Below are 72089 nucleotides of genomic sequence, written 5' to 3' on the forward strand. Positions count from 1 at the left end.
ATGGTTAGCATCAAGCGGATACAAGTGTGACTTGTAATAAAATTTTACCAAGTTCTTACCTCGCAGAGGATCCCCAAGATGCCATCCAAGTTGAGGGTGCCGACTCCTCGGACAAACGCCCTGTCCTCAAGGTCAAGCGCCCGTAGCATCTTCTTAGCAATTTGAACAACAGTCTGCCTCTGAGCAGGAGCTGCGAAGATAAAGACAATATAGGTTAATAGCAGGCCGAAAGGTCTACATCTATAGGAAAACATTAAGGGGAAGTAGCCTTACCCTCCGGCTGCTCCTCATCCTCTATGACGGGCTTCATCCCGTCTCATGATGAACCGGCAGCAGAGTCGAGTGGCTTGCCACTCTTTGATACCCTTAGGGCATCCGGCTTGCTGATCCCCCTATCAGCTTCGAGACGGGAGTCGTCATCTCCCTTCTTTGGCTTGTGGGTGACGTGCTTCCTCTTCTTTCCAAAGACGCCCACATCTCCAACCCTAAGTTTCTGCACCTTAGGGTCGGATGGTTCGGAGGGAGAAGGCTTGGTGGAACCACCCTGAACTAGTAAGGAATAGTCAAAAATCTTGCAGACTGAGATAAAATCTTGTTAAAGACAAGTGTGATAAGCTTTACCTTGGGAGTTCCACCTGTTTTTTGTTCTTCGTTTGTTCGTTTGAGAACGTTCGAAGGGTACATAGATGCAGAGGCTGCAGCCGGCTTCTTGGAGGTCGATATATTCTCCATAGCTTTGTTTGCACAAAGAAACAAGAGTTAGAAATCTGCAAGCAAATATTGAAAAAAGCTAAAGCACTAAAAATTTCAAACGACCGACTACCTCTCGGCATCTCTGTACTTAGCCCGCAGGCGGCCAAGTACACCTCGTCCGAGAGCCACTCGTAACGAGGAATGTAACTCTAGGGGATGACTTCTTTCTCCCCCGTCTGCTCGTTTGTCCCGACGGACAACTAGAACAGACACTTATCAAAGATCTCCTCCTGGGCTCGCCTAGAGAGAGGCGACAGGGCTTTCCTCCTAGTAAGGAGGGGTGGATCCTTATTCCACCTGTTATATTTTTGGCTCAATAGGCGGTCGGGGGAGTGAAAAATATAAAACTTAGTCCTCCAGTCCTTCCACTTGGACTCCTTCCTGATTGCCATCATGTACCCCTTGTAGGTGGTCAAGGTGTACCGTCCTTCGCCGCCTACTTTTGGCGTTCGGCTTAGATAGTGCATGTTGGCGAACGCCTCAAATATGGGATCCACTTCCAGCATTTCACATGCGGCAATGTACCTGATTATGTTAATCCAGGAGTTCGGTGTAGTTGCTAGATACCCAGTTGGTATCCATCAAGAATTCTCTCCACTACCGGATGGAGAAGGAAGCGTAGACCCGCTTGAATGGTTTCCTCATAGAAACCAAAGCTCTTATCATGGTAGCTAGCCATTTTGGGCCAGGTGACCGTATCTACAGCATCTGAAAGAAGGAAGCCATGTCCCATGACATGCTTAGATATAAACTTGGGCAGGTCAGATTTCATTGTATCCCGCCTGCTCTAGAGAATATGTTGATAATAGGTAGCACACTCCCGGCAGTGAGTAGCATGCGGCTCGGACCATCCCTCGCCTCTTTTACGGACAAGGACTCCCTTGTCATGCTTATTTTAGCTCCTGCCTCATCCGAGTCATCGGAGGCACTGACAGAAGATGACAAGGCCGAGTCGTCATCAGAGCTCTCGCTAGAGCTGAGGGACAGCCGGTTGGTGCCAGCAGGGTCCTCCCTTAGTCTCTCCTCCGGCGCCTGTCAAGAAGGCCCGGGTGCCCACTAATTCTTAGCCTTCCCCAATATTGAGTCACTTGGAGTACCGCTGGAGGTTTGGGAATGGTAATAATTAGGAGTTGGATGGAAGTCATAAGAAGGGCTTGGAGGATTATCTAGAAGATGACTAACAGGCGCCCTAATGGAGTCGTCTGAATATATAGTTGACCCATCCAAATGGTAGAAAGAACCATCCCAATTATATTTTCTAGTCGTTCTCTTGGTTCTGGCCATGGTGTCCTGCACAGATACAGAAACGATCGGATTTGGGGAAGTTAGCAAAGAAGGGTCCATGAACAAGCATTCGGAACCGCTAGTTCTAGACTCTGCCGTCCCCTGTGACTGGCTGATCACTACCCTAGGTCGTTCCGTGTTCGTTTGGGAAACCATTTTCAAAAACAAAGCAAGAAAAAAAAAACTAAAAAAGAAAGAGAAGGAAGCAGGCGGTTACCTTTAAAAAGTAATAAGAGACGGCTGAAAAAGCTTGGACGTCTGTTTACAGACGGACTGGTGGACGACTGTCGGATGCTTGCAAGGAACTAGTTAAAGTCTTCGAAAGTCAGAAATTCAAAGATTCTCCTAAAGATTCACGCTAAATCCAAAGGAGGTCAACCCCTCTATTTATAGTGGGGGTATATGATCTAGGGTAAAAACCCTAGATTCAGGTGAACAGTTAAAATAGCCTCTTGACCAATCAGAGGTCGACACATGTCACAGGCGGCACGTGGCATGCCATATGACACCTGTGAGGGGAAAATATTTTGGGTATTTTATACCCGCCCAAGTGGCCCAATCAGAGCATGACATGTGTCACTGGAAGGGGCGCCAACTTGGACCTTCCAGATGGTGATACGTGTCAAGCTGATATTGCTCCCTGGAAATGGCGAGTTTCAAGGCCCAAATCCCAAGGTCCCCTAAAAAACGGCGTGCCCTAATCCCTAGGTCTTCAAACCCTAGGGAGGGCACATTTTCCAAGGTCCCTATAAATAAGGACATTCCCCTCAATTATGGGGACACGTTACTTTTTGCAATCATTACTGAGTTGTCGTTCTTAATCTAATGCCTAAGCTATGCCGAAGTCGATTTACGGATAAAGGACACTACAACTACACTAAAACACATATAAAGAACAAGGTATGATAAAGTCTACTAGGGGAAAAGATCCACTTAGAACAATTAATAAGCTAATGAGAATCCATTTGATAATCAATCATGCAAAGAAAGAATTATAATGAGAATTAACTACACTCAAAAGTAATCTCTCAAATTCCTAGCCTAGATCCCTCATTGACTAGGTGCATAGAAGAAAATTACCCAAAATGCAATCAAATATATCAATTCTAATTCACAATCCCTTGTCAAACTAAAACCAATATGCAATTAAGTGTGCTATCATGGGAGATCAATCCAATCTAAAACAAACAACATGCCAACATCAATTCAATCAATTTAATCACACAATTATCATCAAATTTATCTCAAATAACTCAAATAATCATTACAAAGCCTCACTCAACACCTAGTAGAAGGGAAACTACTCAAGCATAATGAAAGCAACTAAATAAAGCAATAAGAGAAGAGAAAGTAAGAAATGCTCATTGATATAAGATGGAGATCTTCAAATTCCTCATTTGATTATCCAAAATCCATGAAAACCATTGTGCTCCTCACTTTCTCTCTCTAAAATTTTGAGAGTTTCTCTCTCTAAAACCTAAAACTAACCTAAAATCTATTCTAAACTGAAAAAATCTTTTTCTTTAATGAGCAAAAAAATCTATTTATACCCCTTACAAAATTGCTTAGGAAGCTCCGCAAAAAGTCAGCTGAAACGGGAAAAGGTCCGACCGAACTCTGGGTAGGTTCGGTCGGACTCAGGGTAGGTTCGGCCGAACTCAGGGTAGGTTCGGTCGAACCTCTCTGATCCTTGTTTGGTCGAACTTTCCTGGTTCGACCCCTCCTGTAAACATGCTGAAAACTTGGTTGAAACTGCCTTGGAGGTTCGGTCGAACTTTTCAAAAGTTTGACCACACCTTGGTTCGACCGAACCTCTTAGAGGTTCGGCCACACCTCCTCTTGAACTTCCTCTTCTTTCTTCCTCTCCTTCCCTTTTGCTCCTCTTGTCTTTTTCCATGCCTCCATACTTGGCCAAGGGGCCTCCTACCTTGCTTAGGACCGCCATGGAACCTGCAAAAGATAGCAAAGATCACGAGAGCATGGGGATGATAAAATTATGCATAAATATTATCAAAACAAGCGCAAATAAGCATACTTTTCATCCATAAAAAAAAGGAAGTCATAAGAGGAGAAAAGAGGTAGAAAAACCTAAGAAAAACAGGAGAAAAGAGACCAATACACTACCCCTAAGGGTAACATAAATGTCACTCATCAATTATCTTCATAAAATCATATAAATATTTTTGTGTAATAGAATATTTCGGAAAAATCCATAGTTAATAATAATTAAGTAGCTTTAAAAATACGGGGTATTACAGTAAGGTTGCTGCCGTTGAGGTATTTCAGGTTTTCACAGGTGTCTCTTTAGTTCTTTCACCAGTTTGTTTGCTTGGTTCTTTTAGTTGTTGTTAGCCTTGTGTTAGTTTAATTATGATGTTTTTGTTTAACATGTATATTTTGTTGCTTGGGTTGTTGTTGCTTAATAATTCTCTTTCTTTGTTTAGCTGATATGTCTATTTTACATAGTATTTTACCCTCGTCCCTTGGTCATAATTAGTAGTGTTTTTGGCTTTTTAGAGCCACTTTTATTACTAATTGGTGTTTTCTAGTGTTTTCGTAGATTTGGTTAACTTTTGTAGGGATTTTCACTTTTGGAGCATTTTCCCGGGATATTATTGAGAAACTACGAGCATTGGAGAAGCACGACCAGTTTTTATAGCCCAGGGCCGGTTAAAGTCATCGAACTGGTGATTAAGGGCTCGGTATATGTGATACTGGGGCATTTGGACCGAGTATTCAAGACCCAAAGAGGAAACCCAGATTGGCCCGAAGAATTGGAGCCCAATCGTAGTCCAAATAGTGGCCCAAGAGTGTCGCCCGGCCAAAGAGGCTGGCGCCCGAAGGCGCACCCGGCCGGGAGAGGGAAGTAACTCGGCGCTCAAACTCGCGCCCGGCCGGGCGCGAGAAATGTCAGATGGAGAAAAGGCGCGCCCGATAGGGCGGTGCCTCGCCCGATCGGGCGCGTGTTATTATTAGGAGACGATTAGCGTCGTTTAAGTTTGTTTTAGTTTAGGATTCTTGCTTAGTATAAATACCTTTTTGTTAAGCGAGTTTAGTCTCTTCTGGACTCTTTCTAACTTCTTTCTTAGATTAGTTTCTCTCTACTTAGCTTTTAGATTAGTTTCTCTCTCTTATACTTTGTTCTTAACTCTATTCTTAATTCCAGATTTCTTTGGTAACGATTTCTCTTCTCTTAATCTTAGTTAGTTATTTTATTCCTTTGATCATGTCTTGTTTATTTATTTTGATTAGTTTAGTTTTAATTATGTGTAAGTAGTTCTATTTCTAGGGTTTGTGGGGATCCATAAATAATATGAAGGGGTAATTTATTGTTGTTAATTGTCAATGCTAGATTAATTTCCTATTGATTGATTTAATGCTTTGTGACTAGATTTGCATAGATCTTTTATGCATGAGTTTGACAATATTGATTCTAGATTCGAGAGATGAGAATTAATGTTTAGGTCTAGTTTCAATAGGCAGGTTAATTTATAAATGGTTAAGTCGAGATTCGAGAGATGAGATTTAATACCGGTAGATTAATCGTGCGATTGTAATACGTAGCGAAAGCCCTTTATGATCTAATTAATGTATGCATTGATGATTGATTATTATGTTTTACCCTGGAATATTATTTATTGGTGAACCTATGCCCTAGGCCTTTTATTCATTGTTTTCTCCTTATTCTTAATCTTCATAGTTTAGTTTCCTTCGATTATAATTTTTTGGTTATTTTATAATCTAGATTATATTAATTAATTAGGAATAGAAAGACTCGTTTCTCTGTGGATTCGACCCTACTTCCCTATCTACATTAGTTAGAGGATTTAGGAATTATTTTTTATTAGGTGATACGACTTTAGCCTGTCATTAGCCATGAGTTAGAGTATCATAAGGAAGTTCTAGTATTGGAAGTTATCGAAGTGTTGTCGTGGTCTTTGGAGCCTTGTTGGTGGGTTTTATAGGGTTGTAAGTTTAAGCAAACCCTTTTACGCTAGGTGGATGGTCCTAGTAGTAGTCTTGTCGAGGTGTGAATGTGTTCCCCTGGTAGTTGAAATAGTTCTCTAGGGGGGAAGTTATTTGCGCGGTTGGATAGATTTTCCTGCATATGGAGTTTGCAGGAGGAGGGTGGTTTTGAGGGAGGAGTTTGGTTTGCAGGTCTTGTTGCTCGTTTGTGGGATGATATGGGCATTCAGTCAATTGCTATCATCCCTTTGTTAATTTGGGTGATGACAAAGTCAGTCATTGTTGTTAATCAATATCTTGACGGAGGCTACCCATCTTTTAATGTTTGGGTTAAGCAAAGTCCTCCATTTACTTGCATTCTCTGTTGGTAGAATTGCAAGAGGAGAATCTGCATTTGGATGCACGGGTTCTCATACAGTCATTGAGGTATATGACTCTATAGGTGTTGTTCCCAGACTCCTAGGATGCGGTTATTTTTTTTGTTCCCTAGGAGTGGAATGGTGTCTCAGGTCCGGTCCTTAGCAACGGGGTGCATTCTTCGGGTTCGTTCATCTCCCAACAATTTCCATCATGAGTTCCCTTTGCTTTCAGTGCTAGCTCGGGTTCTCTTCAATGTTAGTGTTCTGCGCGCTTGGTCCATCTCGACTGCTTCAGTTCATTTGGCTTCTCTTGGTCCACATTTTGGATGTGGTTCGGTTTTTATGGTTGTTTGGGCTCCGCAGTTATTGGTTTGTTGCAAGACCCTATCAGTGTTTGGTTCTCTTCGATCTTCCTATAATAGTACCTAGTGCGTGTAGGTTGTTGAGTGTTCTTTTTTTAGTTAGTATTAGGTTGTAATTCTGTTTTTCTTTAATAGTATCTTTTGTCAAAAAAAGAAGAAGAAAAAAAAAAAAAAAAACCTTAAGTTACGATGGTATCAACTAGTATTTATTCTTTACAAGATAACATTTAGTATTTAGAAAATGTTGTATAGTATTTGTAGGATATCATTCAATATAAGAGGTTAACATCTACACGTTGGAGGATATCATCTTATTTAGAAGTATATCAACTAATATTCGTGTTCATAGAATAAAGTCTAGTCATTTGTGATATTTCATTAAGAGAATATTAGCTAGTATTCGCTTTAGAGGATATCATCCAGGCATCGTAGGATATTGTCTAGTGCTTCGATTTATATTATTAATAGTTGAATAATAAATAGTAGCATTTAGTTTTTAGAGGATATCATGCAGTTATTGAAGGATATCTTCCAGTGTTTGAATTTATGTTATTAATAGTTGGAAGATATAAATTTTAGTATTTAGGGCATGTTCTCATTGACTGAACTCAGCTGAACTGAACTGAACTGGACTGAACTAAACTGAACTGAACTGAATTGAGCTGAGCTAAACTGAACTAACTGAAATAAACTGAGCTGAACTGAACTGAATTGAATTGAAATGAATATTTTATAAGAGAAGGAAATTAGGAGCTGAACTGAACTGAACTAAACTGAGCTGAATTGGACTAAACTGAACTAAACTAAACTGAACTAAATTTCAACGTAAGAGAATAGGCCCTTAGTCTTTATAGGATATGATCCAGTCGTTGTAGGATATCCTCCACTTTAGCTGATATCATCAAATATTTTGAGGATATCAGCCTGTACACAGGGGTTTAAATCTGCGCCTTTTTAAATCGGGAAGACGAAGCCCGATTGTACCGGGCTTTAAACCCGCGCCTTTTTTTATTGTTCGTCTTTGTGCTTTGACGTATGAGTTGTTTCGTCCGTCAAGCCGCACATAATACGCTCTCATACATGAATTATGTGATCGGCATGCCTCATAATGATCTAGATATAAAGAGGTGTTCCTAACGGAGGGTTGTGAGACAATGAAATAATGTCTCGCAAGGGCAATATAGGCATTTTAGACGTCATTTTAGAGATGTCTCATTGAGCTGTTAAATCATACCACTAGAACTTCAGTGGTACAAAATACACTCTCATTGGTATAAAATGTAGTCTCTGTGGTACTCAAAAAGATTCAACTAGAGTTTCAGTTTGAACAAAATATAGACTCAGTGGTAGTGGTCCCGTTAAATTTTTATCCGTTTTTCATGTGAACTGGGGCCCACATTTCTCTCTCTTCATTGTACCTTTTTATTTTTTTAATAGTTGTGAGACACTTTACTTTGTCTCACAACACTCCCTTTTTACTTCCTCAGATATATAAAAAGGCACAAACCTTATTCATATATATATTATATTACGTAGTTTTTTATTTTTTTTAAATTTTTTTTTTTTTTTTTTTTTGTTTTTGGTTCAACAACAAATTGAATACATGATATGGTGGACTACTATGAACAGTTCATACACTTTATTGTGATAAATATCATCATAAATTAATGTATAGTTGATGTAAGGGATTTCACTCTCAAAATAATGTAAATTGTTCAATTGCACGAATACTACACTTGTATATAGTTCAATCTTTTTTACTCCCTGAAAAAACTTTTTTTTTGTAGAGAAATTCTACAATACAACCCTTTGGTTGTACGTTTTCTACGGTGTACCCCTTCTTTTGAAAGTTACACATTGTAACCCTTGGGTATAATTAGTAATCATAGAGTGATCTTGTTGTTATCCCGCCGTTAACGAATTCCGTTATATTGTTTTGATCATCATTAACAGAACCCACATTTCACTCATTAGCAGAACCCATATTCCACTAATTAATGTTTTTTTAATCGATTTACGTGATAGTAAATATTTTGTTAAAGGTTTTGGGGTTCGTTTTGCAAAAAGTTAACGTAAATTCATTATTTTTGCTAATTAAGAAATGTCTTGATTTACATGTTATTTCATTTTAGCCGCGAAAATTATTCAAGTAAGGTTTAAGGTCATTTTAGTTCTTTAGGAATCAAATTGAGCTCAAATACAACACAAAAATAATGTAATTGTCTTGTTTTAATTGCGTTATTTCTTAACACGTCAAATAAGACATTAAACATTACATTTTTTTTTCTAATTTCAAACTTAATTTGGGACTAGGTGTAAAAGTATGGTTTTCAGTTTTGTTTATTGTCCAAACCGAAATCCAACCACCTTGTTTTGATTTTTGGAATTTACAAACTACACCGCACCACTTTAGCTTTGAAACTGTACCAAACCAAACTACAAAAATTTCAGTTTTCTTAAAAAAAAAACCAACCTGCACATTTCCTATCAAGCATAATAGACATCAAATTTAGCGCAAAAAAAAAAAAAAAAAAAAAAAAAAAAAAAAAAAAAAACACCAAACCAAAACACACCAATCAAACCGAACCGAACCAAACAAAACCAAACCAATCCATACAAACATAATTAAACAAGTTTTAACCTTATTTCAGCACCCTCTAACCCAGATCCGCACCCACCACAACCCACAACTCACCTTATTTCAACACCCTTCATCCATTTCACCCAAACCCTAACCCTAGATCGACCCAAAACTACCTGCCACCACCGTAATTCAATCACACACCACCATAAAAATAAAGTAGGAAAAAAAAACTCAAACCCAAAATTCGACCCTGAAAACTCTAGATCTAGTATTTTCAGGGTCGAATTAGACATTTAAAACCTTTAGAATGTGAACACTAGTGGTCATCCTTGGTCGTTTGCCTTAGTACTACTGGCCGAACAGGGAGGAGAGTGAAAGTGGAGAAGAGATAAGGTTTTTTTTTTTTTTTTTTTTTTTTTGCTTTATATACATGGCTACAACTAGAGTTGGGTTTAGGGTTTATTTGAGGTTTGGGCCAGCAATTCGGTTCGATTTTTCGAATTTTCAATTTCTGAAACCAAAACCGAACTATATTTCGGTTTCTTGATTTTACAAACCGCACCGAACCACTTAAGGAAAAAAACTGAACCATATTTCTAATGCCGTTCAATTTTCAGTTCGGTTTGGTTCTAAACTAAATTAGTTTCACCCCTATATGGAGCTAATAAACCTTGATACCTTACCTAACCAATGTCCATTACTAAAATATAATTACACACAAATCGAGATATCTCTTAATATGCAAAACAAGGCATTTATGTTTTTTTTTTTTTTTTTTGTCAAATCCAAGCTCAATTCGGATTCTTAATCAACAAAAAAAAAAATTAATTAGTGGTGAATGGGGCCAACTAACGGTGATGAAAACGACATAACGAAATTTGTTAGGAGCAGGATAATGACAAGGTCACTCGTATGGTTACCAATTATACCTGAGAGCTACAATGTGTAACCATCAAAGACATGGGGCACAACGGGAAAAAAATAAAACAATGTAAAACCTAAGGGTTATAATGTAGAATTTTTCTTTTTCTTAATTATTTTTCCTACAAACAAACAAAAAAAGTATATCATATGTATTTTCCTTATAATATGTTTTCCTTAAATAGTCATTTTCTATTAAAATTGATATCCATATTAACAAACAGAATTTGTATAACACCTTTTGGGAGGTTTTCGATACATTTTGACCTTCAAAAATTTAGTAGTCCAGATTTGGTAGAATGGGTTATGAAACTAATGTTTATCCATTTATTATTACAAAATAGATAAGATGCATTTGTACCGTGACTTAAATTCACTACCTCTATTTAACCCTTAATGAATGAGAATCTGGTGGAACGCATACAACAGGAAATCAAAGCTACATATCTACTTCAATCTACTCCCAACAGACACCCAAAGGAATGTAGCTGTACATACAAACAAATTATTTACACCAAGAATAGGGTGAACCGTTGGCCACCATGTTAGAAGCAACCCCTTGTTTAAGGTGGACATTCAGGTTTAAGAAGGGCCATCCTTTGAGACCTAGAAATGCCTTGCCTATCATTCAAGATGTTAATGTAATTGCGAAGCCTAAACCGGTCTGAATTAGTGAGAGAGAACGGAGGATTCAATATTAAAGATGGTGCTTCCACAAGAAGAAAGATCAACAAGCGCACAGCTTTGTTATACGATGACACTGCACTTTCCACGTCTCCCATTAGCTCATCGACCTGCCAACCATTAATCACCTAGTTACAAAAAAGGCTATGGGACTCCCTTGAGATTGAGAAAAATATTTACGATAAGTGAGTTGGTCTTTACTAAGAAAGAGAGACTATTTTTATCTGTAATAAAGGCGACAAAATTAGCACAAGCTCCCTAGCATGCAGATTCCTATATACATTGACGGAAGCAAATAAAAACACAAATAGCTAAGGTACATCAAATAACCATTACTTCTTCAACACAGGACCTTGCAATTTTTCACGGTCAATCAAATAACCATTTACAAGATGACAATACATATTTACGTTTTAATGGTCGGTACTAGATTCTTATTAAATATAGGCTCTACGGTGAACTGCCCAAGTCGCATTTTTAAAGTTTCCCAAACATGTTAATTGACATTTACTCTTCATGTTCAGTACCTGAACGAAAGAGCAGCCCCGAGGATTTATATTTATTACTTAGTCTAAACCTAATGTTTAAAGCTTGTATTACATCGGGAAGTTGTGTAAAAAAACATAATACTTCCTCTATCACAAATATTACACCATGAAAGTTTTACGCTTCCCAACGTAAAACTTTAATTTACTATTAATATCATCACGTAAAAATTATAAAAAGTTAAAATATAAAAATTATAAATCGAGACGAGTCTAGGAAGATCTTATATAACTATATTTTCTATGCGTATAAATCACAATGCATGCTGTTTTGGGTGTTTTTAGTCCCTCGGGAGAGTTACAAAGACTGGTCCGACGCAGTTTGTACCTGCAAAACAATGGAGACTCTGAATGGTGGGAGCTTCGCGTCCGACAATCAAGTTAGAACGTGTAGGAGTGAGTAAAAAGTGCAGAAAAAGATAATAGTGTGATCTTCTCGGATTCCGAGATCAGGTGATTTCTCTAATGTAAGAGAAAGTAGGTGTGAGATAATAAGTGAACTTTTTTCCAAATTGGGGAAAATCTCCCTATTTATAGGGTCATTAGAGATTGTGCCCTTACGTAGGTCATATGACCTAGATTTGGTGGGCTGCCCCCGTTTTTGCGGCTTCTTAGGGAATTGGGCCTCTAAAAGATGTCATTCCTTCTCTTGAAGGTGGATTCCACGTGTCATCTTGCTAGTGGCCCGATTTGGACCAATACTGGGTGGACACGTGTCCTGATATAAATGGGCCACGTGGCGAGTTAATTTTACCCAGCGTCTAACGGCTTTTTAACTTCGGCAGCTGCCGCCTGACTTCTTTCCTCGTCGTGACTTCTCTTCTTTTGCCGGATGATCTTTTTCGGATCCACGGCGAGTTTGTGGACATCGAGATCCGGCATCTCTTCCACTTCAAAGGCAAAAATGTCTTTGAATTTTTTAGTCTGCACCCAACTTAGCAAAGGTAGTCGTCCCCACCTTAACAGTACGCTATGAACGGCTGTCATTCAGAGCGAGGTCCATGCGCTCACTAGCCGGCTAAGGACAGAGCTCTGGTTAGTGATTGCTATTTCGACGGTTGAGAGATAACATTCTCGAGCCGTCTTCTAATCCCCATTCAAGGAGCCAACAGAATTATCATCCCTTTCATACTTCAGCAGCATGAGGGAAGGGATAATGACAACCTTGGATTCGTTCAGAATTGGACGACCCAAAATGATGTTATAGGCAGTCAACTCCTCAACTACCAAGAACTTGACGACTAGGTGCCGCCCTTCTCCTTTGTCTCCCAGCAGGATAGGTAAGTCTATCCTACTGATTGGGTACACCATTTCACCCCCAAAACCAACTAGGGGATGGGACATCGGGTGCATGTTGCTAGCCTTGTACTTGAGCTTTTGCAAGCACTTGTTGCTAATGAAGTCCGAGGAGCTACCGGTGTCTATAAGGATCCGTCAAACTAGTTGGTTGGCGACCTTACATTCAATGACAACCGAGTGGTCATGCGGACGGCGAACGCTGCCCTGATCTTTCTCAGTAATAAGGACGTGTGGGAAGGTTTCGCTAGCAGACGTCTGCTCTTCATCAGCAGCCTTGGCCATCTTCTTGAGATGGTCGTAGGTGCCCCGGATGGTCTGCTATGGTGTAAACCGACTCTTTTTCAGTGTCCGAACTATTATTAGGCTGGGTAGTCTTGGTCGACTGTCCTAGGTTCTTATTAGTCCCTTTGGACTTGGAGATGTAGGACTTCAACATTCCCTTATCGGCCAAACGGTCCAACACTCGCTGAAAGTCATTGGTGTCATGGCTAACCTCCTCATGGTACTCGTAGAATTTATTTTTGTTCCTTTACTGAAAGGAAATCTTCATAAGATTCGGCTTCTCAAGAGACAGCCGATCCTTAATGTCCATGAGGATGGAGTTGCAGTCCTTGTTAAACTCGTACCTTGGGGAGTACGATTTGAATATCTTCTTTTTAGTTTAGGACACCTAGTCAGAATCATTGATCGCCTAGACTTCTTTTCACTTTTTGCTCTCTTCTTGTTTCTTAGCCGGCTTAGGAGACCGACTATCTTTTTGTTTGTCAGAATTTTTAGAGTCTGACTGGTTGCTGGGCGAACAGAGTTCGGTTGCTTGTATAAAGCTATCTGCCTCCTCCATTAGCGCCTGCGAAAGGGTGAAGACCCTCTTTTTGACGAGACCAAAAAGTTAGACCCGTCCTTCAGACCCTTAAAGAAGTCTGTAAAGGCTACTTCGTTAGAGAGCCCCTTAATTTGGATTCTGTAAGAGCGGAGTCCTTCCTTCTCCCCCTACTTAAAGGTGCTCTAGTCTAAACTTTCTTTCTTCGCAAGGATGTTCATGGAGAAATTAGACGCAAACAAGTAGGCAATCTTCTTTAAGCTGTCTATACACCCGGCCGGCAAGTTGCCAAACCATTGTTGGGATATGCCCTTCAATGTGACCGGGAAGCAGCGGCACCACGAAGCATCATACAACCCCTGTAAATACATGAGCTTGGTGTATGCCATGAGGTGGGAGGTGCCATCAAAGGTACCAACCAACACATTTATTACCTTGGTCGGCTGTACCACCGCAGAAGGTTGTTCACCAAGTCTGAGCAGACGGGCTCCGTCTGCTAGTTCTAGTTCAAGGGTTGAACATGGTTGTATGCCGCCTGACCTTTATAGAGGGCGGTCGCATATATTGCAGGCCGTATTGCCTGTATGGCATCTGAAGCACATACGGGACTGACCCGATCATTTGAGGGCTAGTATGGACAGACTGGCCGCCTATATGACTTTCGTGCAAGGATTGAGTATTCCTTGTTGATGTTGCTTTGAAGTTGTGTGGGAAGCTCGAAGTAGAGACCGACTCAGACATCTGTTGATTTCTCCTGCGCTCGATGATTTCCCGAGCGTCAGGGGTTGATTTTTTGCCACCACCCGGCTGATCCTGTCGGGGGTGTCTCCTAGGACCCTTCTGGGGCAAAAGGATTTTAGATCAGTAAGTATGGGGCTGCCTTCTCCTTTGAATGTGGAGTTGGTTCCTCTCTCAGCCAAGGAGTCTTCTTTGCCAACTGACTAGAACCAGCGTTGTTTTTTTTACTAATAAGATCCTTGATTTCACCCTTTTCGTTCCGGATGATTGGGGCTGATCCTCTTGCCATCTAGGTTTCCCCTTCCGGCTGCCTAGGGAGCCTGCTTATACCCGCTTGGTGTCACCTCGTTCCTAGTTATCCCTTGAACGGATGCGCCTAGAGATGAGTGACCCATCTTTAGTCACATATGTTTCCACCTGGGGATCATACTCCTCATGGTATGTAAAGACCTCGATCCTTAGGGTCAGGAGGTCGTACAAAGTCTTGAACCATCTTTGAGGTACTCCCCACAAATGGCGTCAAATGTTTTGGGTGTTTTTAGTCCCTCGGGAGAATTACAGTTCAAAGACTGGTCCGGCGCGGTCTTTACTTGCAAAATAACGGAGACTCCCGTTGGTGGGAGCTCTGCCCCCCTGACGATCAAGCTAGAACGTGTGAGAGTGAGTAAAAAGTGCGGAAAAAGGTAAAAGTGTGATCTCGGATTCCGAGATCAGGTGATTATCTGATATAAGAGAAAAGTAGGCATAAGGTAATAAGTGAACTTTTTTCCAAAATAGGGAAAATCTCCCTATTTATAAGGTCATTGGAGATTGTGCCCTTACGTAGGTCATATGACCTAGATTTGGTGGGCTGCCCCAGGTTTGGTGGTGGCTTTTTGAGGAATTGGGCCTCGTCATACCTTCTCTTTTTACAGTGGATTCCACGTGTCATCTTGCTAGTAACCCGATTTGGACCAATAATGGGTGGACACGTGTCCTGATTTAAATGGGCCACGTGGCGAGGTAATTTTACCCAAAATACATGCCTATATGGGCAAAAAGAGTCTTGTCATTAGTGTGCAAGTCAACATGGGGTAATATTTGTGGAATGGATGAAGTATTTCAAATTTCCTATAACTTGCAATGATTTCAACTACCCCAAAAATTTATACATAATAAGAATTTTGCACCTTTTAAACCTTTTTTTTGGCGAAAAAACCACCTTCCAAAAAGATGTTGTTAAATACCACCAATTTTAGAAATTTTGTTGCAACTTGCCACCAATTATCGGAAACAGGATGTTGACTACCTTCTTCGCGTTCTAGTCATGTGCGTAGCACGTGACATTTTCTCTCTTTTGATTTCCCTTAATGACATTTTATCTTTCGATTTCCCCCCTAATGCACCCTAATCTCCCCCAAATGACAATTTATCTTTTGATTTCCCTCTTCTCCTCCTCTGTTTCCCTTCCCTTTCTTGTAAAGTTATCGCCCCTTCTCACTTGTCAAGTCGGCGCCACGCCTTTTATCCCTCATCAAATCACCACTTAGATTAGGGGTTTTTCAAGGAAAGTGGATTGTCTTTATGATGGGTTTTTGAGGTGATTATGGTGGTGGATGGGTGTAGGCCGCGCCTTTTCTCCCTCATCAAATCACCACTTAGATCAAGGGTTTTCAAGGGAAGTGGATTGTCTTTATGATGGGTAGGTTGTTATTGGATGGTTTTTCGAGGTGGTGGTGGTGGTGGTGGTGGTGGTGAATGGGAGTAGGTAGCTACTTTGCGATTGGTTGGGGTGGCTTTTAGGGTTGGTTACTGGGTGGGTGGATTTTGCTACTGAGGCAGGAAAGTGGGTAGGTGGGTGGGTAGGGTGGTTAAAGGGTGATTTTTGGGGATTCGTGTATAGTTATTAGTTTGTGGTGGTGAATTGTGGGTGGTGGGTGACCTGTAAGAGGGGATTGTGGGTGGTGGGCGACTCGTGGTTGGTGGAAAAGGAGCAGCAATAAAAAATAATTAGGATTCCTAACAATAATTCCTAACAAAACTTACCACTTGGAAGAAGTGGCAGCAATCAACGATGGAGGATGGAACAAAAGAAGAAGAAGAAAAAGAAGAAAGAGAAACAGAGGATATGAAGAAGGAAATCGAAAGAAAGAGAAGGAAAAAGAAGGGGGATTAGGGTTCATTAAACGTCACGTGCCACGCCCCATGCACCTGATAGGGTCAACGTCCGAAACATGATCAAATATCCACTTTCCAGCACTAGGAAGTTGTAAGTAGGCAAGTTGCAAAAAAAATTTAAAAATTGGTGATCTTTCACAACCTTTTTCTTAAAAGGTGATTTTTTGCAAGAGAACAAGATTTAAAAGGTGGTTATATACAAAATTTCCTAAACAAATGTAATTAAAATTCAATAGATATTCTAATACATAGTTATTCTTGTTTTGGGTGTTTTTGTCCATCGGGAGAGTTACGACTCGACTACACCTGCAAAACAACGGAGACTCCGCGTGGTAGGAGCTCCACCTCCGACGATCGAGGTAAAACGCGTAGGAGAATGAAAAAGGTGCGAAAAGTAAAGAGGATCTTCTCGGATTCCAAGATCAGGTGTTTTCTCTTATATAAGAAAATGGGGGATATCTCCCTTTTTATAGGGTCGTTGGGAAAAGTGCCCTCTCTTAGGTCACTTGACCTAGATTTGGCTGCGCCGTTTTGCGGCGTTCTTGGGAGCAAGGCCGCAATTCTAGAAGGTATCTTGGCTGGCTGGCAATTGGCCCAAATGGACCTGCCTAGGCTAAACACATGGCCCTCTCTGATTGGTCCACATGGACAGGGTATTTCTACCCAAAACATTTGCCCCTCACAGGTAGCACGTGGCGGGTCACGTGGTACCTGTGACATGCGGCATTCCGGGAGTGGTGAACAATAAAAAGATTGTTCACCTTCTGGGGTGTGACGGGGATGCCCCCGTTTTACCCCTCTATAAATAGGGTTTTACCCCCCCCCCCCCCTCTCACTTTCACAAAGCATTTTTACTTCTTAGAGAGAGAAAGAGAGAATTCTAGAGAGACTCTACCCCCACTCCAGTCACCGTTTGTAGCAGTTTTCAGATTTTCAGAATCAAGTTAAAGGTAACCACCTCTACTCTCTTCAGGCTTTTTGTACTTTTCCGTTTATATATTTAGAATTCCAATATAAAAATGGACTCTCCCATCAACACACACGGTACCGCTTAGGTCTTTCAGCCGGTCTCCTAGTACGGCAGAATCTAGAACCGAGGGTGCCTTTTCTGGACATTCGGACCTGCTTTGCTCATCACCAAACCCCTCCGTCTCTGTGTCTATGCAGGACGGTCTAGGAAGCGGCACGCTCGAGAAGTTCCTGCTGATAAAAATTATTCCTGATGAGGAATATGAGGCAAGCGGGATCTTCTCCGGATGGCACCCTTTCAACCCGGCGAGGATGATGCCTCTTCCGTGGCCTCAGATGAAGAGGAGTTAGGCGGTGAGGAAGCCGCCGAAAGATCTAGATCAGAAGCAACGGGCGGTCATGCCAAATCCCTTGCAAACAAGGATGCTTTCTAGAGACCTGGCGGTCATGAGGAGTAGCTTCCGAGCTTTCACGGAGACTCGTCCGAGGAAGGCTGGAGGATAAAAATCTTCGCTTGTTGAAGCAACAATTGTTTGGGAGGACACCACTGAAAATGCCGACAACTGTTTCGGCTACTATGAAGCCGTGATTAGAGCCGGCCTCCGCTTTCCCCTTCACGCAGGTATTAAAAGAATTTTGAATGGGGTATGACTTAGGAGTCTAGCAACTAACCCCCAACTCATGGATAACATAATGAGCTACATCGCCACCTGCAAAATTGAAAATATAGAATCAAGCTTTGCAGTGTTTGCTCATATGCACTACATGAGCCGGGCTCCGGGGAGGTATGGGGCGTGGTACACACTAACCACCCACCCGCAGATGTCTTATATTTGATCTCTTCTCCAAGTTGGGACTCAACCGGTTCTTGCGCCGGTACAATTAGGACCCGGCATTACTTGGGAAGAAATGCGCCCTACCCCGAACTTCGTGTAGGGCCAACGATAAAAAAAAAAATGGGGCCTGGAATCTTTGAAACTAAGACCGAGCCCTTGGAGAATGGGAGCCAAATAATTGTCCCTAAGAAATGGATACCCCATCCGGACTTTTTGAAGGATGAGGCCTTCCTTTCCGCCTGTGGGCTTAGCTCCATGTTATACATACGGCAATTTGTCGTCTATATTAATGCCTTAACTGTTTTATTGGTCTTTTTAATCAATTTTTTCCTTTATTTTTTGCAAAAGACGCAAAGAACATAGTTGCTCCACACAAAACGCCTGCGAAGTGGGCTGCTGAGAGAAAGGAGCAACTACTTGAGAGGAGAGCCGCCTTGGAGGCCAAGGAGGCTAAAAAAGGAGCAGTAAGTCCGCCTGCCATGCTTTCTAGCTTTTGCATCAACTTAGTTATTTAGCGGTCGTACCCCTTCCCTTGATCTAGAAATTTGCCGACTGTAACTTGCTTCTCATTTGCGAGATGGAAGCAAATTAATTCCCCGCTCTATTACAAAGCTGTTCAAGAGGTCGGGGGATGAGCTGAACAAAACCCCGACTATGACGGGAAGGAAAGACCCTCCTCGCTGTACCTCTTCAACCAACCCAGATCGACCCACAACCGGGGGCAAAAGCCCGACTGTGATGAAAGCTCTGAGCAAACAGGGAAACAGCCAGATGCTTCTACATCTTCAAAGAGTGGCGAGCCAATCATTGCTACAGTCGGGTCTGCAACGACCGAAGGAGTTGAGTCTTCTCAGCTTCGCAACCAAGGTAAGACACAAATCGAACTCCTCTAGCTGCTTGACTATATACGAGTCAGGACTCGGGTTAGCCCGTCTGGAGGTTCGATGAGCAACCGACATGAGTCGGGTGCCGCCCGTGCTGCTTTCTCACCAAGTACTTTTGGTGCAGATACCCCGTCATAAGAGGATGGTGAGTGCAAGCGATGGATTTCAACGTAAATGATGCTAAACACACTTGGCACTTCATGCTGTAAATGATGCTAAACAGAGGGCCACCCAAGCTCTCAACTCTGCTGGATACAGTAAAATAATGTGTGATGTTGAAATTAAAGCTGTGCAACAGGAGGAACTGATTAAAATTTTGACGGCGGGCCACCCTTGAAACTTGTCATGAATTTCATGTGCTCGTCTGTGGTGACTGAAGCCTGACCTCTTACCGACTAGGTTTCCCTTTCCGCTAGTACCCATGCGCCAAGAAATGAATGACCCATCTGTGGCCATATGACTTGAGGATCATCATCCTCCTAGTCCTTAAAGACCTCCAACTGATGACCTTTGGGGTCAACCATCTTTAAGGTACTCTCCCCCCAAACGACGCCAAATGTTTTGGGTGTTTTTGTCCCTCGGGAGAGTTATAACTCAAAGACTGATCCGACTGCGCCTATACCGGCAAAACAACGGAGACTCCGGGTGGTAGGAGCTCCGCCTCCGACGATCAAGTTAGAACGCGCAGGAGAACGAAAAAGGTGCGAAAAGTAAAGAGGATCTTATCGAATTCTGAGATCAGGTGTTTTCTCTTATATAAGAGAATGTAGGGTAGGTGTAATAAATGATTAAATGCCCCAAAAATGGGAGATATCTCCTTATTTATAGGGTCGTTGGGAAAAGTGCCCCCTCTTAGGTCACTTGACCAAGATTCGGTAGACTGCACCGTTTTGCGGCGTTCTTGGGAATTGCGGCCTTGAAAGCCGCAATTCTAGAAGGTATTTGAGGCTGACACGTGTCAAGCAATTGGCCTAAATGGACCTGCCTAGGCTAGTCACGTGGCCCTCTCTGTCGGTCCAGGGTATTTTTTTTAAAAAACAATTCCGATCCCTTTTAACCACAATGTTGGACTTTTTCAACCATTCACACTCCTTAGGCCATCTTTTGTGATATATGTATGAAGAAAAATAGTCATTTGGGATCTTGTTATATTTTCATGATATATATTTTTAAAATATTAGTTTTTTGTTTCATAAAAAAAATAATTAGTATTTTAAAATATAAACTAAAATATAATTAACGATAACAATGGGGTAGGACATGCATTGGCAAGTGCGAATTGTCTAACGTTGCAATTTGAAGAGAATGGAGGAAGTATTCATTATATGACATCATCTCGATGTGTAATAAATACCTCATTTCCCGATTCTATAAAGAAACTTGGGTCATGATACATGCCACAATTGGAAATGCATGTGTATAGAACAAAACACTGACGTACATATCAAGTACTATGATATATTAGGGTGGCTCGTTTCTATGGTATACCTAGGAATTTTTGAGCTGTTACCTATACTATATGAAAAGGCCATAATGTGAAGTAATATGACATAGGGTGGCTCCTTTCTATATACCTAGGAATTTTTGAGCTATTATCAGGTACTATTTGAAAAGCCCATAATGTAGTCTGTAACTCTGTATTGTAAAATTATTCAAAGGGGAAATTAGTAGGAGAAACAGAAGGCAAAAAGCTACTTCACAATTTAGAAAATAAGTAACGAGGAATATTTTAACACGTGAAAAATTACAGCTCTTTGATGCCTACTAATCTTGTGGAGCTCAGTCTCCCAACCAGCTTTTCATTTTGTCAGCCATAAAAGATTTTTATTGAACTAAGCGGGTACATGCCTCCAAACTGTTTCAAGAGGATCACAGATTTTTTTTTTTTTTAATTTTTTTTTTTTTTTTAGAATTTACATAATTTATACATTTAATCAAGGGTTACGGTAGTTGCTTAAAACAAGGCAAGGAAACTTACTGCACCATGTCTTCCAAATGCAAGAGCAGATTGATAAATTGTTTCCATGGCATCAGGCAATTCTACAGGCAATTCTACACTTCCTGTAAGCACATGTGCCCAATCCAGTGAATAGTACGAACCAGAATTGTCAAAGTTAAAAACTCAATTAATGGAACAGTATGATTCTAATTGCACGTAAATGATCCTTGTTGAGCAATAACAGAGGTGGGCGCTTTTGCAGGACTTTTTTTTTCCTTTTTAGTCAATAAATCTCATTCATGCTTGTTTGCTATCAATATTATTAAGTTTCAAAATCAAATAGTCTTTATTGACTTAATTCACCATTTAACTTCTAGTATTTCCTTAGTGTCTTTTGCTAGACTGCTACATGTAAGTGTGTAGCATTATTGGCTAGAGGCAGCAGCCTGTATTTGGGATGATAAAATTATTTCATCAGCCTGCAGTAGAATTATAAATCCCCGTTTCTCCTATGTGTATTGGAAAGAAAATAGATACTAATTTACTTAATTGATGATGGTGCCAATGACAAAAAAGACAGCAGGTTGATTACACGGTCTTTATAGCCTTTCATTTATCAATTGTCAGATTAATTAATAGCAGCAGTATGAATGACCAAATTGGTAATTACCTGGCTCTACAAACTTTGACAATTCTTCAGCATGCTCTACTTCACTAAAGAACTCCCTCTTGATTACATCAGAGGCATCTTCAAGCACTTGAGAACAGATAACATCAAGAGAGTCTTGAAAATCTGGACTGTAGATCTTTTTAATGCTACCTCTGGATTTTGCAATGTCAGGAGAACTGTCTTCAGTGGACGAGACAGCCTGCGTATGGCAAATATGCAATGCTTGCTTCCAAACTGCTAAAATGACAAGCTGAATAGAAAATGCTTCAAGAACTCTACCAGCCTCAATCTGAAAAAATACACAGAACAAACACAGCATTATAACATTAAAGTGCCCTAAGAAAATTATAATTTGGGTGAAGACTTGAAAAATTACCATCTCAGTAACCAGTTCCTTGACACTAGCTGCACACTCCTGCAGGGACTTAAGCCTTGTGACGGAATCACCAGATGGCTGCTCCAAACCATCTTCTCCATCCATGGATCCCTGTGAGGACACTGGAGGGACTGAAGACTGGTTATCAATGGCGTCAATGAAGGACGGGTACCTGACTGATGGACCAACAATTGGCACTGGGGCACTAAGTCTTGAGCTAATACCTAAAGATGTGGTATTGGGGAGTTCAGATTTGATTGGAGCCAGACTTGGTTTTGACATACTAGCAGATGAGGTTGAAACATCTGAAGGGGATCCAGACACCAGGACATAATCTTGATCAGTAAACTCCAAAGATTCCAAAGCTGCCAAATTAATAAAAAATTCAGATAATGATTTAATAAGAGAGTTTTTATTTAATCCATAGTTGTATCATTTGATAATATCTTAGTACCTCTTGAATGAGAGTTCACCCGTTTTTTCTCCATGAAAAAAGGAGGATGTTCAATCTGTATATTCTCTTGTTTACTGCTATCTATCCTAAAACCATTGATTTGCAACTTATGTTGGGTATTGCTTTGTCTAGAAGAATGATCAACATGCCTGATACTGCTAGACACTGCTTCTTTTCTAGAATCAACGGAAAACCCACAAGTAGACTTAATTGATGATCTTCTCCCAGGAAAAGATGGGCTTCCATCAGGGCCACTACAGTCATCATCCAAAAGAAATGGCAAACAATCATCTGGTGAACTTTCCACACTATTTTTCAAGTGATCTACTCTTCTCATTGATATCTCACTCCTACAGATAACAGATAAACATTTAAATGACAAGCGTAACAAATCCATCACAGAATTAAAGGAAGAATATTAAATTCTTTTCTAAAATTTTCGATTTTACCCAGATATTTCATTCTTTTGCTTCTGATAAAGAAAAGGGTGGTTGAAAAATTCATCAAACGTTAGTCGTTCAACTGCAGATACAACGACAAAGATCAGATGAAGCCTATTAGATAGTTCTGCTTCAACAACAGACTAATTTTGACTTTCATAAATACACATCTTGCAGTGCTTTCAATAATCAATAGTTCTACACAAGAGAGTAACATATTAATTTTGACCATGTTTAAATACTACTCTGTAATATACTAATATACAACAATAACTATCATTATTTTCATTATTGTTGGGTCTACTTCCTTCAATTTTTTTTAGATGACACGTTTTGATATTTGACACTATTCACAAACTCAACTTTACCTAGCCTTTTTTTTTTGGTGTTTATTAGAAAACCACAAAGAAAGGTGATGAGAATCGATCCCAAGATCTACTGGAACCAGGAGGGGAACTCTAACCACTTGAGCTATCCCTCACTCTCACTTTGACTAGCTTTTTTGTGATGAAATTTAAATAAAGATTTTTAATAGTGCAACGAAAATGTGCATGGTCAATATGATGCAATTATATTAAGAAACAAAACAAGTATATTTGTATCTCATACTATATGTGATCATGGATATAGGAAAATTCGTATACAAGTAAGAGAAGAGGATAGTCAAATCAGCACAACTTTAGGGCAAAAATTATTCTACGGCAGGCTTGCATATAGGGCGGTTTATTAGGATTCATAGAACAATTCCCAGGAAAAAAATATAAATAATAAAATAAATAAATAAAACCCTCATCTCCTCTCTTCACTGTTGATGAAAGCAGATAGATTTTAATTTGAAGGACTTTAACACCTCTAATTTGCTGAGATTTAAAACTTCACACATTCTACTCCAAAAACTTCTTTATTATTAAATTTTAAAAAAAATATATATATATCATTTAAATTTCCTGAAAACCTTAGACTCCCTTGATTATCTCACCTACAAATCTCTAGTAAATCATATCCTAAATTGACTGAATTAAACGTCTTACTTTTAGCAAAAACAACGCATTTGCCAAATTTCATGTCAATTTCAACAGTCAAGAAGTTATGTAAATTAAATAGTCTTAAAAATTGTCCTTTAGAAGTTTTATAGGGGCCTAATTTTGGAACCTAACACAGGGGCATTACTGAAGACAGCCTAGGATTCTATGCAGAAGCAGTGTAATAATTATTTCATGCAAGTAAAGGAGTATTTAATAGCAAGACAAAAAACTACCAGTCTGAGTTACGGCACAACGTAAACACAGTAATATAAACATTCTTTATTCAACAATATTTATGAGCAATAACAACCATTTCTTCTAAAATCATCAGGCTGAGTACTTCTCACCTCCTCCCTCTCTTTCACTAACTACAAACAAGCAATAAATTTTGAAGATAAAAACAATGATTTAAGATCCATTTGAAAGGTATTTTTCCACCCACTTTGTTTAAGAATAGACAACCCCTCCCCCACTTTTGCATTTCCATGTATCTTAGTTGTGTTTCTAATTCCCTTGTTAACTTCTTTCAACGGCCTCCCTCTAGGAATCAAAAGCCCTAAATTTTCTCTATTTTTGCCTTCTGATGGTCAATTTTTGAATTCAGGGCTTTAATATAAAAAACCAACGTCTAAAACACATGGTTGCTTAATGCTTTTATTATACTGAGAAAGAGGTTTCACCAGTTGAACAGCTGTGTCCGTTCCCTTCCCTGAGGCTATAAAGAAAGTCCGAGACTCCGAGCACTAAATGTTTCTGCTAATGTAAACAAATTATTGAACACCTGCCTTCTCCATTTTGCAGTATCTATATCATATATTCATATTTGTTTAAAATTTTAGGGATGTTTTAACATTTGAGACACGATACTTTTTTTTGTTATGATAAAATTTTACCAGGATTACGTCGTAGCAATTTCTGACACAAATCTACAAATTCTGAACTTAGATTTTCCATATCTGAAGGAAAACACAGTTCCGTGGCTCTGATAATGTTTTGGAGCAGCTGTAAAAAGGAAAGATGGAAGGTCACCATCAGCTCTTGAGATAAGGGCCAAAAATATTACAAATTCAATGAAATCATCAAATGTGTAACCACTGTAGGTAACCAAAAATACCATTCCCACCTGCATTTGATTGCTTCCATTGAAAGGAGTTTTTCCAGTCACAAGTTGATACACGATTGTACCCACACTCCAGAGATCTGCCTGTGCATACAACTCAGGATTAACAAGTGTTGGATGTAGCGTGTATAATTTGCTAAATAAAAGCTACAAATAAAATCAAAAAACACACAATTACCTTCGCATCATACTTCTGAAGTTGCATTATTTCAGGAGCCATGTAAAGAGGAGAGCCACACAATGTTTCTGCAAGCCCTCTAGGTTGAAGAGATCTGACAAAAATGGAGAGTCATCCTCATACCAGAATAAGAGGATAAAATGTGTTTGACATAGCCTGAGCACAGGTGTAACTTGGTTCTCAATAGCTAAAATAACAACAAAGCATATTGATGAGCCAACCACCTAGAAGACACCATAAACATTCTTGCAAGTATGAGACTCTATTACCCAAACAAGATATCCATCCCCTCTCTCCTCAAAAACTGTAAAGTTGGCATTTGGCACTAGCAACTTTCACCTTATGACACCAACCAAATACCCAGCACCCCTTTTTAATTGAGAGAGAGAGAGAGAAGGGTTTCCTGACTTTCCTCATCCTTTTTTGTAGCAACGGACAAAAACATAGTTTAGGATGCTAGATAGCTAATGACATCTAATCAAACGGTGGTTAACAAACAATTGCATGTAAGAATTGGTAAAATGAAATAAGCTATAAATATTACAGCATAGGCAAAAACCCCTTTTTAGATGACATATCTCATTTTATCAAGTGAATATATATATTCCCTCTGTGTTTTTTTAAGATTTACACTTTGACCGCTAGACATTTTTAGGCAATTTATTTAATTGACTTTAATGAAATAAGATGCAAGTGGGATAGTTGCAGTATTAAAAACTTTTAAAAGAAAGATATTAGGGTTATAATAGTTTATTGAAAATTAATGATGTGAGAGGAAAGAAATAAAAAAAAAAAAAAGCAGTAATGGGTTTGGGTGGGGAGCACGATAGGAGAGATATCTAAAATTAATATGTAGCTTATTACCAAAAAGGAAGTGTAATACTTTAAAAAACACGGTCGCATTTAGTAAGTGTAACACTTAAAAAAACACTTCTTCTAAAGAAAACCTCTACACATGGACACTAGTCATTTCACATTATAAGCCTTATTATATACTTTGTTCATTTTTTTAAGCTTATTTTAATCAAGTATAAATATACCGGTACCTATAGGCATGTCATTTTGACTTAATGTTTGAAACTCAATGAGAATTATGCTAAAAAGTGTGCCTTAAGACCTCTAAGCTTCAACGAGAGGCTAGGTAAGGTGCACACCTATTGCACCTATTAGCCTCACTTGTAGAGTTATGGGCCGTGAATGAAATTGGGGTTTATTCAATAGGTTAGTAATTAAGTACTTAAGAACGAACTAGCACTTCACTTTTATTACTTAATAATATCATTTTATTTCATAACATTACGTAAACTTTAATTTTACTTTTTTACAACTTTAAGTCTAAGAAGAGGAACCAATTGGCACAAATCAGATTAAATGACATGATTTATGGCAAGTATAATCGAGCTTTGCAACAATGACACAAGAGGAAAAACACTATTGATCCCATACTTAAATGAAAGATGAAAATGAAGATGATTATGTATTTGATGGCAAGGACTTGACTTACAGAGGAGTATGTAGGGCCACCAAAGTTATGAACCTTCCTATGCCACCTACATGAGCATCAAGAGTTGATAAAAAAAAGAAGGGGGAGGGGGTTTAGTAGCTCTGCTCCTAAACCACGTGCAATTTTAATGTTTGATCGTAGTGAGGATTATTGATGATGAGATGCAATTTTCTCACTTTCTTTATTCCCTTTTCTTGTAGTTTTGGGCTATTTTCTTGATCTCCTTCCTCTTCTTGGTTTTTGGTTATAATTACATGATTTTGGACATTTAAATGCTAGATTTAGCTCTAATCTTGCTCCCCTCCCATCTTTGCTTACAAATGTGTATAAATTCTTATCCTAGGATCCTCAAGGATGTCACTTCATGGCCCTGAGGCATTGTTTAAAGTCCAAAATGCGTTAGAGAGGAGGGAGAATTCATGGTAACGCAAAGCAGTGGAGGAGCAGCCGCTCCATCCATTTAATCAATTTTAGCATTTTGGACCATAGAGGAGTGGCCACTCCTCACCTGATGCGGAGCCGTTGAACAGGACCATTCGCTCCACCCCAATGAGCGACCGCCACCTACGGGATAATTACCCTTGATGAATGAAACTCCAAAATCCTTCACATTTTCAGAGCCATAATAGCCTTAATTTGGGAGATTATAGAGGAGGCATATATACCCATTATTAATGTAATTAGCCAAATTATCTGATTTTAGAGAAAAAAAAGTGCAGAAAGATCAAAAACATCATTTTAGCTCCTTCAATTCCTCTAGTAATTTAATTTAAGCACTTTGTTTTAGTAATCTCTTCTTCCTATTCTATTTTATTGTTTTGGTCATCTTATTTCCTTATGTTTTGCTAGTTTTGCTTATTTTGATTCCTTGTTAACACTTGTTTTGTGCTCAATCATTGTTAATCATGTTTAGCTATGTTGTGTTTGTAATAAGCTTATACATGTCTTTCATGTCTTTCTTCTCTTTCCTATTCTAGGTTTTTAGCTAGGGGGGGTGTGGGCAGAAGAGCATAGTAATGATTAATTTCAAATTGTGATGATTGAATATTGATTTTTTATACCGTGTGATGTTGGATAATGAGTTTTATGTCTTCGACGTTAATTTAACACGTTTAATCCGATGAATTTATCAGAATTAGCTCCACATAAGTGAAATACGTAATAATATAATTTGCCCAACATACTTAATCACGGATGTGAGCTAGTTTAGCTAGGAATTGCATGTTATCATGTTTTCCTTTGTGTGATGATCATAATAATCACTAGGGGTGTTAACGAGCCAAGCCGAGACCGAACCTCTCTAGGCTCGGCTCGTTAACACCCCTAATAATCACTGTCGTTTGAATGATTGATTACCATGCTTGGATCTCGTTTCCCCTAGCGCTTTTATTTGTCTTACTCATCCTTAATTTTTTCAAGTTAGTTTGTATTATTTTTTCTAGTTTTTAATCTCAATTCAAAATTAACAAAAAATTACACTATTGTGAATCTCGTAACTTGCGATTTTACTTGCCATTTTACTCATATAATTGGTATTAGATGATTTGATTTGGTGAATTATCAACGATGTATCCTACGCTAAACAAGGATGCATATGAGAATAATGAGACAAATTACTAATGTCTTATTATGCCAAATAATAAAAGTTAGAGGCACTACTATGTTAGTTTTTCTCTTAGTTCCAAGACTTTTATGCCCCTTTGCACTGTCTTGGGGTTCCTTTTTTCGCATTATAACATGTTATTTTACGGTATATAAGGCTTATATCTTGCCCTAGAAGTAATTTTTAAGGGTTATGGCATGTAAGGTTACCTTGTATCCAAAAGGCATGTGCCTTCGTCGTGCACCTTGCGTTTTTTTACAACTAAGGTGCTACTGGAAGTACAAATTAAAAAAAAAATGTAGAATTTGTTGTATTGTGTTAATTGGATATTAGAAACTCTAACATTGTACGTGTCAAAAATTTGCGTTATTTTAATTAAGTTGCCAACAACTTTAAGCCTTTGAAGTTGTGTCTTTATCATGGTATCTTGTAATGGCAATATTACATCCTATTGCATAACTATAAGTCCATACGTACATTACATATATTAACGGAGTACTTATTTGTTTAGGGATAGCATATTGACATTGGGTCTTAAAGTTGACCCTTTACCCACATCAACCTAATTAATATTAGGGATTTTTGGGACTTTTGATGTACGAAACTAATTGGAGCTCAACTGAATTGTTTATGAGAGAAGGAAATTAAGAACTGAACTGATTGAAGCTGAAATTAAGCGGAAGAGAACAAACCCTTAGGCTAAAAGTGAAACTTGATGATTCCTGCACAAGTTACCATCCATGTCCAATCTCTTAAGATTTTGACCTGGAAACCAAGTAAGAGATTTATAAAACATAATCCTAGTACCTCAATCAACCCTCTCAAATCTCTAAATCATAGCTCTGAGTGGTGACAGACATTCATTGATACAAAACTTGAAATTTCATAGATTGATAAGGGTACGGGTCTTAATTTTCAAGGTCACTGCAATCCCCTCACTTTTATATTGATTCACATTTCATCTTTATTTCTAATACAATCTACAAAAACACCACCAAAGATAATCAACAATCCAACATGTAGTGTAATGGTTTGACCAATATACTCTTGAATTTTTGTCATGTAGCAACTTTACTTGGGAATGAGGCTAAAGAAGTCATCAGGATCATGACCTCCTGCCATAAAGTTTGACTCATGTACTGGTTAATTAAAAAATTTCCTCTAGTTGAGAATTAATCTACACAAACCCGTCTTCCAGAACTTGAAAGAAATCTTTTTTTTTTTAACTAAAAATGTCTTCCAGAACTTGAAAGAAATTTTTTTTTAACTAAAAGTAGGAAGTCAAATCACAGTACTATGTTTAGTCATGATGAAGAGCAAATAATAGCCAACTCAATCATTGAAAACAAGAATTGGCACCAAAATATTATTGGGCCATTAACACTTTATTGTAAATCATATATACGCAGGATAACATAACAGGTAACCTTTCTTGCGTTAAATTGTCCTACCCGCACCATGCATGATTGAACACCCACATAACAGAGAGGTAAAACCATAGAATAATTCCAGGTTATTCAAAATTTCAATGAGCCCAATTCACAGATAGACATGTGAAAAGAAAAAAAAAAGGTCTATATGGGGGGACATGTGGGGGAAAAAAAAAAGAAAAGAAAAGAAAGAAATTTGCAATGCTGAAGTACGTAAGCAAGGAAGAATTTTAAATAACACCATAGATTTTTTTAAAAAAAAATATCCTCATAGAAAACAAAAATAGGATCGGAAACTTGTGACTTCAAAACTTACTAATTTTACCTAGCAAATCCAAAATCTGCAATCTTCAAAATTGGGCTATTGTCATTGGTGGAGAGAAGCAGATTCTGTGAACAAATAGTAGATATAGAAATGTCAAAAACTCAGAATATTATCTATTTAAAAGGAAAAGCCTCACATGGTATTAAATACTGACAAAATTACACAAGAAAATCAGAAATGGCACAAGACGTCACTGGCTTGCAAGTCAAATGACATACAGTAATAGCACTATGAGCATGATTTTGCCTTTTTGCCAACAAAACTTCAAATTTTCATATGAACCTAATAGTTACAACAATTTATGGTATGCTACTGTAAACCTTACAATACATTTTAAAATAGAACCAAAATTTTATATTATAGTATTAAAATGACTAAAAAAACCTCCAAGAAACCAAATCATGATGAAGGAAACTATGCTGAAAGAGAAAATGATTTAAACTAATTGATTTCATATTACCACCTCCAGTAATTGAGCGAGAGCCTCAAAAATCAAGGTAAGCTCATCTATTTGCCTATCATAATTATACCACCATAACTGAAAAAACCAACATTGTCAACATGGAAAGCAAAACATCACCACCATACAGCAAGGACAAATCATAAGAACAATTTTTATCAGTTTGTATAAATCTTCTTGGAATTTAACGCGGAGAATTTCCCATCCATAACACCAACAACACCAGAAGAGAAAAGATAGAATACACCAAAGAAAACTAACTTCATGGCCAACCATATGCTACTCTTGCAGCATACAAATTTCTATACTTCCTCCGTTCCTTAAACATTGACCTTTACATTTTAAGGAAGTTTCACATAAATTGCACCATATACCAATTTTAGAAAACAAATAACGCCTTTCACACTGCAAAACCTAATATACCCTTACTAGTTGATACTCAGGCAGGTTTGTTTTATTTCCATTTCTCTCTCTTCAGTTTTTCTCACTATTAAAAACATTGCACAGTCCCTCCATGGTGTAATATCTTAGGAACGGAGGACATGTACGATAAAGAGGTGTAGTGATAAATTTTATGCCCCATCCTAACGTAGAAGTCCAAGTCGTCTTTTGAGAACGAATTGTCGGCCGACTCCCGGACGACGTAATTTGGCATTTTATTCTTCCTATAACAACAGTGGACAGTAATATTTTTCTTGAGATTCAATTACATAAAAAAAGTCTAAGATTGTGTTTTATGAAGTTTCATATTTTCCATGATAGTTTTTAGCTTATTAAAAGGAACTATTTGATCAGTTGTATTCTATGAAAGTAGAACTTTGTGAGAGCCGGAAAATCTCTAACATGTAGCTCACATGATATGATGATATGGAAAATCTCATCCGATCCCGACCAGGCTAGAAAATATCGAAAACCGGAACCTGATAATAGAGTTAATTGGCATTGTAGTTTTGTGCTAAAGTTACAAAGGGTGGGGCACATCGTTTAAAACAACACTTAGTTGGTGGCTTTAGAAATGTCCTTAAATATCCTAAATGTCCCAAACATGTGAGGGAGGAAGTTAAGACTTTTATGCTAAACAAAGCACAAGAAAAAGTGGAAAGTCAAATGATGCCAAGCATGTCCCAACTTGAAACGGATGATGTTGATGAAGAAGATGAAGATGTTGTCACAAAACGTGAAAAAGTTGTTAAAAAAACCTAGGCACAAAGGTCCTTTGGATATGTTTATCACTTCAACTCCTACAGAAGTAATGCAAGCTAGGAAGGAAAGGAAACGAATTTTTGGTGCTTGTGATAAGGAGTTAAGGCAGAAAACTTGTAGGACAATTGGTAAGTGGTTTTATGATGCGGGAATTCCATTCAATGCGGCTACCTATGATAGCTTTGGAGCAATGATTGAAGCTATTGGTAACCACCAAGTATGTATGAGCTTAGAGTTCCTATCTTGAACAAAGAAGTGAAAGATGTTGAGATGCAAATAGAGGAGAACAAGAAAGAGTGGGAAAGTAAAGGTTGTTCAATTTTATCCGATGGATGGCGTGATTCGGTTATCCAAAAGGATATTATAAACTTTCTTGTCAATTCTCCTAAGGGTTTCGTGGTCATAAAGATCCTTAGATGTTTCGGATGTTGCGAAAGATACGGACGTATTATATAAACTTCTAGATAAGATGGTGGATGAAATTGGAGAGGAAAATGTTGTTCAAGTGGTGACGAACAATGCATCCAATTATGTCAAAACTGGTATGAATTAATAAATAGTCTTGTCACTCTTGTGATATGTTCAATTAAATTTTACTAATTGTTTTGCTTTGTGAGTTTTTATTTAATACTTTTTTTTTCCTTTTTGTGAATTGTAGGAAAAAAAACTTGAAGCTAAGAGACTTCATCTTTATTAGACTCCTTGTGCTGCACATTGTATTGGTTTAATGTTAGAAGACATTGGAAAACTACAAAGAGTTTTGAATGCACTAAAGAAGTGCATGTTCATTACACTTGTGAACTTGATGAGGAAGTTCACACAACAAAGAAATTTGCATAAGCCATCAATTACTAGGTTTGCAACATCTTTCATTACACTAGCTCAATTGCATAAGCAAAAAGGCAACTTGAAAAAGATGATAACCTCTCAAGAATGGAGTGCTTCCAAGTGGCAAAAGGAAGCGGGAGGAAAGAGAATTGCAACCTATATTTTGCAAGTAAGCTTTTGGAAGAATGTGGTGTATACTCTCTTAAGCTAACAAGTCCCCTTGTTAAGGTGCTTAGACTTGTTGATGGGGGAGAAAAAGCCTCCAATGGGATACATTTATGAAGCCATGGATAGAGCTAGAGAGGCTATAGCGAAGACTTTTGAATTAAGAGAAGAGAACTACATTAAGGTATTTGAGATTATTGATAAAAGGTGGGATAGTTAACTTCATCATCCTTTACATGCGGCGGGTTTTTATCTAAATCCGAAACTTCATTATGATCATTCCGCTAATGTAAATTGTGAGGAAGTTTTGAAAGGTTTGTATGATTGTGTTGAAAGGCTAGTTCCGGGTGTGGAAACTTGCTATTGGTCTCTTTGGTCGTACAATGGCAATTAGGCAAAGGAAGACCAATGGTCGGCTTATGGTGCAACACCTCCTAATCTCCAAAAGTTTGCCATCAAAATCCTTAGCCTCACTTGTAGTATTATAGGTTGTGAAAGAAATTGGGGTGTTTTTTAAGAGGTTTTTACCTTCACTTTTATTAATTTACCTAATATGTTTTTATTTTATTACATTACATAGCTTATATTATTCTATTTTTACAGCTTCATTCTAAAAAGAGGAATCGATTGGCTCAAAGTCAATTAAATGACATGGTTTATGTCAAGTATAATCGAGCATTGCAACGGCGTTACAAGAGGAAAGATATTATTGATCCCATTGTCTTAATTGAAATTGATGAAAGCAATGAGTGGCTACTTGGAAGAATGGAAGAAGAGGAGGAGGAGGAGGAGAAGGAGGAGAATGATTTTGTATTTGAGGGGGAGGACTTGACTAGGAGTACGGTTAGTAAAGCCTTAAGAGCTAATGAAACTTTTGAGGAGCATCAAAAGTTGACAAAGGAAAGGGAATTGCCAATGGCTCCATTTCTAAACCACATCGGACAATTGTGATAGATGATGATGATGATGATAATGAGAATTATGATGATAAGATTGAAGAGGATGTTAGTGGAGATGAGGCTTATCAAGAAGAGGAGATGGATTACTAATGTCTTAATATGCCATATAACAAGCTTAAAGACCTACTATGTTTGCTTTTCTTTCTACTTGATTTACTTTTTATGTTAAATTTGTGATTTGCTTTTTAGTTAAAGAGTTTCATGCCATTAGCGCCTTTTAAGGGTATCTTGTAGTTCCTTTGTTAATTTATGCATTTATAATATGTTATTTTGATTATTTAAGGCTTATATCTTGCTATAGAAGTGATTTATAAGATTTTGGGCACTGAAGGTGTGCCTCGTATCCAAGAGAGACCCTTTGCGTATCAGTGCGCGTCGCGTTTTTAAAACCAAGAGACAAAGAAATTAAAATGACTACTGAACTATTAAATTACTAACTAATCAATTATTAGCATAAATGATAAAAAAAAGTTGAAAATAGAATAAAGGGAACGATGAATCAGCAAAAAGAAGGGAGGTGATCTACTGCTAACACCTGTAAGGCCTTCCCACCTTTCTTTAACTCCTAAAATACCTTACCACAAATAATCAAAATGAGCTGGTTTGCTATAGTACGAAATAGAAGAACAGTGGTACACCATGACAACAACTGGTAGCAAGAAGTTAAGGTAATGTCGATCAGCAATGAGCTACGTCAACGAGTGACGTTGCAGCAACGAGAAGCAAAAAGCATTAGTACCCAAGTGTAGTGATGAGCAATAACAACTACCAATGAGAAGGGATTATGCACGAACAAGCATCACCAAGTAGCATTAGCACATGCCTAGGATGTGTGTCATGTAGCTTGGCTTGAATTTGCTGCATCGTCTTTTCTTCCGATTTGCTGATAAATAACATGATATTTTTAGAGCTCAGGAACGTTTTTAGGATCCACATCACCTACATATCTTGATTCATGCAGTGCATATGCATGTGTATGATATGAGAATGAGAGCATTTGCATTGCAAATTTTTAGCAAGTTCTTCATTTGAATCTCATTAGCCTAGAATGGTAAGTGAGAGGTAGGTTTTATGAATCTATTGCATAGCCTAAATCCGGGAGGACCAAAGGATATTAGTTGGGTAGGGTCATTACAATTGATGCTTGCATGTGTATTGTGTAGCTGAACTCTAAAGTCTTTCAAATTAGTTGATCATAGTGGATATATACCCCTACTCCCCTAGTTGAGATGAGCCTTTGCTTTACTTGGTTTAGTGGTTTTCTTTGGAATGTACTTGTGGAATATTAACGACCTATATTCTCCCATATCACACAAACGGCATGATTAATATGCTAACAGCATCAGCACCAATGACAACCTCCAATCTCCCCAGCATCAATGCATCATCCTTTAATTTCTTTATGCAGTATCTGCCATCTTATTTAATGATTTGCAAAAGAGACTTGACCATTTACCCCTCACTTGTAAAAATACAAACGCAGCAATTGTCAAGCCAACAACCAATAAGAAAGCTGTTTGGTACTATGCAATGCTTTAAGTATACTCATTCAAACTAATCTGTTACATAGTGAATATTTCCCTTAATGTTTCAGGCAAGTAAATTGACAAAGTGTACTCACTAGCAGACTGAATAGAGGTATCAAAGTTAAAAACCACGAAAAAAAGGTACTGAGGTTCTACTTGATTTAACAATATCAAAGTATTAAAGCTCAATAGTCAATACTTTCTGATTAAAGTTATAATATTCAATTTAATTGGTAAACAATGAAAGCCAGATCAAACGCTAAAAAGAGGCGGTAGAGGTCAGTCTGATCTTACTATGCTCAGTGAAAATTGTACCTCCATCCTAGGAAACTCGGACTCGGGTACGGGTGTCAGACTCGGGTATGGGTCCAAGTGTCAGACTCGGAATATTATAAAAGTAAGGATCCGCGGACACATTTTAAAAGAGTCCATATTTTAAATTTGGACTCAGGGACACGGCAATTTTTAAAATTAAAGTTTAAGGTAAGTAAAAATAGGTCAAAGAGAAGAATAGAGTAGTTATTGTTGTTCAGCTTTTAAAAAAATAAAAAGTACTGTAAAAAATAAAAGAAACAGTAAATAAATCACGTGAGTTTTCTACCCACCCCCAAATTCACTATTTCAGTTTTCAAGACTGCCTACCCCACTCACGTTGAAATAATAAACAAAAGAAAACAGAAATTGCTGTTGAATTTGAATGGTCGAGACTCAAAGAACCAGTTTCCCGTCGCCGGCAAAGAAAGCTGGCGATTTCTTGGCGTCGGACTGCTCGTTTTTCACTTTCGATCAAAAACCCTAAAGTTTAGGCTCTTTGTTTGGTGAATCTATCCTTCTATTTTAGATTTAGGGTTCATGATTGACGAGTCCACTTTTTCACTTAAGGGTCCGACCCCCGTTTCCGTGTCCGCACCCGGGTCGCGTTGTGTCGACACCGGTACGGGGTGGTTGGCCGACTCCGAGCTTCGCAGCCTCCATCTAATAAAAATGAAATTTTCCTTCCTAACCTTTTGAAGAGATTATGGTTCTTTTTGTTAGAGCTAGAAATGTTCACAAAGAGTGGAAATGTAGAATTAAACATTCAGGCAAGTCAAGCTGTCAAATAGATGTTCAAGCCACAGATTGTAAAATAATCAAATGAAAACAACTCTTGGTTAATAAATTTAGTTTAAAGTAATTCCACACGTTCCAAAAGACAAACATCTGGTACTGATCAGATTAACATGTCATCAAACCAACTGTCCAAGATAATCATATTAACAATTGCATGAACTAAAATCTAAAATTTCATCAATACAACACAAAGAATTTGACTTCAAGTAGAAGCATCAAACGTTCACAGTCCATAGAAGTTTTTTAAAAGTTTATAATTGCTATAAATTTCAAAAGAATTTAATGCAATAAGTCACAAGCCTAAGTACCATACCTCAAAGAGAATTTTGAAGTAGATAAGAAACCAAGCATGTATCTCGTCATAATTCTAATACGTAAGAAAAATTAAGACATGCCAAAACAACATACCTGCGGCTTCAAGTCCCGATGAATGATATTATTTTCTCGGAGAACCTTCAAACCAGCCGCTGTAAGAATTACATAATCAGAAAATTCATCTAGAACTTAAATACTAAACAGTCTAGGATATACCTAGTTGTAGCATGAACTGCTTTGCAGTGGCTTCCGGGACTCTTCCATGGCACTGTATATGCATGAAAAGATCGCCTCCACTGCAATATTCCAATACAAGATGTATCTTTCCAGGGACCTACTAGGAATGTTGAGCAATGAAAATATATAAAAAGCAACTCAGAGTAACTTCAGAAAGCAAGACATAACATACTCAACAAGAAGTAGTGAAAGGAGAAACAATTAAACATCATCCACTTGACTGTCATTACAGCATATATCAATATGCAACATGAAAAAAAAAATATAATGTAACTACATTAACGATTGAATTGGTTTCATTGGACGGACCGCAACACAAATTTAAAAGACAGCCTAAGCCATCTCTTTTTGGATCAGCAACACCGGAACATTTGCTTAGTAAGTGCAACAGTTTTTTTGGATTAATATGAATTTAGGAAAGTGAAGAATAAATCACCAGTAAGAACAATGGTTATGCCATCAAATAAAATTTTATAATCCTGTTTGCATCATATCGCAACTTGAATCTAGGTTTTGAATAACCTTAACAGCTTGTTTGGACACAACTGCAGGAAGTAAGAGGAGGGAAGGGAGGAATCAACTCCCTTGTTTGGATAAAAGAGAAGAGGAAGGAAGGGGCAGAATGATCTCTGAGATTTGCTTCAAAAAACACTCTAAACCATTTCCATACAATAACCATTGCCATAACTACTTTTGGTTAGCCGCCACCAAATGAATTAAAATTGTTCTTCGGTAGCGGAAAAATCAATAACCAAAATTGGAATGAATCGGAGTTAGATTTGAGGGTTTGAAAATCAGAAACAGATCAATTAATTACGATAACGAACCAGAAATTAAAATAAAAAAAATTCCAGATTTTAAACTTCTAGAAATCTATGAAAATCAGAAATTAGAAATTGAACTGACTATGATGAAGAATCAAACCACAAAACAGAAGAAATTTCCCAAATTCAACAAGGAATAAAGTCGAAGAAACACAATTCCAGAAAAAGTTTGGCATTTTTTACACTATGTTTGGATAGAGGGAAATGGAGGGAAAGGAAGAGAATAGAAAAGGAGGGATGCATCATCCTTTTGGATATTTAATTCAAGGAAGGAAGGGGAGGGAATTGGAAAGATCAGTTTTCCCTCCCCTTTAATAAACCAAATCCCTCCATTGTTGAACAGATTTGGAAGGAAAATGAAAGTTCACCTCACCCCCCACTCCCTACCTCCCTTTCCCTTCCCTCGTTTCCCTTCCCCTCTCTTTCCTTTTACTATTGTTATCCAAACATAGTGTAAGGGATGGGTAGAGAAAAAAGGAAGGGGAATTGAGGAGACAGAAAGTATAGATCTAGAAGAGAGAAAAAAATTAACCTATTTAGTTTATTTTCCCTCCATTTTATTTTCCTTATAAAACTTTTCAAAGTTAAAAAGATTTGATTCTTAATTATCAATGGAAAAGTTTCGTTCCAATTTACTCACCCCCTACCCAACAATTGTTATCTGAATAGTTTACTCCACCCTTTCTATTTTCTTCTTTTTCCTCCTTTTCCTTGTATCCAAACCATGGGTTAAAATAAGGCCACGCCATCTTGGTTGGATCGTTTTGTAAGGATTTTCGATTGACGGAACTGAGATTGTCCGTATCAACAAAGGGTGTAACAAAAACCCGCGATTTTGTCTGAATCAAACATTCCAACCCCAAATCACCCCTTATTGAAAGTTGCATCTATTGTGTCACAAAAGCCACTCCCTATTCAAAGATATAGTGAAAGATCTCCACACTAACGGCTCTAATCCTTTACTATTCTACCATTTCTCTTCATTGATGACTCTAATCCTCTACTATCTTTAAATTAATTTGCATCGTAATAACCGTTACATGGTCCATGATCAACGCATTGTACTCGTTCCCTCGAAATTGCAATCGTTTCCATTATGAGAATCGAAACCACATTTTCGAACAGAGAATAAAAAGGGATATCAAAGGGTATTCAACCATGTCTCCATGAATAAACCCATTTTTATTCATAAAAATACTATCAAATCATGTTTGTCCTCACTACGTAAAAGAGAACATTGATAACAAAGCTTGCAGCACACAATAATAGGTTCTTAGCAAAACAACCCAGAAGCTACATGATTAAAGCATATAAGTAATTTATTTTACATGAGTATTCCAACTTCCTTGGATTATGTTATGTATCAGATTTCACTCGCCCGTATTACTAATTTAGACACAATTAAGATAAAGCTTGAGTACTTTTAATTGATTAAGGATTCGAACTACAAACTAAAGAGGATAAGCATAACTTGAGGTTATGAGTCTCTTAGCAGCTTTAGGCTACAAATCTCATCAAGTATTCACTCTAATTTCCAGATAATTTCACTAATTGATTGAGTACAATGCTTATACACAAGCCTTAGAGAATACATGTGACTAACTTGGCTAAAACAGAAAAACCATCAAGAGACATTGTTAAAGTAGCTTGCTTTCTTTCCACAACTTCTCTTTAATTAACTTTGTCATGTTGCAAATTGTTTCCTCCTGCTTTTGACCCTTGTTGCCCCTGTTTTGCGCGCCTCGTATAAACCACTAGAGGAGGTTGACTTGGGCTATTGACCCCATTGACCCAGTGCATGACAGATTATCCCAATAGAGGTTTTGCAAACAAAGCCCTTATTCCTAGGACCATTACTTTCTTTATCCTTACTCTTTAAGGGCTAAAAGCTACTCATCTCTTTCCAAGTAAAAATGCTGCGTGTATGAGCCATGACCGTGAACTTTGATGCAGTAATAGACCTCACCTCAACACACTCAGCCTAATTTCTATATTAAAAGCTTTAAGATCAGGAATGCACGATCTTATGCATTCTAAAACCTCACCACATCAATTACTTAAATTCATCCAATTCTGAATATAGACCTCTACTAGCCAAAAGAACATGAGTACGAGAGCAGCTACAATAAGTAACTGCCTAAACACTAAGCATCAAATCATAAAAGGTTTCTCTACCCCTAAAACTTTCCATTCTTATTGTATTTCTAGAACACTGCATTTCAATATCCTCGCACCAGATAATCTAGCAAAAAATAAATCAATGACACCATCAAAAGCTTTATCCTATGACTGCAAGTTGCTACAAAAATATTCTAGTTCACCAATATGATTAAATCATAAGTTCAAATTTTAAAAAAAATAAAAATAAATAAATAAAAAAACCAAGTTAACCAACATAATACAAATAAGTATATCCACCACTTCCAACAAGTTAACCAACATAATACAAACACTGCTTCAACTGTGATCAGAGGAATGGTCATGGTGTCGCAAAAGTGCAAAACAGAATTGATGTGTAGGTCGCGGACTGGATAAAGGTTGTTGTGGTACAACTAAAATAGGTGTTTCAAATATTTGTATCCAGCTGGTCCAGGGTTTTACTAATCTTAATTAGAAGCACAATTGTGGGCAACTAATGTAGCATAAATCTACTTGACGAGTACTCATAAGATCTATGTCAACCATAATCATACACATTGAACACTTGAGCCCCACGTCTCTTTAGAGCTAGTGAGAAACACTTCCCAAAACTCCATCAAAAAATTAGTTAGCAAAGCTCCAAAATCTTCAAACAGCTAAAAACAATTGAAGGAAAGGCCTCATACGACAGCAATTAGTAACCCAACTTAGCAAGATACGAACGAATTTTGAACTTTAAGCAAGTTGACCTAATGAAAAAAGGGAAAACGAAGAACAATAACATCATAGCACTTCCTAAAATCGACATACAGCATTGTTAGTCCCATCCTTAAAGCTTAATGATAAAAAAATTTATGACCACAAAAGCCAATCAACATACTAAGATGTTCAACATCCAGAATAAGCTTACCAAACATGCAACAACAACAACAAATAAATTAAAAATAAAAAATAAAAATCTCTCTGAAGTTTACATTCCTCGTGCCCAAGATCAATTATGCTAGAAAAGAAAAAATGTAATCCATTCAACCAACGGCTACTGAACATGTCCCAAGTCCAAAAGGGCTTTCAAAATATGTTCCAAAATTGTGGAAATGTCCAAAACTAGAGGCTAACATTAACTTAAATCAAACTCAAAAAAAACAAAAAAATAAAAATACTTAAAAATTAATAAATCTACCAATTGCTGAAGAGAAAACAACAAACATCAAAGAGAATGACTTAAAAGTTGCCATACCTCAATAATATCCAGTAAACGAATAATATTAGGATGATTAATTTGTTTAAGAATAAAAATCTCAGACATGAGAGACTCCTGCAACTTCTTGTTTAATCTAGACATGGAAATCTCTTTAATTGCAACTTCTGTACCATGAACTCTGTGACGAGCATGCCAAACCACAGAAAATGAACCTGATCCAATTTGCTTCCCAACCATATAATCCCCAATCAATCTCGGTCCACCTCCTCCTACTCTCTCTCCTCCTTTTCCTGATGATTGCGCCATTGATGATCGTCTCTGAAACCCTAGAATTGAGAAAGAAGAATATGATGATGAAGATGGTGGTAGTTAAACTTTGTATCAGCTGGTGTAGAACAGCGTTACAAGGTTCGCGGTACGTTGCTCTGAATCGCGATCTGATTCGTTCGTACCGGAAGACGGCACTGACTCGACTCAGTTCGCCGGTGGTCGCGACGCAGGTCGCCGGACTCTGCGACCCGATTTCGTAGCTTGGAACTTGACTTTTCTTCGGTAGATCTATGGATGTAGGGATTTGTTTTATTTTTAAGTAATTTCAGGTAAAGAATTGTTCAGATATGAAGATTATGGTGGAAGATGTTTAGAGAAGATGAAAGAAGGTTGAAGACGATTTTGTTGAAGCCCTGAACTGGAGATACGATAATCCCTATTTTACTCTTGACTTTTGTCTGTTGTCTCATTCTAAAAAGGAAAATTCGCTAAGCAAAATTACCCGAAAATTCGATCTATAACCGTTTCAAAAATTAGGGTACCCGATTTGTTAACTATAACGGTTCGAGTACCTGTTCCGATAATTTGTTATCGGGTATGGTTATTGAGTATTATTTTAAAATTATCGGTTATTCGATCAGTTTCGATAAGCATTTTTTTGCTTTTTTTCCTACTTAAATCTATTTTTTAAAATTTAAACTTTTACTTGACTTCATAATTACTTTATAATATCAATGATTAGTAATCATAGAACTATAATATAAAGCTAAACTTTTAGCCAGATCACGAGACAGCGACACTTGGCGTTCTAAGTTTTTGCCAAGTGTCGTGTCACGTTGGATAGATTTAAATAGACTTCATAAGATTAAAAAAAATAGTTTACAATTCTATTTGGATAGAATTTTAGGATAAAATTGTTAGTTTAGAGTTTTATTTTTGATAAAATACCAATATTTCAGATGTACAAATTGAATTATAATTTTATTCAAAAAAATTATTATATTATAATTCTAAAAATTTATTTTTCCATATATAAGGGGTATATACGGCTATTTCACCAAATGTCACTCAGTACTTTAAATTCACCAAATGCCATCGGATTTTTCAAAATTCACCAAATGCCACTGACAAATAGTATATTGTCATGGCGCGCCATTAATGAGCTCTAGCCGTTAGCTATCCATAACTACAATTCTTAATTCACCAAATGCCACTGACTACTTTTGATTTTTTTCATGAAAAGTCATTACTTATATAACTTATTGCACAATATACCTCATGTTTCGGGGTTTTTTGTGTCCCTCGAGAGAGTTACAACTCTAGACTAGATTCCACAAGGTCGCCTGTACCTGCAAAACAAACGAACCGCCGGATGGTCTGTGGTCCGTCTCCGAAGCTTAAGTTAGTAAAGTATTCAGAGTAAAACGTGCGGAAATAAAGTTATCTGCTCGGATTCCAAACTCGGGTATTGTGCTGTATGTTTCTTGAGAACGACAACTCTGTAATAACTGTTGATGTGATGTCCTAGGTTGATTGATTACTTGCCCCATAAATGAAGGGATTGTCCCTATTTATAGGGTCTTTTGGGGAAGTGTGCCCTCCCTAGGGTTTGATGACTAAGGGATTAGGGCACGCCGTTTTGCGGCGCCTCAAAGTTTGGGCCTTTGAAGGCCGCCATTTCAGAGGTGATATCTGAGTGACACGTGTCGCACATCCTAAGAGCCCATTTGGGCGTCTCTTAGGCCGACACGTGTCGCTCTCTCATTGGTCCACTTGGGATCATTAAATACCCCAAATCAGGGTTGTATCTTCCTGACATGTGTCACCATCTGGAAGGCGCCCCTTCCAGTGACACATGTCAGGTTCTAATTGGGCCACTTGGTTGGGTATAAAATACCCAAAACATTTGCCCCTCACAGGGGTCACGCGCTCGGCACGTGACGCCTGTGACAAGTGTCAAGCTGTGAATGGTTGATTTTTTAACCATTTACCATGGGTGAATCTAAGGATTTTACCCTAGATTCTTTTACCCTTTCTATAAATAGGGGTTAACCACCCTTCATTTTCACACTTTGTGAATCTTTGAGAGAATCTAGAGCTTTTGACTTCTGAACTGTTGACTTATTTCTTTCAAGCATCCGATAGCCGTCCTCAAGTCCATCTGTAAACAGACGTCCAAGCTTCTTTGATCGTCTCCATTTACTTTCTAAAGGTAACCGCTTGATCCCTTTTTTACTTATTTCTTTGCATTTTTGTTTTTCGAAAATGGTTTCCCAAATGCACACGGCACGGCATAGGATAGTAATCAGCCGGTCACTGGGGACGGCTGAGTCTAGAACTAGCGGTGCGGCATGCTTGCTCGTGGACCCTTCTTTACGAACTTCCTCGAATCCGACCGTTTTTGTACCTGTGTGGGACACCATGGCCAGGACCAAAAGAACGGCCATACAGTATAGCTCGGATAGATGGTTCTTTCTACCATTCGGACGGGTCCACGATATATTCAGACGGCTCCATTAGGGTGCCTGTCAGTCAGCTTCGAGATCATCCTCCAAGCCCTTCTTCTAACCCCCCTTCAACTCCTACTTATTACCACTCCCCAACCTCAAGTTGTACCCCCAGCGATTCTATCGTATGGGAGGCTGAGAATCAGTCGGCACCCGGGCCTTCTGGACAAGCGCCGGAGGAGGGGCTGAGGGAGGACCCTGCTGGAGCCAGCCGGCAGTCCCCAGCTCTGGCGAGAGCTCTGATGATGACTCGGCCTCGTCATCTTCTGTCAGTGCCTCCGATAATTCGGAGGTGGCATGAGCTAAAATAAGCACGGCAAGGGAGTCCTTGTCCGTAGAAAGGGGTGAGGGATGGGCCGAGCCGCATGATACTCATCGCTGGGAGCGTGCTCCCTATTATTATCACATTCCCGAGGGCAGGCAGGACACAATGAAAAACGACCTGCCTAAGTTCATATCTAAGCATGTCATGGGACATGGCTTTCTTCTCTCTGTGCCAGATGCCGTAGATATGGTCACCTGGCCAAAATTAGCCAGCTACCATGATAAAAGCTTTGGTTTCTATGAGGCAACCATTCAGGCGGGTCTTCGCTTCCCTCTCCATCCAGTAGTTGTAGACACCTAAAAATGTCTCCCCAAAACCAAACCCGATGAGGAACAACCTTTCACCGCTATTATTGGCCGGTTTGAGTATTTAATCTTGGAGTGCTTAAATCCATATTTCCATTTCATAAAAACAACCCAATTCCTAGCCCATTTCCCCAAACCATAACTTATTTTCCTCTTTTTGTGCCTTTAAACCAAAAATAATTCATTTCGTGTCCTTTAAAATCATTCATTTCGTGTCCTTTTTATAAAAACGTTTGATCCACTTTATTTTGATCCATAATCTGGGTCCAATGATTTAATAATTGGATGGGGCTTGAAAATATCTTTCCAACAATATATTATAAGCCCAAATCCGAGTTATAACGAATAAGTTATGGCAAAATATTAAGCTGAGCCCAAACCGAACCTAAGTCCACCTTACCTACGACCCAATGATCATGTGGAGGGTTCAAATTATTTAATCCCATTCCTAAACCAATTAGGATTAACTAGCATAGTGCCCGTGCGATGCACGGTTTATAAATCAAATTATTAAACCCGTATGAAAAATAAAAATAAAAACAAAGGTAATTCATTTACTATTAAAGGACTTGGTTACAAATGGTCAATAAAAAAAAATTAAAGGAACGTTATTTAAATAGTATTTTATGTTATTTAAATTTCTTTTATTTTTATAATGTTATTTTATTAATTGAAAAATAATTGAATAATACTCCACATAGCTATATAAGAAGTGGACTAATTTATTTATATCTCCTGTTGAGAAAAAACTAAAATTTTCTTATCATATCATCCGCATCAGTAGCTAAAATCAATCTAATATATACATGTTTTATTTACCCGTCGCACTCATTAAATCTATAGACACAATAATAACCTTATATTTGACCTACCAGAACATATATTTTCCTAAGTTAACCATTGTGCCAAAAACTATATATTATATAATAGTCACATATATAACCAATAGCTAATTAAATATAGTATACAACACAAATACTTCGTATATAGGTATGGATACTGATAATTACATATATATATATATATATATATTTATATATATATAATATACGGAGTATATATTACTAAGATTTATCCCTACCTTAATTATAAAAAGGTTAACAAAACTCTTATAATAGTGCATGGACATTTATATATCTAAAAATGTTCTTTTTACATATATTTTCCCCCATTTAATTTTAAAAGGCTTAAAATTGTCTCTTGAATTCGCTAAATTGATTTAAAAGGTTATGTTTATTTTAATATTTAAAGCCATTTACTATTTTCATTTCCTTTTGTTTTTATTTTTCTATTTATAATTTATTAAACTATTAGGTTTCAAGATCGAAGTTAATATCTTTTTACCGTACAATCACTAAATCAAAGTCGCTCAACTAAAGTTTTGGACATTGCATAGCTACACAACATCCAATACATTTAATGATTACATGCAAATAATTTTAATAAAACTACGCATTCGATATAAGTTATTAAAAAATTTAACTATATATACATTTTGATAGGTTTATATCTTTCATATTAACAAAAATTTACAAATGTTATTATTATATTTTGAAAAAAAAATTAGACTTTAGAGTTTTGTATAAGATAGATAAAGGATAAGTTAATTCCCGTCATATGTGCATTGAGTTTTGGGTGTTATAACTGGTTCACCCTTTGGGCTAATCCAGATTTAAGGATCAGTTCTAGGTTATTAGGTTCCATTCCCCTTCCGATTGTTGTTGCAGGGGAGCGAACACAGGTCCTCCCTACCTAGTGTAGTCTCAGTCACCACTACACCAACAACCAATTGATGTAGTGGTGATTGAGACTACACTTGGTATTGAGGACGCATGTTATAAAATATTATATTATATACATATACTTTTTTATATTATAAAAAATATTATATTATATACACATGCTATTATAGTTAAAAGTATTATTATGTATAAAACAACATAAATTATTGCACATGATTGTTGTATATCTAGTACATGAGCAATGCACGATTTTTAAATTAAAATGTTAGTTTTTTTAAAAAAAAATCATAAGTAATAGCATTGTTATTACGAATATTACAATTTAAGACACGAGTAATAGTTATAATACATTTTATAGCTGTCCCTTTTCCGTCAAATGTCTAATTCAATTGAACTTTTATTCTTCTTGTTTAGATTGGTTATTGGTTCAGTTTTTTTTTTTTTTTTTTTTTTTTTTTTTTTTTTTTTTTTTGCAAGAAAAAACAAAAGATCATTGTAAAAGACATTGTATAGAAAATGAAAGGCCGATTAAAATTAAATTTATGTTCAAGATTATGTATTTTTTTTCCAAGACAATACTTCGGCTCAGCATTCAGTATTTGTCAAGGAGTACAACAAACGATAATAGTAATTTTTACACTATTTTGTATCTTTATCAAAAACTTTTGTATTCATCCGATTACTTGAATTGAATTTAGGATAACTTGCAGGCTATTTTGGGTAACTTTTATCAATAAAGCATAAATAACTTTCATTCATTACAGGGTAGCTTTTATAACAGGTGCACAATATTTATTGTACATCTGGTTTTTTTTAAATGTTTGTATTGATTTCATAATTGACGTCAAACTAAATTCTATCGATTTTATTTAATTTCATTAAAAAAAAAATAAGCCTTTCAAAATACGAAATATTTGTTTCCTTAATTATGCCACTTTAATCATATTGCTTCAAATTAGTTATTATTCTTTAACTTGACTATAAATAAAGATTGGAAAGACTTTATGGATTATTTGTAGTATTGGAAATTATATATTTATTATGAAAAAAATTAAATCAATATTTATGTTAGGAAATCATGAAAATCTTATGCATGTATAGAAACTTGATTTTATTGTTTGAAGTTTAACAAAAATAACTATGCTTGAATATGTAAACAGTAATTATATAGATATATTTTATACATAAGATAAGCCAATGAGAGAGTGACATTTGTCATCCTCACATTGATGCGCTTGTCTTTTAGTACAATATATAGATTAGAAGATTCTATAAGTTTCTAAAAGATCTTAATTATCCATTTTGAAAAGATAAGAATAAAGAGTTTGAAATTGAATAAAACTTTTCTTTTTGAAAATCCTATTTCTATCCGAATTGAAAGACGTTCAAAGATAGTCAGATATCATTTTTGTGCCTCATATTTTTTATCCAAATTTTATATGGTTGGATAGCCCTTGAAATTATATTTCCAATGATATATTATAATATCAATTCCGAGCTATAACGGAAAAGATATGAATAAAATGTCAAACTCTATCCAAAACTGACACCGTCCCACCATTTTGTCCATATCTTTTATTCTATACAATATTTTAATCTGATTCTAATTGGGTTAGAAATTATAATTCAAGAGATTTCCAACGACATATTATTTATCTTATTCCGATTTCTAGATCAAAAGATATGATTAAAACAAAAACCGCAAAAACTACTGTCTAACGCAAGAGTTTTATACGATTCGAATTCTTATCTTTTCTTGATTCTTCAACCCCTCTTTTTTCCTTATAAATAGAGTTCATATCACACCTTTTTCAATCACCAACAAGCTTGATCATCAAATAATTCTCTCTTCCTCTCTTTTACACCAAAAATTATTCTATTCTCTCTCCCATATTCTAAGCCTTAAACCTATATTCCTAATTACACCATTCTTCCCTTAAGCACTCCAAGGAGTCCATACTTAACCCGAGGTTCCGTCCTTAAACCAAGGCGTGAAAGGTACACATAACTGAGGGTTTGGACCAAATCAACTCTACTTTCTATTTAATTTAATTTAATTTCTATTTGATTTATATTTTTTATTGAAGTTACTAACAATTTATTCATGATGTAGCAATTTAAAGGAACGCGCGGAATGTGAGTAATTAATTAATTTAATTACTTATTTATCTTTATATTGCTACTATCATGATTAGGTTTATTTATTATTCGATTTGACTAACGCTATTATTGTTAAATTGCTTCCAATATTAATGTTTATTCTTTTATTATTATGATCACCATATTGCATGTTTAAAGGGAATATGTAATTGAAAATCACGCCTAATAAGATAATTTGGACAACCGGTTTAGGTTCCTTTTTAATCTTGTTATTAATTAAAGTGATCACTAATATTTTAGAATTATATGTTGCAATAATATTCAAACAATTTAGCTTAATAATAGTTTGGAGCAAATTGAATATTTTGTTTGTATGCCTTTGAGATCGCAGGAATCACTTTTCACTATAAGAATCGAGTAGAGGCCAATACGGGCGAATGTGACTCCATGACTCACTTTGTACTATCATCCCCGATCCTCCTTTCGTGGTTCCGAACCATTATGGAGTTAGTAATTTCATGGATTATGAATGGGGTGTAACCTTCACGGGTCAATCGTTGTTGCCTTTCGTTGTCCCTTATCGTGGTTGCCTTTCTATGATCCGTGAGCGGTTTACAAGTTCCTTAAAAACTTGTTGGCGGCTCCCTACTTTGCTTTATCCCTAATCGTAATGTCAATTCCCACTTCCTATGAGTGCCAAGCATATTAACAACATGCTTTTAACGTAGGTGCACTTCAAACGACGCCTACAATTTGGCGACTCCACTGGGGAGGATTCTTGATTATTTATCGATTTGAGTGATCGGTATTTAATTAAAATGAGTGGATAAGACTTGAAAGATTCTTGAATTGTATTCCTGCAATTTAATTGGCATTGTCACACATGCATATGTTTTTTAGGTTACCTATTTTGCCACAATAGTACGTGTTCTACATATGTGGCTAGTGCGGGGGATTTAAGCTCTATCAACCCAAAAACGCTCATGGCAATAAGGGTTCATCCGAGTTTTTAAATCCACCCAAACCATGGAGTCGAGTTTAACTTCATCACGAACTCGCGGAGCCGCCCGTTGGCATACACCCTCAAGGGAGGCTGCGTTGCTAACGCGTCCAAACTCTTAACCATGGTACCCTTTGACACCCTTTTAAGCTTGACCATAGTCGAACATAGAACTTGACTTTAGGTTGCGAACTTCATTGCATCATTCGTGATAATGTGCTTATATGTGCATTTTTTGACTTGTTATGTATTTTTTTTTTCTCTTATCAATTCCTTTTTTTTATTATTAGAGTCGAGCCATAGATTTTTTTTTTTTTTTTTTTTAATTTTTGAGTCACCCAAATTTTTATTCCCGTATACTGCACAAGAGTCAACTTGTTTTGGTCATAGCCGGAGTGCTAGAAAGAGTTACGTGTCGTGCCACCTATGGATCTGTAGCCCCGAGTTTTATCTTGCATTTGAAATTAGTTTCGTCCCAATCAAAGTGACAGATCAAAAGTTATAACTTATATACTACAGCCTGTCCAGTTTACTTGTCTTTTTAGCTTCAATTTTCTTTCTTTTAATTTTTTTTATATCTTTTAGTGTCAAGCTAGTCTTAGCCAAGTCCTTTAATCCGTGTCAACTCGTATAACATAGGATTATAGATTTTTATTTTTAATTATTTATTTTTTTTATACCCATGAGTCATAACTCTTCTAGAATCTAGTTCTTTTCCTAATTTCTTGTGATCAATTTTTGTGCTAACCTTAACATGTGTTCTTCGTCTTTGATGGTTGTTGATATTATTTATGACTAATGATTGCTAATGGACCATTTTCACCTAGTAAATAGTATAAACATTAAAATTGGACAAAATTAATCAAGTTAGTTTGTCTTTTAGTCTTCCGTGCTATTTGGTCATTGGGTCTTTTGTTTTTCACAACGTCCTCATGTCTAGCCATGCGATCATACCACGAGTCTTAATAAACTCACCTAATCACATAATGTTGAGTCATTACACACACTTTGTCTTCGAGTAATGCACTATATTGTTTATGATCGTATATTAGGACCATGCATGCGCCGTTTTCCGTCGTAATAGGAATGAGTAGAGTTTTTCCCATCAGTTTTCAAAATTGTTTCATACACTCTTCTTTTCCAATTCGAGTATTGAGTGAATGCATTAAGTGAGTTCATCCTTACACAGTACTTGAGTCTAAAATCACTAGGCAATAGTTGGAAGAATAAGGGGAACGTCGCTCCTTCCTTCTTTCCTTCCAATCAAAGCATCAACAACAAGAAACATTTTTCCTCCCCAAGCGGCAAGAAGTAATGAACACAAGGCACACAGCAGATCCTTCGTGCCAGATTTCATGATTTGTTTTTTTTCCCTTTATCATTCATCTCCATTCCCCCATTCATGTCTAGCATAGGTTTTCCATTTCGAATTCTTATATGTTTCATGTGTTTCGTTCACCTTTATTCCATTAATAAAATGAGCAATTTCCTTTACATCTTGATCATAGCATTTTTCATTCACTCATTCTAAAAAAAAAAGTAAAAAAATCAATTACTAAACTAAACACAAGGTACACCAATGATTTTAGGCACCTTTGCAACCCTGTCATTCCCTGTTAACCGTTCAATCACATTCCATTTCTTCATCAACCACTTTGAGCCTCGTCTAACGTTTGGCCTTTATTTCTTCAACCCACATTCACTTAACCCTGGGACTGGAAGATGTGTAATTGTATAACATTCAAAAAGCAAGAAAAAAAAAGCAGCAAAGCAACAATAAAACAATGTCTAAAGGCAAGTGTTCCAATGCCTTTGATATGAACACGTCTCAAATTATGTCTCTCATCGAGTGCTGGTACCGTGCCTGAGAAACATGAATGCTAAGTGAGTGATGGATCGCATGATCTGAGATTGCCTACATTGATTCAATAGAATAAAAAAATAAAAAAAAAATATATGAAAAATAAAACTTGCAAAGTCTAATACACAATTGCATATCTTGGGGGCTTCTCTCGGGTCTTGAGCCTTTTACCCCTTTCTTCCTTAAATCTTCAGCTTAACCACATTACAACCCTTGAAAGACCTGTTTGAGGTGTGCACACACTTGTGCAAAGTTTGGTTAGAGCTACGTTCGACCTGATTCCTAACGGATACGTAGGCAACCTCACATCGAGGTGCGGCCACATTCATATTCATATCCATGCATGATCGAGTCAAAGAATATTGACAGGGTAAAGTCGTATCCCCTAATCAAAAATAATTTCCTAAATCACTAACTACAATAGATAGGGAAGTAGGGTCGAACTCCACAGGGAAACAAGTCTTTTTAATTCTAATTAATTGTTGTAATCTAAATTATCTAAGTAACCAATATTTTAAATATGAATTCTATACTACGAAGGATGAGTTTAGGGAGAAAAGAATCAATAATAAGGAAACCTAGGGTCACAAGTTCACCAATAATTAGTATTCCGGGATAGAACAAAGCAATTAATAATTAACAATGCATCGATAACATGATTAACAGGCTCTCGCAATTTATTAACCAACATGGATCTAACAGGCTCTCGTAATTTATTAGACCTAAGTTCCTATTAAAAATAGCCTTTAATATTAAGTTAACATCTGCTCGATTCATCAATTAATATTGCTAAACATTCACAATCAAATTACATCTGCTCGATTCATAATCTAATTGCAAAGAATTAAAACAATTCAATAGGAAATTATCATGCAATATCAACAATCAATAATAACAAACTATCCCTTCATATTAATTATGGATCCCCATAAACCCTAGAATTAAACTACTCACTAATCATCATAACTAATCCAATCAAATAAACAATTATAAACATAAACAAGAAAATAATTAAAATAACTGAAATTAAAGAGGGAAGAAATTGTACCAAAACAAATCTGGAATTAATGAAGAAATTAAGAACAAGAGTTTAGAGAGAATTCTAGAGAGAGAAAAATACTAAATAGAGAGAGAAAGTCTAAGAGAAAGAAGGTAATTAAATTATCCGTACAAAACGTATATATATCTCCTAAAACACGAATTAAACTAAACTTAATCAGGTTCTGGAAAAACACGCGCCCGATCGGGCGAAGGGGGCACCCGATCGGGCCCGCCTTTTTTTCCTATGCCCATACTATTTTGCCGCGCCCGATCGAGCCTACGCTCACCTGATCGGGCGCGCCTCTCCTTGGCAGTTGGCATGCGCGCAGCTCGCCCGATCGGGCGTAAGCTTGCCCGATCGGGCCCGACTTCATCTTCAAGGTTTGGACTTCGATTTGGGCTAGATTTTTTGGCCCAATCCATATTTCCTCTCGGGTCTCGAATACGTGGTCCAATTACCTCGTGATCCAACTAACCGAGCCCTTAATCACCGGATCGATGGCTCTAGCCGGCCTTGGGCTTCAAAAATGGTCGTGTTCCTCCAATGCTCGTAGTCGCTTCATAAAAATCCCGGGAAAATGCTCCAAAGGTGCAATTCCCTGCAAAACTTAACCAAAACTACGAAACACTAGAAAACACATATTAGTAATAAAAGTGGCCCTAAAGGGCCAAAAACACTACTAATTATGACCAAGGGACGGGGGTAAAATACTATATAAAATAGACATATCAAACTCCCCCAAGCCAAACCTTTGCTTGTCCCTAAGCAAAGAGCTCATCAATGAACATATAAAACATACTTCACCCCAATCAACAAATCAAAAGCTAACGATTCAAGGTAAAATCGAACAAACATGCTTCAACGTCAATCAATCTTATTCATCTAATCACCCTTCCTCCCCAACAATTGTCAAGTAGAGCGAACCACAAGAGCATATAGAATTCAAGACTAGTGCTCACACACTCGACTCTCATTTATGTGGCGAGTAAAGAATGTACTCGATCGCTCTCCACCCAACCCCTTTAATGTGAACAATGCCCTCCCAACTCACACTCTCGTGTGTATAAAAACATTGAACGCTCAATCTAATAGTCGACTCGAAATATGTCAAGTCATAACTTGCATTGAAAAACAACACTTTCACATTTACACAACTTCTATGCACAAGGTCGGAAGGTCTTTAAAGCTTGTAATGTAAGGTTAGGGTAAAGGGTAGGATAAATTTGGGATCATGTGAGAGAAAAGCTATGCATTAAGGGAGCCAAATCCTAATAAACCCATGATAAAAAATAATGATCATACACATCTCCAACATAACCAACTCCAACATCAACCAAATATACTCCAAACAATAAAACAATCCCAACACTCACAAATTCACTCATAAAAAAAAATATGATAATGTAGAACAAGAGTGAAAAACAAACTTTGAACTCATAACTTGAAATATTTACATTGAAACTCAACTTTTTTTTTCTTTTCTTTTGATTAACCTTCACTTAGAACATTTGAACATCAAACATTTTTCCTCTCTTTTTTTCTTAGAAGTTCACTTTTTTTTTTTTTTTTTTTTTTTTCATATTTCTCATTTTTTTTTCTTGAACTTCTTTTTTTTTAATCACACTTTTTTTTTTTTTTTAATACATACAACTTTCAAACTCATAAAAATAAAAATATGATCAAGAACAAATTACTTCTCAAAACCCACCCAATTTGTGTAAATGAAGTGCACACTACAAACTCCCTCACCTCACTCACTAATAGCTCCCCCAAGCCAAGCTTGAGACTAGTAACCAATGGGGCAATTAAGGCTTGTAATGTGGCTATAAACAATAAAAGGGCACAAGCAACAACATGGGTGACAAGAAGGGAACAAATGTATCTAAATGTCTCTGAAGGCTACCTAAGGAATAAACGCCTTCGTCCTCCTCATGTGCATATTATAAAGTCATGAAACACTACTCATAGTTGCAAATCAATACTCAAATTCATTGACATACCAGGAATTATGGAACTATCACACATTTCCTAACCAAATCAAGTAGTCAAGCACTATATTCACAAGTAGTTGGACAAAATTGACACAAGTTAAGGAATCCAAACAATTAGATTTCAAGTCATGACCAACAAATTCACAATACTCATCATCAAATACCAAGAATCAAAACAATTTTCTCAAGTATGGGGCACAGGGAAGCATGATTTACAATTCATTGGAACGTATTTTTGATTTTTAATTTTTCAATTTTTTTGTATTTTTCATAAATAAGAAAGCAATAAAAAAAAACTACACTAGAAAGCAAATTAAAAACTACACTAGAAAGCAAATAAAGGGAGAGAAGGAAGAGAATTTCCAAGGTGAAAGAACACCCCCCCCAAGCCAAATCAAGCAATACCCTCATTGACTTGGGAGAGTAGCCTACTCCTCATCCTCATCCATCCTAGAGTACCCCCCACCGTGGCTAGAGCCGGCCCCTCCATGGCTAGAGCCACCACCACCATACCCCGAACCACCGGCATAGTAGTTAGGGTCTACATTCCCACCCATACCCCCATATCCGTGGACCGAAGAGTAGTCCACATAAGTACCATAAGCACCGGGGTAATAATACCCGCCTTGGAACCAATCGGGAGGAAGGGAATCGGGAGGAATAGCCCCCCGACGGGCGTAATCATCATACATGGGGTAGAGGCCCCTCCCTAGGAACCTCTCAATAAGACCTACCCGGCCATCTAGGGTGCTTAACCTAGAATCTACGTTTTATCTTTTATTTCAATGTTGAAATCTTGGAGCAAGAGAACCCAACGGAGTAGCCTTGGCTTTGATTCCGCCTTAGCTATCAAGTATTTTAATGCTGCATGATCAGTAAAAACAATAACTTTACAACCAACTAGATATGATCTAAATTTTTCTAAAGCATAAATAATAGCAAGAAACTCCTTTTCTGTGGTGGCATAGTTGACTTGGGCTTCATCTAAGGTTTTGCTAGCATAATAAATAGCATGCAAAACCTTATCCTTCCTCTGTCCGAGCACGACTCCTAGTGCAAAGTCACTTGCATCACACATGATCTCGAAAGGGATATTCCAATCGGGAGCACATATGATGGGTGCCGATATCAAAGCCTGCTTAATCCTGTGAAAAGCCTCAAGACACTCGTCAGTAAAAATAAATGGGGCATCCTTGAGCAAAAGCTGTGTCAGTGGTTTAGCAATTTTAGAAAAATCTTTGATAAAGCGGCGATAAAACCCCGCATGACCCAAGAAGCTTCTAACTCCCTTGACATTGACTGGGGGACGTAATTGCTCAATCACTGATATTTTAGCTTTGTCTACATGTATGCCCTTATCAGATATAATATGACCAAGGACTACTCCCTCTGTCACCATAAAGTGACATTTCTCCCAATTAAGCACTAAGTTGCACTCACATCTTTTCAAAATTTTAGCGAGATTAATTAAGCATGAATAAAATGAAGAACCATATACGCTAAAATCATCCATAAAGACCTCCATAATAGACTCTATGAAATCAGAAAAAATGCTCATCATGCAACGTTGAAAGGTAGCAGGTGCATTACATAAACCAAAGGGCATTCTACGATATGCAAAAGTGCCATAAGGGCATGTAAAGGTGGTCTTTTCCTGATCTTCAGGGTGAATCGGAATTTGGAAAAATCCCGAATACCCGTCTAAAAGAATTTGTGATTAGCTAACCTCTAAAGCATTTGGTCAATAAAGGGGAGAGGGAAGTGATCCTTTTTAGTGGCGATATTAAGTCTACGATAGTCTATGCACATACGCCACCCTGTTACAGTTCTGGTGGGAATTAATTCATTTTTATCATTGGTTATCACAGTCATCCCACCCTTCTTCGGTACTACCTGCACAGGACTTACCCACTTGGAGTCAGAAATAGGATAGATGATACCTGCATCGAGTAATTTCATCACCTCTTTCTTGACTACTTCCTGCATGTTTGGATTTAATCTTCGTTGGGGTTGAATGCATATAATTTTCCTCTAGATGAATCCTGTGCATGCAAAAATCAGGGCTAATACCCTTAAGATCATCAATACTGTACCCTATAGCCTTCTTATGGGTTTTGAGGACCCCTAGAAGTTGGGAAGATTGTAGGTCAGTGAGTGCAGTGCTGATGATCACGGGGTGTAGTTCCTGCTCATCTAGAAAAGCATATTTTAAATGAGAAGGGAGAGGTTTTAGCTCAGGTTTCTTGACCTCTGCAGGTTTTGATTCCTGAACTAAATTTACTACCTTCATTGTCTCCTTGGGGCTTAACTCTTCTAAGGAAAAAGCTTTTTCAATACTTTGTACCTCATTACCCCAAATGCTTGCATTATCGCTAGATAAATTCCCGCAGAGAACTTCCTCCAAGGATCCTTCGCAAGAACCTATGGCACGCTATCAACACAAATATTGTCCATTATATCAATTGTATCAATATAACAACAATTTTCCTCCAACATAGGCCCTTTCAAAACCTTCCCTAAATTAAAGGTAACATTATCTTCACCTACAGATAGGGTCAGTTTACCATTTTTCACATCAATAATAGCTCCTGCAGTGTGGAGGAAAGGCCTACCTAATATAATGGGTATTTGTGTGTCCTCTGCCATATCTAAAACAACAAAATCAACTGGAATAAAAAATTTACCAACTCTGACAGGTACGTCCTCTAAAATACCTAAGGGATATTTTACCGAACGATCTGCCATTTGCAAAGTTATATTAGTAATTTTTAATTCCCCCATATTTAATTTAGCACATATAGATGATGGCATGACACTGACACTAGCACCCAAATCACATAAAGCTTTATCAATAAAAACATTCCCAATGTGACAAGGGATAGAAAAACTACCAGGAACCTTTAATTTAGGAGGGGATTTATTTTGCAAATAAGCGCTGCACTCCTCTGTGAAAGCTACAGTTTCTACTTCATTAAAGGCCCTTTTCCTAGTCAGAATGTCTTTCATGAATTTAGCATAAGCAGGTACTTGAGTGATTAAATCAGTGAAAGGAACTGTTACCTGCAGGTTTTTCACAACCTCTAAAAACTTACCGAATTGTTTATCAAGCTTACTCTTCAGTTTTCTATTAGGGAATGGAAGCTTGATAACTGGGCTCTGCACAACTCCTCCCTTATCCTGCAATTTACCCTGCACAGAAACATTAGTAGGGTTAGTATCTTTTTGTAGCCCTGCAAGTAGGATTACCGTTTGGTATAGAGGAATCTAGATTAGAAACTGGTCCATCTTCCTGTGGCATAGGAGGTCCATAATAATGTGAACCACTCCTTAGAGTGATTGCGTTAGCATGATTTGTAGGATGGATAGGCTGTGACGGTAGAGCTCCCTGCTGACGGGATTATAGGGTAGATGAAAGTTGTGCAATTTGATTGTCCATGATTTTATTGTGGGCTAGAATAGAATCAATTTGCGCATCCCTACTCTCCATATGCTTTTGCATATTAGCTGGCATCGCTCTAATTTCTGTCATGGCAGGGTCGAAAGATGATGAGGGTGATACTTGGCTTTTCTGACCGGCATTAGGATGATAATATTTTAGCTGTGGTGGGGGTTGCTGTTGTGGTTGTTGTGGAGGTGGAGGGTTTTGTACATTGGTACTCCGGTATGAAAGATAAGGATGGTTTTTGTAACCGGCATTGTAGGAATTGGAATAGGGGTTATTTTGCCTATAGGTTTGAAAGGCATTAACTTGTTCCATAGAGCTCCTACAATCTTGCTCCCAATGACCTACAATTCCACAATTTTCACAAAAAGCTTCATGGTTAGCAACAGCAGAAACATTAGCTACAGAGTTAGGAGTAGCAGTAAGAGTATCCAATTTTTGGCAAATAGACGTTAATTGGGCTTGCAAAAAGGATACAGAATCGACATTATGTTTTCCCTTATTTGCAAACCCCCTCGGATTCCCGTATTGGGAATTGTGTATTGCCATGTCTTCGATAACCTGTCCTGCATCATCCACATTTAAATTTATAAACCTCCCACTAGCTGCCGAATCTAGTACTGATCTAGAAGAATTTCCAAGTCCATTATAGAATGCTTGGATCAATTGCCATTGCGCTAGATTGTGGTGGGGGCACTCTCTTTGTAGATCCTTGAACCTCTCCCAAGACTCATATAATGATTCGTCGGCCTCTTGAGCGAAGTTCTGAATATCACTTCTTAGCACCGCTGTTCTCTCTGCAGGATAATATTTATTATAGAAATTCAAAGCGAGAGTTTCCCAGTCAGTAATACCAAGTGTAATTCTATTCAAACCATTAAACCATAATTTTGCTTTGCCACATAATGAAAAGGGAAAAGGAATCTCCCTGATTTGGTCCTGCGTAATCCCGGCTTGTCTAATGGTGTTACAAATTTGGCAGAAATCTACGATGTGAAGATTAGGATCTTCACCCTTAGCTCCGCTGAACTGCTTCCTCTCTATCATAGTGATAAATTGGGGCTTGATCTCAAATTGAACTCCATCTAGGGCCGGAGTAGGAGTAAGGTGCGGGAAGTCTGCGAGCTTCGGTTGCGAATAATCACTGAGTTTCTTCTGGGCCGTCATCTCTGATTCTGAATTTGAAGGAATATCTGTATCACTAGAATCAGGGGGAGAATCTCTTCGATCGTTATCCTCCTCAGAACCCGCCAGAATTTATCTATAGAGTCTCCTTTGCCTATGAAAAGAACGCTCGATCTCGGGATCAAAAGGGATATCACCTAGTCTAGAACACCTGGGCATAAACAAAGAACTAGAGACAAATATGAGATTTGCCTCAAAGAACTAATGTTCTATGAGGCAAAAAGGGGGATAATCTAGACTACAAAAATATAATTAGAAAATAAAAATAAAACTGTTTCCCCGGCAACGACGCTAAATTTTGACAGGGTAAAGTCGTATCCCCTAATCAAAAATAATTTCCTAAATCACTAACTACAATAGATAGGGAAGTAGGGTCGAACTCCACAGGGAAACAAGTCTTTTTAATTCTAATTAATTGTTGTAATCTAAATTATCTAAGTAACCAATATTTTAAATATGAATTCTATACTACGAAGGATGAGTTTAGGGAGAAAAGAATCAATAATAAGGAAACCTAGGGTCACAAGTTCACCAATAATTAGTATTCCGGGATAGAACGAAACAATTAATAATTAACAATGCATCGTGTTTCGGGGTTTTCTGATGTCCTGCGGGAGAGTTACAATTCCGAGACTGGAACCGGACGCCTGTACCTGCAAAATAACGGAGACTCCTGTGAGCTCCGCCTCCAACGGTCAAGTTAGTACCTGATTAAGGAGTAATTAATGCTGAAATTAAAGTGGTTTGGTCTCTCTAGGGGAGAGTGTTTAACGTAGGTAATCTGCTTTGTTAGCGAGATCAGCCGGTTAATACTGTGTGTAATTAATGTGTTTTTTCCGTAATATTTATGTTCTCCTTCCGTAATTCTGTGATTTTTCTTAATGAGGATTAAGGGAGGTATTTATAACCTTGGGAAACGTGCCCATCCTAGGTTTAGGTAAACCTAGGGCCGATTGGGCTTCCCTCGGAAATTGGGCCTGGGTGGCCGGTTTCTCCATTAGGCATGGAGTATGCCACATGTCTTGACATAACAGGTCCAAGGTGGACGAATAAGCGCGTGCCACGTGGGAAGCCCTGGCTGTTCCAACTGGGGGACACTTGGCAGGACCTGATTGGTCCACGTGGCGCATTCCGATTGGTGGGAGAAAAATCCCCTAATCATTTGCCCCTCACAGGTGGCACGTGATTGGTCACGTGTTACCTGTGACAGGTGTCGCACTGTAACAGGCGACGGCCTGCTACAGGTGTCAGTCGGCGAAAGGACGAGAGATTTTCCCGCCCAAATTTTGAATTCTGAAAGTGACCCTTCGCCTTCTCACTTCGCCTATATAAGGGAGAGTTGTCTTGAGTCATTTTCACACTTTGAGAACTTTTTGAGAACATTCGGACCCCTGAACTTGCTCTGACATTTCAGACCTTTTCTGCCTACCGCCTGTTCTGACAAGCCGACTGCACCGGATTTCCAGAACTTCATCAACCGTCACTCGTTCAGGTAACTCAGTTCTCTTACTCTTAATTTTCTTTTTATTTTCTGAAATGGCACCACGGAAGCACACGACACGACCTAGGTTAGTGATCAGCCGGTCACCGGGGACGGTTGAATCTAGGACTAGGAGTGCCGCCTGCCCTTTTCCGGACCCATCTTTGCCCTTTATACAAAGTCCGACTGTATCTGTGTCTATGCAGAGCAGGATGGCCAGAACGAAAAAGACAGCTAGGATCTCAAATTCAGACGGCTCCTCCCACAGGGTGCCGCTTAGTGAAACATCTGACCAGGCGCCAGATGTGGAAGTGAAACAAGGCGGCCTGGATGCCGGCAATTCTGTGGGGGGAGTCATAGTGACCCCTTCCCATTTAACAGTTAACAGATATGCTCCTTTTCAAAGAGAGGAGGCGGGCCCCTCCGGGAGAGGGGAGGAGTCGTCCTCTTTAGACTCGTCGGAGGACGATTCCGAGTCAAGCTCTTCTGGCCATGCTTCTTTGGGTACAGAAGAGAAAAACAGCCGCCTGCAAGAGGCGAGACTTTCTCATGCAGTTGAGAAGGGGGACAATTGGGCGGAACCATCCGCCTCTTACCGAGAGCTAAATACCCCCTACTACTGCACGGTACCTCGGGGCCGAATCACAGCCATGCAAGAGAAAGTGGAGAGCTTTATTGCAAACCACACCATGGGCCCCGACTTTCTAGTGTTTGTGCCGGATCCAGAAGACACAGTCGTCTGGCCGGCTGGTTCCAGTTATGAAAGCTCCTGCTTTGGCTGCTACGAGGCGGCCATCAAGGCAGGGCTTCGCTTCCCATTACATCCGGCTGTTCAGCGGATTTTGGATGGGTATGAGTTGGGGTTATGGCAGTTAGCCCCAAACTCCTGGGTCAACGTACTCGGCTATGTGGCCGGGTGCGAACTGCACGGGGTGGAGCCGAGCTTCGAGGCTTTCGCCCATATGAACTATCTCAGCCGGACCCTTAAGACAGGCGGTACCGGCTGGTATCAATTGACAAGCCACAGGGGCTACCTCATGACAAGAGGTAAAGCAAACAAGTGGAAGGACTGGCGGAGCACCTTCCTCATCATTGAAAGTTCAGACATTGAGCAGAACAAGCGCTTAAATAGGTGGAACAGGAATCCGCCCCTTCTTGCAGGCGGCCGTGGCATGTCGCCTGTTCCCCCCAAGGCTAAGAAAGAAATCCTTGATAAAGGACTCTTTAAAGTAGAGTCGAGGGTCGACTCTACTTCAGGGGTACGAGAGCAAGTACCCCTGCACTGCGTCCCGAGCTTCAAGTGGCTCTATGACGAGTACTTTTTGGCCGCCTGCGGCCTCAGCAGTCGGTGCTCAAGAGGTAGTCGGCCTGTCGAATACTCTGTTGTTCCATACATTTGTTGTTTATCTTTTATTAACTTTGCTGTTTGTTTTTGCAGCTGACGCCATGAGCAAAATCACCGCCTCCAAGACTGCGGCGGCCATGTTGCGGGCCTCTATTATGCAACAAGCTTCAACCGACTCCCCCAAAAAGGGGGCACCCTTGGTGAGCTCCGAACCTTTCACCCTCTTTTTGGAGTGTTTATGCATATACTGACTTTTTTCTTCTGTTTTAGACGGGTGCTCCAAGAGCTTCATCTTCCCAACAGCCGGACCCCAAGGCCCGGAAGACGACTGTTGGGAGCTCTCCTGGTTCTGCCAGGAAACAGGTGGCGGCTGAGAAACAACCGGCCACTTCTTCTAAAACTCCAACTGGGCCACCTAGAGGTATGAAGTTGTCCTTGTAAATTTTAGACTTGCTCCCTTTGTTACTAAGTCTAATCCGTTTGTTTATGCTTGATGCAGCCGACCCCCAGGAGCCTGACTTGGTAGAGATGGCCAAGTCTATGATCAGGGCAGTTCCTCCAGCTGAAAGGGAGGCGGTCAGGGGTGTCGGCACCCTTGACCTTGACGGGATTGCAGGGGTCCTTGCTGAGGTATACTTAGCATATTTTTGATTATTTGAATTTCTGGACGCCTGTTTTCTTTTTTGTTTGGAAACTGACGCCTGTTTTTTTTGTACTTAGGCCCTGCTCCGAGTTAACGGCCTTCGCAAGCCGCTTGATCGGAAGAAAAAAGAGGTAAAGGCTGCAAAAGCTATGGCCGCCTCTGACTGTGATAAGGCAATGTTTCAAATTGCCCAAAATGAAGTACTGACCATTGATATTCTTTATTATCAGGCGCAGGCTACCGCCGCTGTTCGGGCTCAGTTAGAGGCGGCCCAGAAGAAGAATGACGAGCTGGAGGCGACCATCACAAATCTCAAGGCCGAGCTGAAACCTCTTCGCCTGAAAATGTACTCTTACGAAGCCATGGAAAAATCCTTAGCCAGCGTAAAGGAACGCCTGGTGACCCAGGAGAAGAGTCTTACCCAAGAGCTCTCGGAAAAGGCCGAGCAAGAGAAGAAAGAGCTGGTCCGGGAGATGATGGAAGACTCCGCTCAAATCCAGCGCATGACCTGGGGCCGCCTCTTCCCCAGTGCCGACTTTGCCTCTTGGGAAAGAACGTACCGCCAGTGTTCGGATGCATATAATCAAGAGATCCTGGCGGCTGCTGAAGAAGAGGCGTTGGGGGAAGCGTTGGAGGAGGAGGAGGAGCCGGTAGTGGCGCTTGTGCCGCTTGGGGGTAAGGCATCAAAAAAGGATGCAGCTGAAGCCGAGTCCAGCAAGAAGAGTGCTGACCAGGCGGCAGCTGCTAATACTGAACTGCCCCCTTCTTAAGCTTTATGTATTCTTTCCACGGCCTGCGTGCCGTTTGCTTTGTATTTACCCGGCCAGGGGGCCGGGGCTTTGAATATTTTGCTGGTCTTTAATGACCGACTTATTTTTAATGAATTTTTGTTTTGCTTCAAATTTGTCTAAGTATTCCATATCTAATATCCAATTGTTCACTAGACCGACTGTTTTACATGGCCGAACGTTGCAGACAGGTACGGAGAGTTAGTACGCCGCCTATGCCCCTGGACGACTGGTTGTCTGTTTCCAGGATAGACGATCAGTCGGCCATTTATCCAATTAGTATTCAAACTATTTTGTCCGGATCCTTTTTAGGTAGGCGGTCCTGTCATTTGTAAATTTAACCAAGTAGGAAAGTGGTCTGACCAAGTAAATAGAGTATTACCTAGTCGCCAAGGAACTGAGTAGTAGATATAACAAGCGGCGGGTACCGGTTGTTTCCCTTTATTGCCAATGTTTGTTGGCTTTTAACTCATAATTTGTTAACCTAGCAAGAGTAGTGGTTGAGAGCCCCTGTTTGTTAAAAACAGGCGGACGACTCATACCTTTTAGGCTCCATACTAAGTTTGAGGGAGTGACTATAAGTTAACATAGGAGTTACTTAGTCTCCGTCACACTCTAGATTGAGTAGTAGAGGTACCAGGCGGCGGAGGCCGGCTAGACCCCTTGATTCGCCAATGTTTGTTGGCTATTAACTCAATAGGTACCCCCTGCATTTATCCCAAGTAATACAGGCGGTCATCTGACTCAGATGTCAACTGCTACCACTGGTTTGGTTAGTGATAGAGTTATCCTTGTCTCAAAAACGGCTACGTGGTTGCCCTTGGGGATAGTCGTATAGGTGCCGTGTAATTAGTTTATAGAACAATGTTCCACCCAAAAGGGAGCTGCTCTCTGCGACGAATTTCATCCGGAGGGATGCCGTCGGACGCCTGCTATGATGTTGGGACAGGTCGTATTAGTTTTGTAGATCTGATCAGTTGGCTTGGCGCCTGGTCTGATCATTCGGCCTGTGGCCTTGGTTAGTTCTTGGTGAACGTAGGTGCTAAGTAAAAGGAGGGTAGCCGCCTGTTAGGCACAGGGTCGGCCATGCCCTAATCTTTTTAGCTAAGTATTAGGGGGGTGGCTATGTGTTTGGAACCAGTCGGCCAGCTTCTTATGGAGAGTAGCCGACTTAATGCCCAGACGACATGCCCCTATTGTGAGTAAAATACTCAATGAAGAGTAGCCGACTGTAAAGGTACAGACGGCATGCCCCTCTGAAGATAGAGTGAAAAACTCAATGGAGAGTAGCCGACTGTAAAGGTACAGACGGCATGCCCCTCTGAAGATAGAGTGAAAAACTCAATGGAGAGTAGCCGACTGTAAAGGTACAGACGGCATGCCCCTCGTAGTACAAAATTGAATAGTAAGTGCAAACTTTTATTAAGTAGCTCTTTACTTTACATCATTCAAAAGAAATATTTCTTAAGATTATCTACATTCCAAGTTCGAGGCAACGGTTGTCCGTCTGGTGTTTCCAGACGGTAGGTACCGTCCCTGACTTCCTCATAGATTCGGTAGGGTCCTTCCCAGTTGGGAGTTAGTTTGCCAGACTCATTAGCCCTACCAACTGCTTCCATTTTTCTAAGTACAAAGTCCCCTACTTTGAGTGGACGCCTATGTACTTTTTTGTTGTATGATCTAGTCATTCTCAGGCGATAGATCTCATGGCGCAGGACAGCATTGCCCCTCTTTTCAGGAAGTGAGTCTAATGCCAGGCGCATGGATTCCCAGTTTGCCTCTTCGTCATATAGCATTACTCGAAGAGTCGGCTCGTAGTGTTCTATTGTAAGAACAGCTTCCGCACCGTAAGTTAGGAGGAATGGAGTTTCTCCAGTCGCCCCTTTTTCAGTCGTCCTAATGGCCCAGAGAACATGTGGTAGTTCATCCGCCCATAGGCCGCCTGCTCGTTCAATCTTTTTCTTTAGACCGTCTGAGATGATTTTATTAAAGGCTTCTACCTGGCCGTTTGCTTGTGGACGGCCGACAGATGCAAAGTAATTTGCAATTCCTTGATCACCCAACCAGCTTTTGAGAATAGGCGTCTCAAATTGGGGACCATTATCAAAAACCATAGACATGGGAACCCCGAACCGAGTGATGACATTTTTCCAAATGAATGAAATTACATCTTTCGTCTTGATTCCCTTTACAGCCTCCGCCTCTACCCATTTAGTGAAGTAGTCGACGGCAACAAGTATGTACCTTCTTCCGCCTGTAGCAGGCGTATATGGACCCAGAATGTCCATGCCCCACTTAGCAAACGGTAGTGGGCTGTGAATGGTAGTGAGATTAGTAGCCGGACGGTGAATTAGTTTGCCAAACCTTTGGCACTTGTCACATTTTTTCACCATCTCCATTGCATCTGCTTCCAAAGTAGGCCAAAAGTAGCCCTGCCGCCTTGCCCTTTGAGCAAGCATCCTACCACCTATATGAGAAGCACAGTAACCAGAGTGAAGATCGTCTAGTATCTCTCGTCCCTTTTCTGGAGTAACACACTTTAAGAAGGGTTGAAGGTACCCCTTTTTGTGAAGTTCTCCCTTTATCATTTCAAAACAGGTGGCTCGTTTTTTCAGTGCTGCCGCCTGTTGAGTATCATCCGGCAGTGTACCGTTTGTCAGATATGCCCTGATTGAATCCATCCAGGTTGAGCTTCTGTCTAGGATTCCAATAGGGTTTTCCTCGATGCTTCTCTTCTCCATTACTTCCCAAAAAACAGTTCGAGGAGTATCAGAGGAGGCGGATGATGCTAATTTTGACAGTGCATCCGCCTGGTTGTTTTCTGATCTCGGCACTTGGATCAGATGGAAATCCTCAAGGGAGCCGACTGCTTGTCGGACCGCCTGTAAATACTTGATCATGGCCGGATGGGTTGCTTCGTATTCGCCGTTGTACTGACTTACTATCAATTGTGAATCGGAACAGGCGTCTATTTTTCTTGCCCCTGCCGCCTTGCACATGCGGATCCCGGCTAGTAAAGCTTCATATTCTGCCTCATTGTTTGAAGCCTGAAAACTGAAGCGTAGAGCATACTCGTACTTGTCGCCCTCTGGCGACTGACATATGACGCCTGCTCCACAACCATTTGAAGTAGAGCTTCCGTCCACATATACCTTCCATACTTGGTCTGGAACTTGAGAGTCAGGAGGACGAGTCATCTCTACAATAAAATCAGCAAAGGCTTGCCCCTTCACTGCTTTTCTAGGCTCGAATGTAACTTCGAGGCTTTGTATTTCTATGGCCCATTTGATCATTCGGCCTGACGACTCCATGATGGTCAGTGGCCTCTTGATAGGTTGGTCTGTATACACGACGACTGCATGTGCCAAAAAGTAGGGCTTCAATTTTTTAACAGCCATGAAGAGTGCAAGACCAAATTTCTCCACTAGGGGATACCTCAACTCGGCATTTTTCAGTACGTGACTGACAAAGTAGACCGGGAGCTGACAGCCGTCCCTTTCAGCAAGGAGAACAGCGCTTAACGCATGATCAGAGACGGCCAGGTACATGTAGAGAACCTCTTTGGGCAAAGGGCTGACCAGCCTCGACAAGGAATGCAAGTGAACTTTTAATTTTTGGAAGGCGGCCTCGGCATCCGGCCCCCATTCAAACCTTGCCTTTTTCTTAATTGCCTGGAAAAAGTATAGGCATTTATCGCCTGATCGGCTTAGAAATCTTCCCAAGGCCTCCAGACAACCTGTTAACTTCTGAACCTCTCGGATGGTACGAGGCGACTACACGTCAATGACCGCCTGCACCTTCTCAGGGTTCGCCTCTATTCCTCTCTGATTGATAAGGAATCCGAGAAATTTCCCAGACTCAACTCCAAATACACATTTCTTGGGATTGAGCATGACATGGTGCCGCCTGAGTGTGGCGAAAGTTTCTCGGAGGTCCGACAGATGATCTTTCTGAAGTTTAGTCTTGACAATCATATCATCAATGTATGCCTCGACGTTTCTCCCAATCTGATCAAAGAACACAGTGTTTATCATTCGTTGGAAGGTAGCCGGGGCATTCTTAAGACCAAAGGGCATGACCGTGTAACAGTATAACCCCTGATCAGTGACGAAGGCCGTCTTCTCCTGATCTTTCTTCCATAAAGGAATTTGATGGAAACCAGAATAGGCGTCCATAAAACTCATCAAGGCATGGCCGGCTGTTGAGTCGACCAGGTTATCAATTTTAGGCAGAGGGTAACTGTCTTTGGGGCACGCCTTGTTTAAGTCTGTGTAGTCTACACACATTCGCCAGGTGCCATTCGGCTTTTTAACAAGCACCACATTTGCAACCCAGTCTGGGAAGTAACATTGCCGAATGAACCCTGCATCAAGTAATTTTTTCACTTCGGCGGCTGCCGCCTGACTTCTTTCTTCGCCATGGTTCCGTTTCTTCTGCCGTACCGGCTTATTTTTTGGATCCACAGCCAGTTTATGTACCGCCAGATCAGGACTAATGCCTGGCATTTCATGGACTTCGAATGCAAAGATGTCCTTGTATTCTTTCAAGAGTTTGTGAAACTCGTCACCAAGGTTTCTCAGAGCAGTCGTCCCAACTTTGACTGTTCGGTCACGACGTGAGTCGTCTAAGATAAGGTCCGCATGCTCACCAGCCGGCTGAGGGCGGAACTCATCCGACCGCTCCTCTGCCAATGATTGCTATTTTCTTTCTTTTCTTGCGGCCCCTGTCTGGGATGCCTTTCTCTTTTTGCCGCCTACTTCTTGAACAGGCGCACTCTTCTTGACATTGTCAAGGTCTGTTTTTCCACCGCTTGACCCTGTGGCCATAACAGTGGGCTTGACATCCGAGAGATAGCACTCTCGGGCCATCCTCTGATCTCCCCTTAGGGAGCCGACTGTTCCATTATCCCTCTCAAACTTGAGCAACATAAGAGATGGGATTATAACAGCCTTGGAATTATTCAGGGTTGGTCGACCCAGAATCATGTTGTAGGCCGAGAGTTCCTCTACTACTAGGAACCGGACTACCATGTGTCGTCCTTCCCCTTTTTCGCCCAGGCGGATGGGTAAATCTACCCGTCCCAGTGGGTGGACGACTCCTCCTCCAAACCCTACTAAAGGGTGGGAGGCCGGATGTATGCAATCAGTCTGATATTTTAGTTTCGACAGACATTTGCTACTGATGAGATCTGAGGAGCTTCCGGTATCTATGAGGATTCGGCCAACTCTCTGGTTGGCCACTTTACATTCAATAACAAGAGGGTCGTCATGCGGCCCCCTTAACCCTCCTAGATCTTCTTCAGTGATGACAATCTCAGGAAATGAATATTAGGACGACCGTTCTTGGTGAACGGAATTTACATCTAACCGCCTGATATTGTCTTTGTTGCCCCTAATAGTGGGGCCGCCTCCTGAGAAGCCGCCTGCAATGGTGTAGACGACTGCATCATATGTATCAGAGCTGTCGGCCTGCTGATGCTTTTTGGCCGACTGCTTTTTTGAGGAAGTGTTCCCCGTAGATTTCTTGACATAAGTGTCAAGATCACCTAGCTCAGCCAGGCGGTCTAGATACCGCATGAGACTGATGCAGTCATTGGTGTGATGACCAACATCATCATGATAAGCACAGAATTTATCTTGGTTCGGTTGTTTGCAGAACCCTTCATGGGGACCGGCTTCTCAATTGAGATCCGTCCCTTGATTTCTTTTAGGATAAACTGGTTATCCTTGTTAAACGCATACTTTGGGGAGTATGGTTTTAATTCTTTTTTCTTTTTCTTTTCTCATCTTTGTTAGACGACTGTTTCTGTCGTCCTTCTCTTTTGTCGAACCTTTTCCCGTCCGACTGTTTTATTGTACAAAGATCAGTCGCCTGTATATAGGCTTCTGCTTCAATCAAGGCCTCTTGAAGAGTCGCCACCCTTTTTCGAACCAAATCAAATTTGAAGGTAGACCCGTCTTTGAGACCTCTGAAAAAGTCAGTATAAGCTACCTCATCCGGTAACCCTTGAATCTGTATTCTCATCAGGTTAAACCGCCTGATGTAAGAACGAAGCCCCTCCTTCTCGCCCTGCTGAATTGTTCCCAAATCAAGGGTCGTTTTCTTCGCAGGGATGTTCATGGCGAAGTTGGAGGCAAATAAGTAAGCAAGCGTCCTGAAGCTATTTACACAACCAGTCGGCAGGTTGCCGAACCATTGCTGTGCGATTCCTTTGAGAGTCGCTGGGAAACACTTGCACCAAGTGGGATCATCCAACCCTTGAAGGTACATCAGGTTGGTGAATGCCATCAGATGGTCTTCTGGGTTAGTAGTGCCGTCATAGGCGCCTACTAGTACATTTTTCACTATGGCCGGCTGAGCGGCTTCAGTAATTTCCTTGGAGAAGGCCGACGGCTGTTCACCAAGTCTAAGCAACCGTAGCTGCCAGTCCATAGGTTGGACGTTTTTTGCTGCAGGTCCACCAAACGTGGCTGCAAAAAATATTGTTGTTGCGGCACAAATGGTAAGTTTGGTACCGCCTGGTCGCTATGAAAGCCGGACTGACGGGAGGTGCCGCCTGACTGACTCTCATGATACGACTGAGTATGCCTCATCGAGGCATTTCGCAAACTGTCTTGAAAGTTTGAAGTAGAGGCCGACTCTGACAATCGGTCACTCTTCTTCTGCTCTAGCAGTAGCCGAGCATCTGTGAATGTTTGCTTCGACCCGTCCGCCTGAATATGACGAACAGGTTTCCTATTTCCTGTAGGATAACGGAATTTTGTGAAATCAAGGGCAGGTGGCTCCCGCTTCCTAGATTTAGGATGAGGAGTCGCCTCTCGCCTTTGAACTGGCTTCCTCTTCAGTGAAGTGGAGGGTTTCTTGGCCGACTGCTCCTTGACTGGAGCAGGCGGCTTCTTGTTGATTAACTCTTGAATCTCTCCCTTGAATGTCCTCATGAAGGTCATGAGTTCGTTCCTTGTGATGGGAGCAGACCCATCAATCGGCTGTTGCCGAACAGGCGGTGCGCCTGCTGGCTCGCTTCCTGTTTGAAGATGCTCCCGTTCCCTCCTTTCGGTATGACGGGTACGTCGGGCCCTTAGGGTCCCGTCTGAAGCTGTATGAGCTTCAACTTCAAATTCACTTTCGGTATCATGGTCCGACTGAACTTGAGGGTCGTCTAGGGGACGCCTCTCTTCGGGAGTCGGTACAGACTTGGATGCCATCTCAGAAGTACTCTCCCCACAGACGGCGCCAAATGTTTCGGGGTTTTCTGATGTCCTGCGGGAGAGTTACAATTCCGAGACTGGAACCGGACGCCTGTACCTGCAAAATAACGGAGACTCCTGTGAGCTCCGCCTCCAACAGTCAAATTAGTACCTGATTAAGGAGTAATTAATGCTGAAATTAAAGAGGTTTGGTCTCTCTAGGGGAGAGTGTTTAACGTAGGTAATCTGCTTTGTTAGCGAGATCAGCCGGTTATTACTGTGTGTAATTAATGTGTTTTTTCCGTAATATTTCTGTTCTCCTTCCGTAATTCTGTGATTTTTCTTAACGAGGATTAAGGGAGGTATTTATAACCTTGGGAAACGTGCCCATCCTAGGTTTAGGTAAACCTAGGGCCGATTGGGCTTCCCTCGGAAATTGGGCCTGGGTGGCCGGTTTCTCCATTAGGCATGGAGTATGCCACATGTCTTGACATAACAGGTCCAAGGTGGACGAATAAGCGCGTGCCACGTGGGAAGCCCTGGCTGTTCCAATTGGGGGACACTTGGCAGGACCTGATTGGTCCACGTAGCGCATTCCGATTGGTGGGAGCAAAATCCCCTAATCACATCGATAACATGATTAACAGGCTCTCGCAATTTGTTAACCAACATGGATCTAACAGGCTCTCGTAATTTATTAGACCTAAGTTCCTATTAAAAATAGCCTTTAATATTAAGTTAACATCTGCTCGATTCATCAATTAATATTGCTAAACATTCACAATCAAATTACATCTGCTCGATTCATAATCTAATTGCAAAGAATTAAAACAATTCAATAGGAAATTATCATGCAATATCAACAATCAATAATAACAAACTATCCCTTCATATTAATTATGGATCCCCATAAACCCTAGAATTAAACTACTCACTAAGCATCATAACTAATCCAATCAAATAAACAATTAAAAACATAAACAAGAAAATAATTAAAATAACTGAAATTAAAGAGGGAAGAAATTGTACCAAAACAAATCTGGAATTAATGAAGAAATTAAGAACAAGAGTTTAGAGAGAATTCTAGAGAGAGAAAAATACTAAATAGAGAGAGAAAGTCTAAGAGAAAGAAGGTAATTAAATTATCCGTACAAAACGTATATATATCTCCTAAAACACGAATTAAACTAAACTTAATCAGGTTCTGGAAAAACACGCGCCCGATCGGGCGAAGGGGGCGCCCGATCGGGCCCGCCTTTTTTTCCTATGCCAAGACTATTTTGCCGCGCCCAATCGAGCCTACGCTCACCCGATCGGGCGCGCCTAGCTTGCCCGATCGGGCCCGACTTCATCTTCAAGGTTTGGACTTCGATTTGGGCTAGATTTCTCGGCCCAATCCATATTTCCTCTCGGGTCTCGAATACGTGGTCCAATTACCTCGTGATCCAACTAACCGAGCCCTTAATCACCGGCTCGATGGCTCTAGCCGGCCTTGGGCTTCAAAAATGGTCGTGTTCCTCCAATGCTCGTAGTCGCTTCATAAAAATCCCGGGAAAATGCTCCAAAGGTGCAATTCCCTGCAAAACTTAACCAAAACTACGAAAACACTAGAAAACACATATTAGTAATAAAAGTGGCCCTAACACTACTAATTATGACCAAGGGACGGGGGTAAAATACTATA

General features: G+C 39.3%; 1 protein-coding gene across 4 annotated transcripts; it reads right to left on the minus strand.

Moving 5' to 3' along the window:
• Positions 1–10434: 10434 nt before the first annotated feature.
• On the minus strand, positions 10435–41956 carry LOC110724133 (serine/threonine-protein kinase ATG1c-like). Of its 4 annotated transcripts, none has more exons than XM_021903524.1 (14): positions 41229–41956; positions 37008–37125; positions 36885–36943; positions 30226–30290; positions 25364–25457; positions 25189–25269; positions 24959–25067; positions 23050–23122; positions 22601–22950; positions 22371–22511; positions 22147–22268; positions 21771–22059; positions 21140–21222; positions 10435–11023 (listed from the first exon to the last, which is right to left on the minus strand). In XM_021903524.1, the coding sequence occupies exons 1-14, from the start codon at positions 41496–41498 to the stop codon at positions 10793–10795; spliced, it is 2085 nt and encodes a 694-aa protein (XP_021759216.1). In that variant the 5' UTR covers positions 41499–41956; the 3' UTR covers positions 10435–10792. The 4 variants fall into 4 exon arrangements, with proteins under 4 accessions (XP_021759216.1, XP_021759215.1, XP_021759214.1 ...); XM_021903523.1 differs by having other exon boundaries at positions 22147–22277; XM_021903522.1 differs by having other exon boundaries at positions 22147–22511.
• Positions 41957–72089: the final 30133 nt, after the last annotated feature.

Source organism: Chenopodium quinoa, unplaced genomic scaffold (assembly GCF_001683475.1).
Source record: "Chenopodium quinoa cultivar QQ74 unplaced genomic scaffold, ASM168347v1, whole genome shotgun sequence".
Taxonomy (NCBI): domain Eukaryota; kingdom Viridiplantae; phylum Streptophyta; class Magnoliopsida; order Caryophyllales; family Amaranthaceae; genus Chenopodium; species Chenopodium quinoa.

What these genes read in the sequence shown, in the direction of transcription:
- LOC110724133 (XM_021903522.1), bottom strand. Translation starts at nt 41,498, where the DNA reads ATGGCGCAATCATCAGGAAAAGGAGGAGAGAGAGTAGGAGGAGGTGGA. An exon ending in ATCGGGACTTGAAGCCGCAG is followed by an intron (nt 30,291 to 36,884) that starts GTATGTTGTTTT and finishes ATTTGTTCACAG; the next exon opens with AATCTGCTTCTCTCCACCAA. An exon ending in CAAAAGAATGAAATATCTGG is followed by an intron (nt 22,951 to 23,049) that starts GTAAAATCGAAA and finishes TGTTATCTGTAG; the next exon opens with GAGTGAGATATCAATGAGAA.